The sequence below is a fragment of the Crassostrea angulata genome, chromosome 5, assembly GCF_025612915.1.
Source record: "Crassostrea angulata isolate pt1a10 chromosome 5, ASM2561291v2, whole genome shotgun sequence".
Taxonomy (NCBI): domain Eukaryota; kingdom Metazoa; phylum Mollusca; class Bivalvia; order Ostreida; family Ostreidae; genus Magallana; species Magallana angulata.
The window spans coordinates 16,246,088-16,318,176 of NC_069115.1; the positions used below are offsets into that span (position 1 = coordinate 16,246,088).

At 32.6% G+C, this 72,089-nt stretch overlaps 2 protein-coding genes across 3 annotated transcripts; one reads left to right on the plus strand and one right to left on the minus strand.

Moving 5' to 3' along the window:
* Positions 1 to 10,683: 10,683 nt before the first annotated feature.
* On the minus strand, positions 10,684 to 21,150 carry LOC128185814 (uncharacterized). Its single transcript, XM_052855482.1, has 7 exons — positions 21,108 to 21,150; positions 20,922 to 21,026; positions 19,744 to 19,957; positions 19,354 to 19,473; positions 12,720 to 12,786; positions 11,712 to 11,809; positions 10,684 to 11,413 (listed from the first exon to the last, which is right to left on the minus strand). The coding sequence occupies exons 2-7, from the start codon at positions 20,967 to 20,969 to the stop codon at positions 11,226 to 11,228; spliced, it is 735 nt and encodes a 244-aa protein (XP_052711442.1). The 5' UTR covers positions 20,970 to 21,026; positions 21,108 to 21,150; the 3' UTR covers positions 10,684 to 11,225.
* Positions 21,151 to 50,863: 29,713 nt separating this feature from the next.
* On the plus strand, positions 50,864 to 57,218 carry LOC128184961 (patched domain-containing protein 3-like). Of its 2 annotated transcripts, XM_052854614.1 has the most exons (4): positions 50,913 to 50,966; positions 51,600 to 52,649; positions 54,991 to 55,197; positions 55,378 to 57,218. In XM_052854614.1, exons 2-4 carry the CDS (start codon positions 51,632 to 51,634, stop codon positions 56,964 to 56,966), a joined length of 2,814 nt encoding a protein of 937 aa, XP_052710574.1. In that variant the 5' UTR covers positions 50,913 to 50,966; positions 51,600 to 51,631; the 3' UTR covers positions 56,967 to 57,218. The 2 variants fall into 2 exon arrangements, with proteins under 2 accessions (XP_052710575.1, XP_052710574.1); XM_052854615.1 differs by lacking the exon at positions 51,600 to 52,649 and having other exon boundaries at positions 50,864 to 50,966.
* The last annotated feature ends 14,871 nt before the right edge of the window (positions 57,219 to 72,089 follow it).

Sequence of the window (72,089 nt, forward strand, 5' to 3'; positions counted from 1 at the left end):
GTGAATCTATTGAAGAAAACTCAATTCGTGTTATATGACCAAGGGAAAATCCGATTACACAAAATAGCATCCAATAGTATATATATCAACACACAGTTCCCACTGGAAGATCTCGATAAGAACCTGAATTCAATAAACATTGGGATGGATGAATTACCAATGTAGCAAAGCCTCGGTAAAGCCTGGGATTTGAACAGTAACTGTTTTACCTTTAGTTCAAGCTTTCAAGACAAAGCTTTCACAAAAACGAGGAGTTTTGTCTATTGTGAACAGTATATTTGATCCTTTGGGATTCATAGCGCCAATTGTTATCCATGGACGACTGATCATGCAAGATTTCTGCAAACTTACCAGTGATTGAGATCAACCGCTTCCGAGTGACAAAGAACCTCTATGGCTTCAGTGGAAGGAATCACTGAATTCACTTTGTGACATTTATATACCACGGATGTTAACAAATATTTCATAAAGTGAGGCTAAATCCTGTGAAGCGCATATATATTCTGACGCCTCTGAAAAAGCCATTTCAGCTGTCGCTTACCTCAACACAGTTAGCAAACAAGATGAGGTCGACGTTGGATTCGTTATGGGAACGTCCATAGTAGCACCATTTTTCCAGATTTCCGATGGCACGGATATTATGATGAAAATTTTAAGCCATCATAAGGTCAAAACACCACGCTTCTTCCATTTTATCCGGAAACTTTTTTATTAACATCAAAGTGAAAACATGTCCGGTTAAACATTGAATATCCGGAAATCTGGCCTGATAGAAAGAGACTGTCGTACAGTACACCATCTTCAGGACATACTATTCCACGGCTGGAGCTGTGTGGTGCTGTGTTAGCCACAGAGTTGATCGAAAAGATAACAGTTAATTTGGACTTAACTTACGATTCTGTAAAATTCTTCACTGATTCCAAGGTTGTGTTGGGATATTTGAACAATCGCTCAAGACGTTTCTACAATTATGTCAGTAGGCGTGTGAACATTATCCATCAACATTCAAAGCCTCAACAGTGGAATTTTGTCTCGACTGAAAATAATCCAGCAGAAATTGGAACCAGATCTGTAAATCTGAAGCTGATGTGTTGGAAAAGTGGGTTTCTCGGCCAAGTCAACCACAATTTAGTGCAGAAAGAGAAAATTCTGACTTCTCATTGATTGACTCTGATAGCGACAAAGAAATAAAACCTATGGCTAAGAAAACTTCTGTAGAACGATTTATCGCCAACTGATTTGTAGAGTTCTCGACATGGAACAAACTAATGGGTGCGTTCAGACTCCTGAGAAGAGTATGCTTCCAGATTAAAGACAAAAATGTGACTTTTCTTCTAGAAAGTGTTGAAGAGACTTGTGAAACTGAATTGTTTGTTCTACGGAGTTCTCAGAGACTTTCATTCAAAGAAGAAATAGAATGTTTACATGATTGTAAATCTCTACCTCGCAGAAGTGCATTATTACAAATCAACCCTTTCCTAGACAGGGATGGAATTCTTCGAGTCGGTGGACGTCTCAGCCAATCTCCTTTATCTGCAGACCAAAGACACTCCATCATCATTGACATAAAATAACATATTGCTGTCTTACTTGTGAGAATATTTCATGAGAACGTGCAACACCAAGGACGAGTATTTACAGTAGGTGCCATACGATCGCATGGTTTCTGGATTATAGGAGACAAAAGGATAATTAACTCTGTGATTCACAAATGTTCGATTTGCAGGAAACTCCGTAAACCCTCCGCCCAACAAATCATGGCCGACCTACCTGCAGACAGAGTTGTTCCATCAACCCCGTTTACAGTTGTAGGAGTAGATGTCTTTGGCCTTTGGAATGTAATGGTGCGCAGAACAAGGTGAGGATTAGCACAAGAGATGGGCCGTAATATTGAGCTGTCTTACATCAAGGGCAGTTCAAATCGAAGTCATCGAGGATATGAGTAGTTCATCATTTACCAGTGCTCTTTCAAGATTTGTATCTATTCGAGGACATGTGAGGGAATTTCGATCTGACCGTGGGACAAACTTTATAGGTACATTAGACAGCATTAACATTGATGCTGTTTTTGTTGATTCTGGACCTGTCAAGAAATTTCTCTCCGCTAATAAAGCCAAATGGACCTTCAATCCACCTCATGCATTCCACTTGGCCGGATCATGGGAGAGAATGATTGGAATTGCTAGAAAAAACCTTAATGTTATTCTACTCAACACCAAAATTAAGGAACCTGCTCATGAAGTGTTGTGTACGTTTATGTGTGAAATAACTGCTATCATGAATTCAAGACTCATATGCCCTATTTCTACAGATCCAGAGGATCCAGTGATTATCCATCAATGTTGTTGACACAGAAGGACTTCAAAGAAGATATAGTGTGTGTTGACTCTAGTGACATTATAGGAAACATGTACAATTTATCTCGCTAACCTATTTTGGAAACGATGGAGAGATGAATACTTAAAGATTTTGCAGATTCGACGAAAGTGGCAGTATAATCAACCCGATTTTAAAGTTAGTGATGTTGTCCTCATGCGCGACCTGACAGTTAATCGCGCCCAGTGGCCTCTTGGTCTAATTACCAGAGTTTATCCAAATGAAAGTGACGCAAAGTAAGGACTGTAGAGATTTGTGTTGCCAAAGATGGAAAACGTGCGACATTTGTAAGACCAATAAAAAAACTTGTGCTATTAGTAGATTAGTTTATGCACTGTATTTACTAGTGAACTGATATATGTTATTCTTACACTTATAGTATTTGTGAAGTTAGTGTAATGTTCTGGATGAACTTGGTGTGTAATCTATATTTATATGATTTGGTAAACATATTTCAGTAATGTTTATTTTTTAGTCCCCTACCGGTTTCACCGGAGGGGACTATAGCTTTCCTCTGCGTCCGTCAGTCTGTCTGTCTGTCAGTCCGTCTGTCTGTCCCACTTCAGTTTTCCACACTTTTTTTCTTTATGCATTTGAGGAATAATATGAAACTTGCTGAACAGCTTCAAAATGTCAAACTACAGATCCAGTTTACACTTTTGTAGCGTCTGATTGACATATTTTCGAGAAAATTAATTTTTTATATTCCAATTTTTTAATGTTCGGGTTCGTTATCGGGTTCGGTGTGTAACTGAATAAACGAGGTCAGTTAGAGTCAGTAATAATATCGTGCGTTTATCATTTCTAACAAACAAATAAATTCTATAAAATAGTGTCAAGCATTGTGTTGTAAATCTATTCGGCAGGTTTTTTTTTTGTATTATTATTACAATCGGGTTCGTTGTCGGGTTGGGCTTTTAACTGTTTGGTTTGATTCGGGGTACAGAAGACGGTAAGAAATGATATTGTGCATAACAGTGCATTATTTTCACAAATTTTTACCAGCGAAAACAGAATAGACTTGACGAAATTACAAGAGATGAAATAAAGAGTATTATTTTACCTATTTCCTATTTTTCTATATCAACTATATAGTTTTAATTTCCTCTGTTCTTTTATCTCTGATTAAAGCATGACATCTCGTTAACAATAGCTCTGAAATAGTTGTGTGCTTGGTAGCTTTCATAGAATAATACAAACCGGTAGGGGACGTGTATTGCTTATGCAATACTCTCAAAATGCTTGTTCATATAAGTAATATCTTGTTGATATTAGGTGGGGATTGTTGTGTTACACGAATATTGTTGGCACGACCTACTTTTTATATCAAGAGTTATTCCCCTTTTTGTATACTTCAATGTATTCCTGAGTTGTGCACAGAGACATGCACACATGCCGCAGACGGTTTAGGCTATATTTGTACAAGCGTACCAATGGAGCTGATGATCAATGTAGCCCCACAGTGTAAGTAGTTGTGTGTTTATTATTATATAAATTTAAAATGTTCAGTTTAGGATGTTTATGAAATTGAAAAAATGTATGACAGAACTCAGCCATGTTGGCGCAAAAATCGCTCGGGCATGACTTTATATGCAAACACTAGGTAAACTATATGATAGATTTATTAAAATACAATATGTTTAATGCATATTAATAACAAAGATATATGACGAAACCTTTTTTTTTATAGAAATTAAGTTAATTTAAGTGTCATTGTGTTTTTGTATGGAAAAGTCAATACGCGGGGGTGTTAAGGAAGCATATGGAATCTGAGTTACATGTAATTCCGTGAAATCACAAATCTTAATTATTATGTACATATTCAAATATCTAAGCAACTAAACGTAGATCAAAAACAAATAAAAAATACTGAAGACAATTTTTTTCCAGAAATTAGTTTGTATTACGTAGATTAACACATTGTTGACGTCATGACTAAAAGTTGAATGTCGTGTGAATTTGATCGGAAAGCATTGTAAACATATTCAAAATATAACTAATCTAAGAACTCTAATAAAGTATTGTGGTGTGATTTATTGAGAATTGAACATAAGAATACAGGGGGAGATGTTAGGTTTATCAATCATCCGCTAAAAGGTATGTGAATTTGCTTTTATTTCTCGGCCAGGCTTTCCTCTGTCGTTGTTTACAATATAAAAATCCGACTAGAACAACACTACCCCGTATATATTGAACTTGAAATTTTATACGTATCGTTAGTTTGATCAATGCTTAAATTGAAAAGTGCTGCTAGAATCCCGTGTTGTGTGTTGTTTTGATGCAATTTGCCGTTTTCCGTGCAAACTTTATAAAAGTTGGGAAGGTTTTACGAGAACCGGATAAATAACTTTTTAATAAGGAAAAACATAGGATTCTAGCAGCGGTTTTGATTAAACTGAGATGTTTTGCTTTCACTTGGTATGTTTATCTTATTTTTGATACCGCGGGGTAGTGTTGTTCTATCTCATTTTATGTTAAGGAATATACGTAAGCTATTTATAGTTGTCACGTGATAATGCACCAATGTGGCAGTTATGTACAACCCGATTTTATTGCACTGACATCTATTTTAAAGGATAATACTAAGTTTTTGATCTTATTCAAAATAATTATTTAATTTCACGATTTTGAATATAACAGTCAAAATAAGACGCTAAATTGCCCATATGCTTCCTTAACACCCCCGCGTATATATTTTTTACAGTCATTTGTCATGTATTGATTTAAACTATGTTAGACATTTTTAGAGTTATAACTCTGTTATTTGTTTATTACAGCTTTTTACTGCAAGCATACTGGTGTACAAGTGTACAATAAATAAATTGAACGAAACCTTGGCGTGGTTATCAGTATAGTCCTGTTTTATCAACTTGTTTGTCAGTAGCTTGCCTTAGAAACTGTCCATACGAAGAACATGCCCTTGTGTATCGAATTAACTGAGACACAAAAACACCATGTTCAGGTGATGAAGGTATATTGTGTAGCGCCGCACCGAGCGGTCGTACAACATCTTTCATGATTTTAGTTTCCATGATCTTTGTAATCACGCTATGAAAATAATGCTGAATTTCTAGTCTACCGTTTATTTACACATCACAGATATAAACATTCCGAACAAAAATTCCACAATATAACAGCCAAATAAACACTATCACATATACACGTAAATCCAAAACAACAGAGACGAAATTAATAATTCAAGCGGCGAGTCTGGGTGTACATGTCAATCTTTATCTACGTAAGTCACTACTAAAAAAATTTGATCGCTATATATAACAAAGATCCGTTCATGGCGATCAGGAGCATATTATAGGACCCTGACTATCAGGAGTCAGTACACTGTATAGTTATATAATTAATGGTCAGTGTGGAGTCAGCAGGGGGTGAGATTAGATTTAGAGACTAAGTGTAGATAATGTAAAAACAAATAATTAATGAAGAATGATATTAATAAAGATAAGATATTAAACCGTTACAACTGCTACATAAGTAAGGAAAGTTGATCATAGAAAAATAAAAGTCATCGCGTTTATTTTTAATTGGCTGAAGGGTGAGCGTGTACATTTAGTCAGACATGCAACTTACAGACTTCAAGACAAATGGAATCATCCAGCAGATTGAGAAAACATGGTTTCTGAAACAAAACTCCTTGACATTTTAGTTCTTCCTGTTGATTTTCCAGAATGTTTGTCACTCTTAACTTATGATTTTGTTTATTAATAATAATTCAACACCAATTATTATTTAACAATGTACATTTTATCATGGTATAGGCTCCAGAGCAGTTGTATTTTTTATATAAATCATCATGAAACAAACTCTTATTTATATTGAAAGCAACGTTTGTCTCTTGTCTAAACATCTAACATTGTACTATTCTCTGTTGAAAAGTGGACAGGAATAGTCTACATCCACTTCTCTTCGCAAGCCCTCATATTTTGATTCTGGAAAACGTGTAAATGTCGGGACCAAATACGGTCTACGCTTCGACCAATGTTTCCACCCCAGTTTCCCTGAATTTTCGTAACAGACCTACTATTTTTACATATTTAACATTAACCCCTTCATATATCACCAAAAAATCAACACTTACCCGCTGTCTAATCATTTTCGCAACTTCTCGGCTTTAACTTTTGTGTATCACATTGTTTATCTAGGTCAGCGCAGATTAATTGTTTGTGTTTCGGATAAAATTGGAAACCTACTTAAGAAAATAATGTCGAAAATGTTACTGAATCAACTAATCTTACAACGTACAAACAAATACTTAGTCACAAAATTACAAAGTGGTATTTCTTCCCTTTTTAATCATCTCTTATGGTGACAAATTTTCCATTACACCTGTTCTTAAAAATTAATTAATATACATGTAGCATACAAGCCAGATTAAAATAAAAGGGTTGTATTGTTTTATGTGACACAATTATTTACTTATTTAACCTACGTATTTTGTTAATTTGTCTTTTATTGTAAAGCCATTCTTGATACCTCTTTGAATTATAAGAACAATACCTTAAATCTAAAGTCTACAATCAGAACAATATTTTCTGGTGGGGGGGGGGGGGGGGTTTCGACTCTAAATTTTCTACTTTTTAAACCACCTATAGCGAGCGACCTCATAATTTTAACCTGGGATGTAGGAGTTGAGAAAAAATGATTTGACAGCGGGTTAGTGTTGATTTTTTGTAATATATGGATGCATTAATGATTAAAATGTAGAAATAATATGTCTGTTACTAAAATTCAGGGAAACTGGAGTCGAAGCGTAGACCGTATTTGGGTTCCGACATTTACACGTTTTCCAGAATCAAAATATGAGAGCTTTCGAAGAGAAATGGATGTAGGCTGTGCCTGTCCACTTCTCTAAAGAGAATAACATTGTACATGTATCAAGGCCAGGTAATCAATTTTGTATTACGTCACAAGTATGACGCTGCTGCAATGAAAGACCAATTTATTGCTTTGCAACGAGCTAGTTTCTAGTTAGAAATGCATTACGAAAGTATTGTAAACAATACAGACGGAAAAACATTTTTTTCCCAAAAGCGTGACCATGCTTCCGTTTAAAGGTATACATGTAATGGTATCTTTGTAAAGGTTAATTTAAAAAAAAATATTTTAAGAACTCAATTAAGGCATAATCAGACTATTTTGAAATTTCAAGATTTGGTTAATAGTTGATGAGCGATGTCATTTTTAAAGGCTCCTCTTAAATAACTATAATTGGTCCTTGCCTCCAATCAAGAGCTTGGAATTGACAAACTTAATCATAAAAAAGAAATAAAAACTAACTAAAGTCGAAATCAAATCTTTCATGCATCTACTTAAATAAAAACAGTCAGCAAGACTTGGATCTTCATTTCATTTGCTATATTATTATTGCATTAAATCAAAGAGTGCTAGTTGTATCACAAGTACTCATGTTGAGAAAAGAGACAGCAGCAATTATCACATAATTATGACACACCTTGTATCATAATGAAAAAAGAATAATCTTAGCACAAAAAATAAAATGTAAAATGCACTTATTTTTTGTAAAACAATCTTTTGTACATTCATTTGCCACAATTAAGGCAGTATAATTACAAATGGTTATTAACACTGTGCCGGATAATTATGCCAGTGCCAAGGTAGCATTTTTCCACCCGCTTAAGATGCAGTTTCAGAAAACTCCATGTATACCAAATAATAAACCAGTGTTTAGAGAGTATATAAATACTTTTGTTTTAAGTGTGTTTCACCTGACCGGTGAGATATTAACCTTTAAAAATTAATATCCCATCGGAAAATGATAATTCCCATAGGAGATTTCATTCTCCTACAGTAAATATTGACAATCCTATAGGATTTTTTAAATGTCCTATAGAAAATATATTTCCTATAAGAGGATGGTATTTCCTATAAGAATTTGATTCAGACATGTAGTTTTCCTATAGGATATTAAGTTTTCCTATCGCATTATATCAAATCCTATCGGAATTGAAATTTCTATAGGAATTCTTGTATTCCGGTAGGAAATTTCAAATTACTTATAGGAAATTTTTTTTTCCTATGGTAAAAATTATTTTCCTATATGAATATATTTTGGAAAGGTAAATATATCACCTGAAAGGTGAGATACAATGATCGCTAGGTGGTTGTTAACTCTTTAAGCAATTATCCGGCACATTGTTTATTGCTTATGAGACATATTAGATAATGTTTATGGGATGACAACGCACATGTAACAAACTGATTGATTGCGATAAAACAGATATTGGGCATCTTCAAACCCATAAAGAAAGTTTTATTGCACCTACTTTATATATTATACAAAGTGAAGTACAAAAGTCACACCGCACACTCTTTGATTGTTTGCTAAAATCGATCATACTGTACTTTTAAAAAAATCACAAAACTAATAAATTAAGGATACTGCATGCGCATCGTAAACATTCTTCACGGATACATAAAAGCTATTATTCCCAATAATGCAGTTCAATGACCCTCTTTGATTTTCATTTCCATGATAATGAAATAAAAATCCTTTTAATTTCCATCTAGTTTTGGCTGAAGAAAATTCTTAAAACTTTGTTTCATATTTATATTTATATTGACATTGCAGGCTTGTAGCAGCAGATTCAAAAAATTGAACGTAATTCGCCCCCACCTTTTTGGGACCATGTAAAAAAATGAATTGAAAATAAGGAAATAAACAGTGAAATTGAAGTTAAAGGTATACATGTAATTTGTGGATGAGTCTGCACCTCCTCCCCTCCCCCACACACTTTCAAAAACGATGCTACGTGCCTGCATTGCATATGCTATCGGACATCTACGAAATAGATACATCGACACACCGTATTGTTGACATTTACATAACCAAGCTTAAAGCCTACAATTCACTACACTCTGCTTAGTAAGAATAATACAACTGTCTCGGGACAGGTCTTCACCACAGTAAAATTGCCTTCCAATAACCCGTAGTGTAGCAAAAAAATGTTGAGTCGCTTCGAAATGATTTTGGAGAAAGTTAATGAAGCTGCATTAAAAATAACAGTCATTCATAACAAACAATTTCGAGGCTGTAATATAATACCTTTCATCTTAAAATTGAATTCATATAAATAAAAATTTCCACATTTTTTCACCAACTTTTTTTACTCACCTCGAATTTACATTTCGAGCTATTAGTAGAATATAAATTATTATTATCGTGAATGTTTCAGAATAACCTCCTCTGTTTTGATATGATGTTTAGACATATAAAAGTCAAGGCGAAGCGAATCACTGCACATTCTGTGACCATAGAGACTCTGTGAGTAAAGTTTGCGCCAGATTTGACCAAGGGGAGAGAAGATATGCTCCAGAAAAGGATTTTTCACATATTTCTGCAATGACCTTCAGCTTCGACTTAGAAACAAAATTTAAGGTCACTGCACACCCTTTACCCAATGGAGCGGGGCCCTTACTATCTTTTGAAATACATATCTTATGTATAGTTTCCAGAACAATCATAATGTGAGGGTGTGTAATTAGTTTTCACACTTATTTTTATAACTGTATGCAAAGATACAACCATGAATCGGTATATATCCTTCATAAAGTGATATACAGCAGTTGTGCATGCTTTATTATTAAATTGTAACTTTGCAAAGATTGCGCTTTGAAATAAAGGTCCCTAGTCGCAAACCAATGTCATTATATATCTGTCCTAAAAACATGTAAGCAGACCCATAACCATTGCTGCAGACGATACCTGTGGAAAGTCTTCCATTACGGAAACGTGACTGGTGAAACGCAGTTTGACCTAGAGACTGAAGAGTTTTATACCCCAACTTATTCTAATTTTTCATAAACGGACTGTCATATTCCTTTCTAGAATTCCAATTTATCAAACGCATTTGCAGTTTCATTCTAACTTAATTAGTCAGCCCGCGGGCTGACTAATAACAGTTTTAGGACAATATAACTATTTCCTGTGAAATATGTTTCAGGAAGGGCAATATAACTGTTTTATCGTGTGATTATGCAGTTATCGGGGAATAGTAATAAAATTCTTTCATTTGTGACCTGACCAGAAAACGTATTCAAAAATGTTATATTATACATATTTTACATGGCATAGAGGGCGACACACCGGAATATTTGCCCCGGAGTGTCATGACAGCTCTGGAGTGTTATATCGCCCGATGTCAAGCGATATAACACTTCAGGATTTTCCTTTCACCGAGGGACAAATATTCAGGAATTGTCGCCTGCGAAAACAAGAAATAACAAACCAAAACGGTTTACGAACGAATTCATTTTATTTACAAATGCCTTTTTTTAAATGTTCACTTTTTACAAATCAATGAAAAATGTATTATAAAGAGTCGATTGATGCTTGTTAATTTTGATCAATTAAATAATGATGTGCTTTTACGTTGCTGTATTGGGCTGACTTGGATTTCAAAAGGCTGTTTTATTTTTCCCGGTAAAGACCAAGTTGACGTTTGTTGTTTTCAGCACGCTCATGCTAGAGTTTATTTCTTTCATTGTAATTATATATTTTTTTAATCAATTAAACAATTAAAGTATATTTATTTCCTAATTTAAAACGAATCACAGACGTTGTTCCAACATTTTATTTGTTGGATAGCTGTTTAGTATACGCTTGATTAGGAACTGGCTCTTCAAATCCGATGTAATGAATAAGTAGAATAATTGCACACGAGGATGAAAAAACAGTTTTAAGGAGGGCGATATAACTATTTCCTATGAAATATAAATTCTTCCGTGAGGGCATTATAACTGTTTTTGGTGTGATTGGTGGTTTCCTTGGCAGAGTGTATTATATATTTATACATACCAGAGATTGATATTTTGAATTAAAGGTGATTTGATACAAGACTGCTATTTGAATTTGATATATAATTATTTTCACTTAATGACCTGCTTGGCATTGTATTAATTTGGCTGCCAATCGATACATCACTGTTTTGTCTGGATGACGTGGTTGATTTTGTGTTTTGTTGACTCCTCAAATCTCCCATTGCAATGCAATCTTTAGGTATACCTAAACAAGATAATGTTTGAAACGAATATATAGTAAACATAAATGTGCTGTCTTTAAAAAAGTGGATGGTATACGTTTGCAGCTAACATACATGTAGCTTTTTATTTTAATTCTAGTTGAAAAATTGCGTTGCAATATGTTTGAAACAAACCGCTCAAAATTTAACGACCAATTTGTTTATGCATTGTTTGCAGTGCTTTAATTTGTTTTTACGGACGACTTTATAAATTTCATAAATGCGTATATTATGATACATGTTAGTCTTCATACATTCAATACATTTTTTCAAAGAACTTACGTTTATGCTTCTTTATGAAGTACACAAATGCAATTAACATTGATAATTGAATTATGGTTATCAGGATGTGGAATGCAAAAGTTGACACTGAAACCATTCTGCAAGGCACAAATGCGCATGTATTAAAATTAGTGTTAAGGATACAAAGGCAATATGTTCTAATACTTTTAGATGGGCGTATATGCGTTCAAAATATTTTAAAATATTTGTTACGATGATAATGGTAATTGCAACACAAGCTCTGATGTAGACATTGGTTATAAACTTTAAATATTGCTTAATATGTTATCTTGTTTGTACTGGCAATCGCTTAAAAATGTTATTTTATAAAACATCTTTTTTATTCAGTAGTTAGGTAGGTGTATAAAATTGCTACGCATTTACATGCAAGAGCGTTTATCATAGATTTTAAGGTAAGATCTTACAAATTACAAATAAAACGAATTTACATGTAAGGCACTAGGGATTTTCGATTGATGCATTTAACAACACGGATATATCTGACTGCATTGAAAGATTTTTCATAACGACTCATCTCTCTGCCTGTCTCATAGTGAAGTGGACATGACATCAGACTACCGAACTGCAAATTCAAATACAGCAGGGTCTTTCTTTACTTAAATTATTTTTTTTTAAAATAATGTTCTCTTTTTTTCTTCAAAATTCCTGCTTTCTCAATTATATTATTCGAAATCGTTAGATTATGACCACCCCCTTTCCCATTCAAAAAGAAGTCCAGTAAGTCCAGAGAAACTTTTCCTTAGGGTATGGATGATCCTAATATGGTAACGTTTACAATTTGAACATTTTTTTCAAATGACATGACATGGCTTGTTAGTTCTGATTATGATAAAATATATACTTTCGATTGTTTTTGTTACATCTTATGTGTTTTTCAATATATGTTGCATGTTTTATTCAGCGATCCAAATATAAACACAAACACTGCACGATCTTCTAAATATCGCGACATCAAATTGTGATCAGAGGTAAAACAAAAATACTTGCTTTGAAAGAGTACTTTCATTGTTATCGTCCTTGGTGCTTTTTAGTGCGTCTGTGTAACATTCTTGATCTACATAATACAATAAAAACATGGTAACGTTGTAGATATCATGCACAGTGATGTGCCACAATGGATGCAACTTTTATCTGAACTTTTTTTTTTACTCATTTGTACATGTAGTTTCTTTGATCTCCCATTTTTTTTTACAACAATGATGCTTGGAACAAATTATATATTTGGTATGATCTCCCCTTCACACCTAATTAGGGTCTTCCATTTCCAACGGAAGACCCTATTGTTTTTGTTATGTTTCTTTTTCTCTAATTTTCACTATTATTATTCTTTTTTTTCTTAAAATTTTTCCTAAAACTCTAATATCTCAAATATGATACAATGGATTTTTATGAAAATTTCACGAATAATACAAAATATCAAGGTCTTTAATCATGTACATTTTTATTGATGACGTCACTTCCGGTCGGCCGTTATATTCGTTTTTCTTTTTGTAAAAAGTGATCTTGTCCTCCCTTTTTCGCAAAAACGATTAAAGATAGAAAATTAAAAGTTTCAGGAATGATAGATTTTTGAATGTTTAGGGCCGATCAGGTAAAACTTCGATCGTCCGTCACTTCCGGTCCGCTCAAACAGCATTTTTGGAAAATTGTGTTTTAAAATTTTTTTAAATCAAATAATCTACAATTTTTTTTCCATCAGAATATGTTTTAAACTTATCAAATTTTAATATGAGCAGGTAGTCCGTCACTTCTGGTCGTCACCGGAAGTGATTTTGAAGTGAAGTGATACTGAATACAAAACTAAAAACCGTTTCAAAATCGGACAGCGCATTGCGGAGATACTGACGTTTAAAAATGACGTTTTCCGGAAATCTGCATTTCGCAGTGAAGGTTGAAAAATTAGTTTAAAATGAAGTTAATATGATAGTAAATCGCACCAAATGTAAACAGTTTAATTGAACCCTATCAATTCAAAATCAAACGAAAGACCCACTTATTGCTCGCAACAAGGTGCTTTCAGGTAATTCAGGCATTCTCGAGAAATTAAGCGTCAAAATTCTGAAGCGAGAGTCTGAGTAGCTCAGTCGATAGAGTCGTGGACATGGCCCAGGTGACCCGGGTTCAAGTCCCGATTGCCGCAATTTTTTTTTTTTACTATTTTTCGCTTAGATCTACGATTTTATCTTTGAAGTGATAAGTTTAATCTTATCTATTCAAAAATCGAACGGAAGACCCATTCGTTGCTCGCAACGAGATCGTGTCTAGTTTTAGTTGTCTTCCTTGTTTAAAATTTCTAGGGATGTCATTATAAACAATGGAGGTCATACGACAAGAAATATCAGCGGAACAAAGAAAACTGGCTATAGATTTGTATTTTCGAAATGAAAAATTATGTTAATCGGCAGAAATATTCTTTGTGGATTATTCTACAGTTTCTATGCTTGTAATAAAAAAATATAATGATGGGGGAGGTATGGAAAAGAGCTCCAACCGTTAAAGAAAAGGTTTGATTGCTGAGAGGGGCAAACAATTTTGATTCGGACACTGAGGAAGAATAAATGATAAACTCTGAGTGAAATTGTGATTTATTTTAATCAACTCCCCCACCAAAGAAATTATATATCAGAACAATTTAAAGGAGACTCCATTCTTATCGAATCAACAGAAATAAAGTAAGGATGACCCTCACTATGTCAGAAGTCAATAGAAAACGCTGTATTCAGTGGCGTTACAATATGAAAAATCATGCAGCTGACAGATATTAGAGAAAAGTTTTTTTTTCTAATGAAACGTAGATAGTTATATCAAATGAAAACCGATTTTGTGTATTCAAAACTCAGGATTAAGCATAGCGACGAGAGTGTATTGGTCAATATGGCCACAACGTGAGGGTAAGTGCCATGTTTTGGGGATGTATGACATACTCAGGAGTGGGGACATTAGTATCTGAACTTTGAGAAGTATATTTAAACTTGATCAAAGTTTATGGCCAGACATTGCAAAACATTTTGGAAATTCTCCATTTATATTCCAAAATGAAAATCCCTCTTGTCATGTTTCACAACAATTAACAACTCCCTGGAAAAATGAAAATGATTTAGATTGTTTTGACTGGCCATCACAGTCACCAGACATTAATGTTATTGAAAAAAAATATGGTTAATATCAAAAATCCGTCTAGGAAAATCACTGACAGCGATTAAATCAAGAAATGGTTTGGTTACTAAAGTTTTGCAAACCCGGTCCTCTCAAACTATTCCTAATGTCAGAAACTTATACAACACAATTTCAAGAAGATTAAAGCTGTAAATGTCACATCACTGAATACTGAACTTTGAAGTGAAAGTTTGCTGAGTGGTAATGATGGTAGGGAAAAGTTGCATCTATTTCGGCACGTCACTTTAATAACAAAAGCATGCATCTAAAAGAAGCATTGTAGTAACGTATAATAATCAAGTATTCACTAATAATATAAAGTTGTATTAGTGGTCAGAACCCATTAATGAAATAAAAAAAATATGACTTGACCAATACCTGTTTTTAATTATACTATTATTTCATAATAATTTTATCATTAATGGTTGAAGTCTACTCTCAAAAGCAATATAAATTATATATAATTAATGGTCACTTATGTACCTAACTTGCGTTTTTCTCTTTTATTACTAGTGTATATGAATTTTTACTCTCAATAGTAAAATGTTGAAATTGTATCAATAATGACGGCTCAGTAATTCGTAAATGATACAATACAGGAGCTGTAAATTATGTCATAATGTTAATTGTTAAACTATGTAAGCTTATGAGAAAACGATTTTAATTCATAAACTCCACATCAGATTAAGTAAGAATTCCTTTGGGTCTATTTTTTATATATTCTTTTGGGCTAAACACGATTAAAGCAATTGAATATTGTGTGTATTAGGATCAAGTATTTTGAACAAACCTAACTGAAATAAGGTGGGTTTTCAATTTCTGATGTGCTGCACTTACCCAAGCGAATGCACGTACCGAACAACAAATCGTTCTCTAATGACTGTTCAGATGGAATAAGAGATAAAAATATATAAAGATAGAGATACTTTTTTTTAAATCATTTTCCTAAAGGTCATGTCGATGTAATCTAATTGTGATCTAAAAGTAAAAATAGTTATAAAGTCTTATCATAAATAGGCACCTTAAGTATTCTCATAGGCATTATTTATCGTGGATAAAACGATTTTTTTCCCATTTTATAACAGCTTAAGTTAACGTCAATTAAATGGTTACCACCTGCCATTGTTGTAAGACTGCCATAAACTGGCATCGATTGAAGAGGGCTCAGTGGCCGTGGCCATTTTTGGACTCCACTATTCTCATTTTTAAAAAACTTAAGAGCTTCATTTAAAACTAATGGGTATTGGTTTTTTTTACAAAAAAAACCACATGTCTCCCCTTCTCCCCAAGGATTTTAATAGGGGGCAAATTTAACAATTGAAAAAAATGATGTCAGCTATATGTTACCCAGACCTAGAAAATCTTATTATCTTTTTCTTAATTTGACCTTGAGTAAAACATGGTCAAGGTCATATATAAATCAATAGTACACCTTAGTGTATTATTATTGTTCTTTGTTTGAAGTTTGAAGTCCTACTGTCAAAGTATGTTCAGGAGTTGAACAATGAAGTTTTTTCTAATTTGACCTTGAACTAAAAATTCTAGGTCAAGGTAAAAAATGTTGGTAAGGTTCAACTAGGTTATATACCATCTATCCATGATACAAGTTAAAAGTCTGTATGTTAAAGGAGTCTTGTGTTATGGTCCGGACAATATTTTTTATGAAAAGCTTGACCTTGGAGAACAAAATAGGTCAAAGTCAAAACTTTTGGTGGCGTGCACTCCTTCTCAATACCATCTACCTATGTTCCAAGTTTGAAGTCTAAATGTCAAAGGCTATTTAAGTTATGACCCAAACAAAATTTTGTTATTTTTTTCTTAATTTGACCTTGAGTAAAACATGGTCAAGGTCAAATATTATTCAATAGTACATCTTAGTGTATTATTATTGTTCTTTGTTTAAAGTTTGAAGTCCTTCTGTCAAAGTATACTCAGGAGTTGAACAATGAAGTTTTTTCTAATATGACCTTGAAATAAAAACAATTTGTCAAGGTCAAAAATTTTGGTAAGGTTCAACTAGGTTATATTCCATCTATCCATGATACAAGTTAAAAGTCTGTATGTTAAAGGAGTCTTGTGTTATGGTCCGGACAATTTTTAATGAAAAGCTTGACCTTGAAGAACAAAATAGGTCAAGGTCAAAACTTTTGGTGGCGTGCACTCCTCCTCAATACCATTTACCTATGTTCCAAGTTTGAAGTCTTAATGTCAAAGGGTATTATTAAAGTTATGACCCAGACAAAATTTTATTATTTTTTTCTAAATTTGACCTTGAGTAAAACAAGGTCAAGGTCAAATATTATTCATAGTACATCTAAGTGTATTATTATTGTTCGTCGTTTAAAGTTTGAAGTCCTTCTGTCAAAGTATATTCAGAAGTTGAACAATGAAGTTTTTTCTAATATGACCTTGAACTAAAAATTCTAGGTCAAGGTCAAAATTTTTGGTAAAGTTCAACTAGGTTATATACTATCTATCTATGATACAAGTTAAAAGTCTGTATGTTAAAGGAGTCTTGTGTTATGGTCCGGACAATATTTTTTATAAAAAGCTTGACCTTGAAGAATAAAATAGGTCAAGGTCAAAATTTTTGGTGGCGTGCACTCTTTCTCAATACCATCTACCAATGTTCCAAGTTTGAAGTCTTAATGTCAAAGGGTATTTAAGTTACGGCCTGGACAAATTTGGATGAAGAAGAATAAGAAGAATACTAGACACGATCTCGTTGCGAGCAACGAATGGGTCTTCCGTCCGATTTTTTAATAGATTAGATCAAACTTATTAATTCAAAGATAAAATCGTTGACCTAAGCGAAAAATAGTAAAATAAAAATTGCGGCACTCGGGGCTTGAACCCGGGTCGCCTGGGCCATGTCCACGACTCTATCGACTGAGCTACTCAGACTCTCGCTTCAGAACTTTGACGCTTAGTTTCTCGAGAATGCCTTGATCGATTTTAACGAGGCCGGGTCTAATTAGTTGTGCCCTAGATTTTTTAATGAATTTTTTTACCTGAATTTCTACTGATATAATTATTATTTTAAGATTAAAAAATAAGACATTTACCACACCGTTTGTTTAGGGGGTCATCTCAAAGTTTGTTAATCTTTAACATAGGACCCTATGGGATTTTGCTTGAAATGTATCAATTTTGCACATTTTTTTAAACTTCTGCCCTAGGGATTTCTTTTTCTGTTCTACATATTAAAGTTATTGCTAAAAGGCATCAAATGGTCAAATAAAAAAAAAACCTTTTACCTCCTGGTTTGTTCCAGGGGTCTTATCAAAGTTGATTTTTGTATGCCCAATTTCCCAGATTTGTCAGATAATGGCTATTTTTTATTTGACAAAGGCGGAAAAGGTGATCTTTATAGTATTATTAAAGCCTTCAGACATATTAAAGTAATAAAAAAATATATAAAATCACATATTAAGGGTCATTTATATAAAATACATGGTTACTGTGTTGAAATATATGAATTAAGCTATATATTTAGGCGGGTTAAGAAAACGTGACAGAGGGTTTGGCCTGCTGAACCCTCTTCACTTTTTCGACCCGAGCCCAAATATTGCTTATACTTCGAGACAGTTATTTTTATTCCACAATATAACATTAATTTTACGCATGAAACGAGCAATTTTCAACAAATTTCGCTGAATATCTGCAGATAAAACTATCTCGCCATGGCGTCAAACAAGCAAAAAGATGACGTCACAATACAAATGAAACGCTGCGCGAAAGCGTGCGTACTCGTTCTGTACTCGGCCTCTTTAAAACAAATTACATATTCTGAATCAGTGAAAGGGTCACTATCAACCCTACAGAAAAACATCAAAAAAGGAAAAAGTTGAAAAAATCGATTTTTTGTCTTTCCTTCCGGTGACGACCGGAATTGACGGACGTTAACCATTTAACCTAAGGGCATGTTTCCAAAGATAGATCTATCATCGCTGAAAATTTCAAGTTTCTATCTTCAACCATTAATTAAATATTCGCTGGACAAAATGAATTTTTAAAAAAAGTAAACTTAACGACGTTGACGAACGGAAGTGACGTCATATTCGAAAAGATACGTATGCATAGCTATAGTTACTGTCTTCTATCTGTGAAATTTTCGAGAAAATCCGTCGAATCGTTTTTGAAATATTCGGTTTTTAAAAATTTGGTGCAGGAAAGAAAACAAGAAAATAACGAAAACAATAAGGTCTTCCGTTGGAAACGGAAGACCTTAATGAAGAATAAGAAAAAGAAAGTCGACAAAAACAATATGTCTCCCCTTTGAAAGGGGAGACATAAATATAGGATAATACTTAAATTTTAAAGATGAAATATATGGATCTCTCTATGTAACATTATAGTTTATAGCTTAACAATTCATATTTTAAAATTTTGAGAAGAGCTGGTGGTTAATTTGTTGATCATACAGTCTCATTTCATTAAAACAACGGTTAGATATCGTGCTTACATCTATATGCTACGTTTGAATTGTACAAATCTGGGCAAGGCGTCGTATGTCCTTTGCACGACTGGTAGAGATTCATGGCCACGCTGTTTTCCTCTTCATCATAGAATGGACAGTGTCCACCTGATGATGAAACAAACAATGTTATGTTTCAATATATCAAATGCATACTTACTCTGAAATATTTTACTTTCTACGTTCTCTTATAAGTTGGAATTACAATTTTGTGCGGGATACGATATTAACTGTTCATTCATCATCAGGTAATCGGTGCACCATAGCTATAGTGTGATCATTGCTAAATATCATTTGATCATTTCCCTCTAAAATGAATGATAATAATACTTCAAAGTTTTTTTAGCATATTCACTAATCATAAGCATGTCGACTCACCAACTATATTTTTTCTTGGAGCACATACTTCCATAAAACTTTCATGGTATTTGTCCGGTAGACAATGGTATTCAAATCTTTCTAGAGTTGTGCAATTCTGGTTAACCAAGTGGCACTGTTTTCTCCTCTTACTTTTGATCCACTCGGTAGTGTTTTTTGGACATCTGTTTACGACTGTTATGGTTGGAATTGATTCAAGACAACCTTCACATGACTGAATAGTAAATGCAATAAATTTATTTGATTGTTTTTGTATGTGTTTCTTTCTGGTTTTTTAATTTGTTTCTTTTATTCATCATTTGAAACCTTCTTCACAAAATGTTTTTAATAACCTTCAAACCTTCTGGATATAAGTATATGCATCCATAAGTCCATATGACCGTTTCCGTGCATAACATTAGGGGGATCCTTGTCCAAACTGTTATTTTTTTAATTAATGATTTTTTTTATTTAAAAATTATTGTTTGACAATTTTTAGCAAACATATGTGACTTTCTCCACTAAGTGCTTTATCCTTAACAATTCAAATATTCGGTAACGTTTTCTTACGAGAAACGTTTATTAGCTAGAAAAAACTCTAAAGATATATACAGATTAATCTTATGATGTATTTTAAAAAGATAAGAAAAAATCAATTCGGCGTAGGGAAAGAGACTTCTAGGTGCTAGTTGATTGAATTATGGCCACATTCATCGATTTTATGTCCCTTTAAAACAGTCATTGTCTACTCGTAAAAAACTGACTTTATACGACGAGAATCTTTGATACCGAAAGGTAATATGTAGAGAATACAGTTTGAGAACAAACTTGTATTTGGTAATTTACTCTTTCTTAGCTCTGTTACTTCTTGTTGAATCAAATGTATTGTATCGTAACTGTTCAAACATACATATGTACCGTAACAAAGCGTTACAGGGGCCACATAGCACAACCTTACATGCCATATAATATAAAATTATTTGAACTGAATTAAAATTAAAAAAAATTTAAAGTAAAATTGGTAACTAATTACAGCAGCCACTGATATGATTGAAAGATATGTATTATAATTAAAATATGTTTAAGTAAAATAAAAAAAATGTTTTTTCTTTGATTTGCTCATAAAGATATTGTAAGATAGTGAACAATTTATCTGTCAAAGAAATCTCAAATTACCTCAAATTATTGATAGAACTTACCACTTTAGGAACGAAATAGATCCATAAAAAGACGAATGCAGTCTGCATTTTTTCTACTTGACGTGGTTATTCTTTGTATACTTTTTTTTCGATGACAATTCCAGACTGAAAGATTAATGAAAAAATATTTATATTTTTTTTTTTTACAAAGTTCCTATCAAATCTCTGACTACCAAATAGACATACCTTTTGGAGTTTTAATGCAACTTTGAACATATCTATATAATGTTGTCGTTTATAAGAAAGAATATCGATTTACTGCTATCGTGGATCAAAGGATTACTTTCTTTAAACATTACAACGAACCTTACGGCGCCACGAAATGGTTATTGCATAATAAAGATACGAACGCATTCCATATATATCTGTTACACTGATAATCAAAGTACTGACAGAACCGAAGCACATGTGCTCGAAATATGCATATGGTACTGTGTAGTTTATGCACAATATCAGAAAATATTTCACAACGTAATAACATATTGGACAATAAAGTCTCACTTATCAAATACAATTAGGACTTTTTATCACTATAATAATCAAATCGTAATAAAATGTCATCTTAATATAAACTACAAAAGTCTTCTGATGTGTTTATACATAAAACGATGTTTTTATTTAAAAAAGAGAACCAATTTTTTTTTTCTAGAACATTAGTCTTTTTTTCCATATTAAGGCTAGGTCAGTGTTGTCATCTGATATAATCGTCATAGTCAAAAGATTTATTAACTACAAAGTCACAAAAGTTACCTGTCTAAATGGAGTGTATTTTTGAGTAAACGTTTTATTTGCTTGTGAGTTGTTTATAAAATTGTAGCTAAAGTGCTTTTATAAATTTAAATCTTTTCTTGCTTGGCAATAATCAATTAAATACAGGATATTTTCATACAGATTAATGATGTGTCATTTACGCCTCTTTCTACACATCAGCTAACTATTTTTTTGGGATTGTTTTTGTTTATCTCCAATATTTAAAACAAACCAGTGATTTATTCTTTTTTTATGAAAATAAAACAATTATTCAAGCTCCCTGCCATAACCCTCGAAGAAGACAATTGCAGAATAAATGATCAATAAAAACAAATGATTGTATCTAATTTTATCATTTGATCATGCATATGAAACTCGTGTTCTTTTGTACTTGTGTGATTCTTTAAAAGACCTACGACAATATGAGTACCTTGCAATGTTATCCCTATTTTTTTTTATTATATTACATTATTTAAAAGCTATGCAATTGTTCTTGTTTTTTTTTTAACTTAAACAGCTATCATAATATTCCGGAAATTATTTTGCTTTTTCAATTACAATAAATTGAAACATTTTTCAACTTGTTAAAAAGTATAGCTATGATATTGTCATAAAGATAAATAAACAAGTTTATGTTTTGCATGATGGAGCAGTATGCTATTTGGAATTGTTTTCTCACGCTATAGAGGAATAATGCTCAGACACCTGCATGTAATATTACGTTGAATATGATAAAATATTGATTGTCATCATGATTGACCAAACATCCAAGCGTTTGTTTTCCTGTTGTCACCACAAAAATCATTTTAAAGGATACTCTTTATTAGCTTTATCAGTTGCTTTTCTGAATATGAATGAACACTGTCTTATTTACACTCATTTTTACATTAACCTACTAGATCTTGTGATAAACTATGGAATTATCATTTCAGCTGAAAGTAAGTGAACCTTAACGTTTATAATAAAATGTACAGTTTATTCAAGAGAGTTGATATCTTACATGTGATAAGTCACTTTACACATTGTAGATATCATTTTTGTTTAAATTGAAAACATAATTGTAACTATTGCATTATAACGTCTAAGCATTTAGCGTGTGCAACTTTTTTATACCCGCACTTTCTAAAGAAAGTTCGGGTATATTGTTGTTACCCTTTTCCGTCCGTTCGTCCGTCCGTCTGTCACCTTTTACTTTCTCAAACTGTTCTTACATCTTAAAAACCAGCAAACTGAACTTAAGGAGTTCGATTTGGAGTATCATGTTGTTTTGTAAAAAAGTTTAAAAAATTCTCTGTTACAGTCAGTTCAAGCATATCTTTTACAACATACACCATAGCAAAGCATAGCATTGAAATCTCATAGCATAGCATTGAAATCTCATAGCATAGCATTGGAATCTCAAACCATAGCATACAATCTCATAGAATCGCATTCGTCATATCATACCATAGCATAGCATACAACAGTATTTTAACTCGGTTTTAATTGTGTTTCTTTGAAAAAATAAATGTTTAATTGATAGATTTGTGGTAAACTTTGGCTTCTAATTATTTTACTTCGAAATTTGTGGATCTCTTCTGTGTATGGAGGCGTTTTTGTTTAAATTTGTTCAAAGACTATAGACGCAAAGAACACTCGGACCAATGACCAACATAAAGTTTGACAATAACTAAGTTCCGTGTGGTATTTGTTTTGGGAAAAATGTTATAACAGCCTTCAAAAGCCGTTACAAAAATGTTGGAGGCGATTCCTCCACACTTTTTTGCAACTCTTCTGCGTTATAAGGGTTGTATACTGTGCATTGGCTTTTCGTGCTTGAAGGGATAATGAAAAACTTTTAATCAATTTTAATTCATTAAATGTGTACTACTATATAACTACGAAAGTGTTTTAAGCCAGTCATTTTGCACCTTAAATTTTTTTGTTATCTTTTTTTGAAGAGCAGGTAAAAAAGTTTCAAAACATTATATTAAAGAGAACGTTTATGAATATAGGTATTCAGTACCGATCAGACCCAACCCAACAGAAAGTAAACCCAACTTTCTGGGTTTACTTCGGGTTTACTAGAGTGGACCCAGAGTAAACCCCTCAGTAAATCCAGAGTAGACACATGGGGGTAAACCCAGTCAGTATACCCCTGAAAGCAGACGCTAATTGTGGAATACACAAGGGGCAGAAATTACAGGCAGTATGGTGGTAAGATGGAATACCAGTCTGCTTCACACTTCAGTGCATACAGTTGACCTCAAAAGCAATTAAAAAAAACCCAAAGTAAACCCCGAGTGGACCAAATTTTTCAAAAAGTCAACCCAGAGTAAACCCCAAGTAAACCCAAGAAAGTCAACCCGGGGTTTAGTTGGGGTTTACTCTGGTGTTAGGTTGGGTCTGATCGGTACTGTATACACCAACATTGTTTTTTTTTACGATATATTTAAGAAAAGAAAATCAATCGACTCCCCAGCGTGTTAAGGCGATGTAACCAGTGAAGACGAATTCTTTACCGAGATTGTCATTTGTCATGCTCAAAATGCTTTAAATGTGTTCCTTTCTAAGACGTCGAGAATGTCATTTAAAGGTCTTAACGTTTATCTGACCCCGAACATGGTCAATGACAAAGTGTAATAAAAGAACAAAATAGGGGCCATTCTTTTCACAACGTAACAAAAATTAAAATACATTACACAAAGTTCCAAATATCAAGAAGTTTAGCCTTATCTCAGTCAATATTTGTAGACATGTCTTAATTTGATTTTTGTTTTAAATCAACTTTCTAATATTAGATGTCAACGCATGAAGAAAAAAAAATGCACGGACAAATACATTTTTATAAAAATATGTTTGACTTTTATATAGAGTGTAAAGTTGGCTTTTACGGACATCCGACTCGTTGTAAGAAATGTCCCCCTCCATCATACGGAGCAGGTTGTCAATCTACATGTAACTGTAGACATGACTTGTGTAACCATATAACAGGATGTTTTGTGACAGTATCTGAAAATGGTATATATCAATTTATTTAATTAATATTTAGGATATTCTTTAAAGATATTTTTTGCTAAAGAAAAAAACTAACTTTTATTACGAAACAGAAAATATCAAAGTACTTTATAATTTTACAGTTGGTCCAGCTTCAACACGTAAGGACTCAGAGGAACATATTTCGATGAGTAATATGATTTTAAAAAGCAGCAGCACAAGCCTTGTTGATCTTGTTGTTAACTCAAGTGTGCGCACCAATTCGAAGCAAACACCCTTGAATATGAAAGGCATGTCTATTATTACAATTGTGTCCATTGTCTTGGGGGGTATTGGTGCAGTTCTTCTTCTTGTACATTTGATTTTAACCATAAAACCCATTTGCAGCCAGAGTAAAACTATATGATAAAATGAGAGAGAGAGAGAGAGAGAGAGAGAGAGAGAGAGAGAGAGAGAGAGAGAGAGAGAGAGAGAGAGAGAGAGGCATGTACATGTAATACTTTTAGGGTACATGTATAAAGTTGATCACGAAACTGGCTGATTGGTAAATTCTATTTTCCATTTATAAAGTCCAATGTGCTTACTTGCATTTTTTAGTATTAAACCTGGCTGTGCATATATTTTGTCGAGATACAAGTATGATACAGGGACAAAGATTTTTTGGTTGGTAAATGTATCTTAAAACAAGAATAAAAACATTTTTATTGAGTACATACGAATTATATTGTTACTGTTTTATTACAATTGCTAACAACTTTTTTTATGAATTTAGTAGACCATCTGTTTATGCTTGTTGCTAATCATTTAGTTTAAGCAAATGCTGTTTTATTTCTTTACAAAATAGTAAGCGATTTTCTCACACAACGAACAGTTGGGGCCTCAAACATAAACTGTTTAGTTGTTTGTTTGTTTGTTTGTATCAAAGCTGTCATGAATTCATAAAAGCATTTGGTCGCCATATTAGTTTCGATCGCTCCTCTACTGCCACTGGGGTATATATACCGGTTGAGAAAGTTACGGTCGGTTGCTTTTCGATCGAGGCATTCACGTTGCACGGACTTCTAAATGCATGAACTACACATTGTACATGTAGTAAAATGTAATAATAAAGAAAACAACAATCAATGAAATACAAAGTATATTTATTCTTTGAAAGGATGTCCAAGGTATCTGTATTATTTTGCACAGACAGTGCTGCCATACTTCTCATGCAAATCGAACACGTGTGTCGTTCATACAGAGTGCATAACGTCTGCATCTTCTTGAAAACCCTGGCGACACTACATCCAAAACAGTAGCTAAATGATAGTAAATTCAAGAAAGTAACAACGTTTATATCTGTTCCTACAAAAACTCCCCGTTTATAAAAACCATGCGATAATTGACATTACTCGATCTACCACAGTGTGTGGTTGCGCATGTGCGATGTTATAACATACACAAGAAAACGGTCTACAACTATCGAGGAATTTCTGAAGTATCTGCGCCTGGATTTCAATCTGTCTTATTTCGTCGTTTATTGGATATATGTTGCCAGTGAAGTGGTTGTCATATTATTTTTGTTCAAAACGCGTTTTTACAAGTCTTTTCGTCCAAGGTAACGTGTTCGGGTGTATGAAATTCCTGAATGCGGTAAAGCATGACAAGAGCTCTCGGTCTTATATAGGGGGTGTGTAGCGATGAGCAGAACAATAGAAATGACAACTAATATGGCGGTAGTCGGAGATAAAAGGGAAGTAATGCGTATTTATGAAATCATGTCAGCTTTAAGAAAGGACAGCACCAGGTAAACAGGTAGACAATGCTGAATTTTATTCGATTATATTAATTTAATAATAAGTCCAGTTTTACAAAGGAATTTTTCTTACGTTCAGTTATCCAACAATTTATCAAGCATCATCAAGGGTTATGTGTTCAAAAAACTGTCCTGCAAATCTTATTGGTTCACTCTTTTATTGAGCAACACCAACATATCTTTTTTTCTTTTATTAAGCGAGCAATTTTATTACTACACGTCAAATATGTGTATGGAGTATTGTGTCTAATCTGCACCTAGCACCCCTAGAAGACTGTTATACTATGAGCACATATATTTATTCATTGGAAGAAACACATATCTTATAAAAAGGCGTTGGATTTAAAATATTGATAGTACTGTAGTAACTGGTTTTCATTAAGTAATGACAGTTTTTTTCACTTTTTTAAGTCAAGTGAAATATCTGTGATTATATATGTACTACTTAAAAAACAGTTTTTATTGTAGCATTGGTAACGAAAAAAAATTAGATGATGACCATCACAAAAGGCTCCGCTTAAATATTAAACATCTGGATGAATAAGATTTAAGATGATTTTGCTTTGACCTTTACCTTTGACTTACAAACTTTTAAATTTCACAAAGAACTTTGATTTAAGGTCTAGGTAACATTTGTACCTACAGACATTTGTTAGTCTGGCCACGATTGGGCCACTGAGGAGTATGGACGAACATTGCATTTAAAAGATATCTGTGCTGACCATGATCGCATTTAACATGAAAATGTAGTTTAACGTCACTGTGAACCCTTTTGCATGTATAAAAGATTAAAAAATTGTTAAAGGTCCTGCACAACCTTTATCTAACGACCCTCTCTGTGTACCGTAAAAGCCTGATTGAGTTAAGATGATGGAAAATCCTAGAACATATGCCTCTGACAAGTGTTGACTGAAGAACAGACAAAGCAGCATATGCGTCGGAACGGGGGGGGGGGGGGGGGGCACTTTTTTTGCAAAGTTGGATCTAACAATTCAGCCCCCCCCCCCACTTTTTTTTCGCAGGAAATATAATTGTTCATTAATGTACCTTTAAAAGATTGAGAAGTTGGAGTCATAGGCAAACTTACACCCCCCCCCCCTCCCCACCCCCACGGATCATGTTTTTCATGGTTTGGGGAATTTTTTTATGGTACGTAATATTTTGTTTTGGAAGTATAGGTTAGCGTAATATTTTGTTTTGGAAGTATAGGTTAACACCCCCCCCCCCCCCCCCCCCCCCCCACGGATTAGGATTTTCATGATTTAGGAATTAGGTTTTTTTCTCTCAATATTTCTGAGGATCAGTCTAGCCCCCCCCCCCCCCACCCCCACTTTTTAGCTCACCTGAGCTGAAAGCCCAAGTGAGCTATTCTGATCACATTTTGTCTGTCGTCCGTCTGTCTGTTCGTCCGTCCGTCTGTCCGTAAACTTTTCACATTTTCAACATCTTCTCAAGAACTACCAGGCCAATTTCAACCAAACTTGGCACAAATCATTCTTAGGCAAAGGGGATTCAAAGTTGTGAAAATTAAGGGTCACACCCGTTTTCAAGGGGAGATAATTAGAAATTAATGAAAAATTTCAAGAAATTTTCAAAAATCTTCTTCTCAAGAACCAGAAAGCCAGGAAAGCTAAAACTTGTGTGGAAGCATCCTCAGGTAGTGTAGATTCAAAGTTGTGAAATTCATGACCCCCAGGGGTAGGGTGGGGCCACAATGGGGGGTCGAAGTTTTACATAGGAAAATATAGAGTAAATCTATAAAAAGTTTCTTCTCAGAAACTAATCAGCCAGGAAAGCTGAAACTTGTGTGGAAGCATCCTCAGGTAGTGTATATTCAAAGTTGTGAAAATCATGATCCCTGGGGGTAGGGTGAGGCCACATTGGGGGGTCAAAGTTTTACATAGGAATATTTAGAGTAAATCTTTAAAAATCTTCTTCTCAGAAACTAATCAGCCAGGAAAGCTGAAACTTGTGTGGAAGCATCCTCAGGTAGTGTATATTCAAAGTTGTGAAAATCATGATCCCTGAGGGTAGTGTGGGGCCACATTGGGGGTCGAAGTTTTACATAGGAAAATGTAGAGTAAATCTATAAAAATCTTCTTCTCGGAAACTAATCAGCCAGGAAAGCTGAAACTTGTGTGGAAGCATCCTCAGGTAGTGTATATTCAAAGTTGTGAAAATCATGATCCCTGGGGGTAGGGTGAGGCCACATTGGGGGGGGGGTGTTAAAGTCTTACATAGGAATATATAGAGTAAATCTTTAAAAATCTTCTTCTCAGAAACTAATCAGCAAGGTGATTCTTTATAATTGTTAAGACTTTGGCTCCAGGACAATTCTTCGGCCTCACAAGAAGGTTCAGAGTTTGATGCAGCTAAATATCCCATATATAAACAATTGTAAAGGATCTTTTTGAGAACTGCAATACTCAACATGTGATATGACTATAAATTTGAACCAGGCAGCTATTTTTTCATTAGAATCTTTTTGTATTACTGTATTGAGTTATTGCCCTTGATTTATTGATTCTTGATTATTCTAATTAATGCATCCACTGTTAACCAATTATTGTGATGATTATTCTTATACAATAATAAATATTCAATGTATATAAGTTGTTAATAAGTTGTTCTGCATAAGTAGTTTTGGGTTAGGCCGGATTAGTTTGCTTATTTTTTATTTCCAATTTTTAGATACTATGAATTATTTTTGACCGGCACATATTATATAGGGACAGTGTTTATTGCATTACGACGAGCGACTGTTTGGGGTTAAACTTGAACAGGTACGGATAGATTGAGTGTTATCCCTGCTTGCGTTAACGTTGGTACCTGTTGAGTTGCGTAGGTGGGCGGTCATCCCTGCCTTCGTAACGTTGAGTCCTTATATATGTGCAGGAGCGGTGATTAAAGTCTGCTCTTGTAAATATTGGCAGCAATCAGGGCTATCCGAGTTCCAAGGGGGAAAATGGATTTTTATACAGGATCTACATGTATTATTGTACATTGTCCAGATTGTTTGTATTATGACCCCATTAAGCTGACTTTATCATACCTATTGTTCCTCAGGTGAGCGATGTGGCCCATGGGCCTCTTGTAATTTGCTTCCGACGCCAGTGAGCAGGGTCCTAATACATATTACTTTACGCAAATTACGGTAGAGAATCACAACTTTAGCGGAGATGTGATTGAACTTCAAGCAGAACTTGAAGTAGACTTGCCATCACTTATACATAAAACGACATTACACAGATTTTTTAATTGCTGCATTAAACATCCAACGTTGAAGGTAAAAAAAACAAATTTCCTTTAAACAATATATTTTTCAAGATTTAAGTGATTTATTATGTCGTTTATTTCAGTATTGTTTCAATTGCACTGAGTTTTTATACATTTTCCGTAAGTTAATTTTCCCAATGTAGACCAGTTGCTGTCGGAGTTTGTGAAAGTAGCAATGAAGAAAGGATTGGTGTAGTAATAAAAGTAATGTTTAGAGAGGTGAAATATAAATTATTGGATTTTTTTTTATCTTTATGAAATAAACACATGCAATTTTACAGAGTAATAAAAACTGAAGTATCTTAACGATGACTTATCAATAAAATATTTTTCAAGGTTTCTTTAGATAACAAATAACCTGAAAATAGGTGCAGAAAATTTAAGAAGGGATTTAAAAGTCATATATTACAGTTATCACTCAGCATGGTTAATTTATATAACTGTAACTGTAAGGCATGGTTTAGAATTTACCGGCATTAAGAACTGATATTTACATTAATTTTTATACTCAGCAAGGGTTATCATTCCTTAACTTATAATAAAAGATCCATGAAGTTATTTTAACTTTTGCGTATATTTATATTGATATCAAGAATCATTCTATTACGTCATGTTTATCTCAGCTTTAAATTAGTCAAGCATTGTACCTACTATATATGCCATCAACATTGTACGAAAATTATGGTTGAGAATCACAACTTTAGCGGAGATGTGATTGAACTTCAAGCAGAACTTGAAGTAGACTTGCCATCTACTTTATACATAAAACAACATCACACGGATTTATTTATTGCTGCATAAAACATCCAGCGTTAAAGGTAAAATAAACAAATAAATGTCAAAGAAAAAAATGGAGACATGGGACGAATTTGGTCCAAATTTATATTATGAAATTTAGGCAAAACATTTAGTCCGCAAAAATGATTACTTCTCATCGTTTACATTTGTTTAATATTTCCCTGCCCCATTTCACCGTAGGTTTTCGGCTTATCAAATAAACATCAATTTATTTTAAGGTTACCTGAGTCACCCATTAAAACAAAAATTACAGTTGTTCGCATTTTTAATTTTCATTTGAAGCATTACTAGGATAAGAGGAATTTAAATTGTTAATTTCCCTACCAGCCTCGTGGCCGAGGCCAAATATGCGAAAAAACCAAATTTTCAAGAAATCTTTTTCTCCGCTCTCAGACATGTGGAAAAAAAAAACTAAATGCATGGTTAAGATATTTATGAAACCATTAACTTTACATTTAGAAATCCAATGCTTCTGCTTCTATTTGAGATAAAGTCAAAGTTGTTGATATCGATGGTCTCCATCCCATATCAAATTCATACAAAATGCATCTGGTCAATTTTTTTTTACTGAATATCTACTTATATTTTTTTTGCTTTTTCACGACAAGAAAAACACTGAAATATGCCATCTTGATAGTCAAATAGAACACAAAAATATCTCGTTGATTTCAATACAATATTTACTGGTAAAATGCCGCTATTTTTATGTATTTGTTAATATTAATATATATTGTACTATGTCTTTTTCTTTGAAAATATGCTATGATTACATGTATATGATGATCTTATATGATCCTATGTAACAGCATTAAAACGTTTAAATCTATGTAAACATTTTAATGACTTCAAAGTGATTACCGTTTTCGTGTAGCATAAAAACACGATAAAGCTAATGATTCTAAATGACTTTCTTTTCTCGTGAGTAAATGCAAGTAAAAAAAATGCTACAAAGATCACAGGGATATATTTTGGTTGGCACCGTTAATGGTACGTGATCAAATACTATAAGTAGTCTTTTTGGTTTTACATGATTTTGATCACGTGACCAATCGAGTTCATACATGTCCAGATGAATTAAAATAAACAGCATGTTAAAATGTTAATTTGGTTGGTACATGATCATAGCTTCTAAAAAGTCATTAGGGCTTCACAAACCAACCAAGTTTGTATCCCAAAGAACTTTTTAACATGCTGATCTTTAAGCATTCCAGGAGACTGTCCAACTACTAATTATAAATATGTACATGTACCATAAAATTGTCAGTGCATGGAATTTTTAGCCATACAAATCGTTTTTTAACGCAAAATTCGATATAGTCTGTGTTGAAAATTTGAATTTTTCCCTAGATCTCGACAAAGGAGATTCAGGGATAGGGTAATCATAACAAGTAATCGTCATCATCTGTAATTGATTACAGGTTGCTGAGTAATCATGAGTAATCAGTAATCATTCATTTTTCTGATTTCAATTATTCGTAATTTAATCGATACGTTGAAAAAAGAACTGTAATCATGGTTAAATTTTTATTACTTGTATGATTACAATTATAGTAAAATAAAAATGCTTTGAATCATAGTTCATTAAAAATATAAGTTTAATAAGGTTCAATTAAGGTATAATTTCAGTAATGAAGGAGTGTAAGTATGTGTTTTGCAACTAAGTTAATACAGGTGTGTTTTAAGTCTGCTAAGATAGGCTTGTTCCCATTTCTAATTTAAACATTGTGAATAAAAACACACATGTGCAAGTAGCTTGTGCTTGGCGTATTTCAGTAGCTGAATATAACAATAAACCTGTATTATCAGTCTGTGAATGAATTGAAAAACGTTTAAAGAATTCAGATTATTTTAAAATCTTCAATCTAAACAAAGTGCACCACTAGAATACATGTACAGTATAATACACTAAACTCTTCTTCGAAATGCATTTGAAAATACAGGTAAATCTCAGGAAAGAAGACTATAATTGTTATCTAAACACAATTCACACCTGTTATTTTGTACCTAATTATCAAATGTATGCAAAACGAGAACACCCTAAGATAGTACAGTTATAACAACAATGATATACAACAGGGTTCCTAGTCAACCGTTGTGTTAATTGTAGTAAAAGCCTGTACAAGGTTGTAAACCAAGTTTAACATATACCAATACAGTCAATAATATGTAAATTGTTTTCTGTTTAATCAATATAATTAAAACTGTCTTATTTGATGATTGAAGTAAACATAGATATATTTACTTTACTTAAAAAGATGGCTAATGATGATAAGGTGTACTGAAAAAGCTTGCAAAAATTTATAACTTGATATCAGCATTAATACTCCCGTCAAAAATGCGTTTTTCTTTCAAAAACATTTAACTTATAGACTAAGATAAACAAAACAGAGACCCCTCTTCCCCCAAAACGTTGGTAATGTAATCAAAAGTAATCATAATTAATCATGATTACATGTACAAGAAGGAAATATAGGATTGCTCCTAAAATTGGATGTAATCAGCTTGTAATCGATTACTTTTAAACCCAAAGTAATTGTAGTTTAATCGATTACTTTTGAAAGTAATCGACCCTATCCCTGGTGAGATTATTACAGTCTAAAAATACCTACATGTACCACCATCAAGCCCTCTTAAATGTACAGCAACATGAGATAAAAAGAAGGTATTGTTACATGTAAGTACAAATTATTGTATATTCAAACGAAAGTATATTGTGACAATATTGTGACATAATTATGTTTGGCATTTGGCAATAAGTTCCGTTTTTCCGCTGCCATTCAATATTTCTTCAAAAGCAGATCAGTTTTCAAAAATGTATCAAAGCTAAATGATGTTGTTTCAGTTTTTTATGATTTGTTTAGTGTTCGCAATGAACGTTGGATATAGCAGAACTGAAGGTAAGTATGCCTTCCATGATGAATTTTACGTCTTCAGTATCTTTAATAAATAATTTTACAAATCGAATACATATTCAATGGCATAAGCATTGAAAGATATGACTGGTTCTTGCGAAAGGTTTACTGCAGATCTTAAACCCAAATATATCAATTCTAATTATCGTTTGCTTTAAAACATTTTGCTTAAAACTTTATTACAACATTGATCCATATTAAATAAAATGTTTAAAATCAGCATATTTTGTTTATTTTGTAATATTGTCTTAGGTTTGGCAACAATTGCTTTCAAATTTGTAAATTTGATGCTGATAAAAAAAAATAATGTGCAAATAATATAGTCATCAGAGGTTTAAAAAATGACTTAAAAATTATTAACCGACATGTTTCATTCTTTTCAAAAAAGGAGTTTAATCATTTTGAAAAATGACTTTTATTTCAGCTTTGGTAATCTTATGAAATGTTAATAATGCCTAGGATAATAGTACATTTATTTTCCGTTCCGTTTGCTTACGAATGTGATTCATGATTTTGATTGAAGCCAAAAAAAAGAGTTGTTCTTCCAATATTTGATTAAAAAATATTGAAAATGTAAATAAATAAACAGCCTGTTATTATTTTAAATCAGGATCAACGAATTTTGTCATGCTACATTAAAAAAAATCGGCACTTTTGAATAACATTTAATGACAAATATATTTTAAAATGTTATTTTTATTTTCAATTGCATGACTGTAAAAATATATCTAAAAAGGTTGTGAGTGCGTAAAATTGTTAACTTTTATGATATTGCACATTTATAATCTATGTTAATTTTATATAAAAAAAAAAGATAACAATATGAAAAAAAGAGCGGATAAACGTTATAATTTTACTCTGTCCCAAAATAAAATTTGATTTAAAAACGATATTATTATTTTTTTGTTATGTAGAGTGCAGTGTTGGCTTCTATGGACATCCGACTCGTTGTAAGAAATGTCCCCCTCCATCATATGGAGCTGGTTGTCAATCTACATGTAACTGTAGACATGACTTGTGTAACCATGTAACGGGATGTCCTGTAACAGTATCTGACAATGGTATAGAATATTTAGTTTGACTGAAAAGTAATACTAATATGGTACCTTTTTGTAAAAATGTAAAACATTTCAACTCCTCTCTCTCTCTCTCTCTCTCTCTCTCTCTCTCTCTCTCTCTCTCTCTCTCTCTCTCTCTCTCTATATATATATATATATATAATCATTGTTTAATTCCAGAGAAAATTCAAGGTAAAATGCAAACTATTTTACCAGAAGAACACAGTGCCTCATCGTCTAATATGACATTGAAGATATTGAATGAAGTCACACCTACAGGTAACTTGGCTCAATCGAGTGCACGCAGCATATTTGAACAAACAATGCTGATAGGTGAATTCATCTGTTTGTTAGCCTTAATCACACCTGTGTTAAGTAATTCTGAACACTGTATGGATAGAATACTTTTCTTTTGTATTTGGTTTATTTTTTTTCTTTATATATTGTACTATTGAACTTGTAAAATTTAACCATCGTATTTTTCTTCAATTTATTTCAAACTAGTCGTAAGATATATTCTTAATGTCAAGTGTCTATCGTATCCGAATATAATCATCTGATTTGATTAGAATTTGATTAGAATTTATAATACAATTACAATAACACAAATTACTCACATTGTGATTGAATTGATTCTTTATCGGAAGATTCTCTCCTCGGAAGTTTTAAAACGACAAAGAATTGTTTGTCTTCTATGAGAGTAATGTTTTACATGTATGATATTTAATCACTGATTATTGAAAAATATATAATTCATTTCCTGATCTTCATGAAGTATCCTATCTGCATTATAATATGAATAATTATATTTTTATGGTTTAATTGTTAGTGTTTACTTGTTAGTGTTCTTTTTAAAACTATTTTCTTTAGCCGCTTATTCGTTTTGCTTATTAGTCAGTTTCAAGCGAGCGTTTGCCAAATTCATTTTAGGTCTCAACTCGAAATGTTCTTATCAACATTCAAAATGTAAACAAAAACATGACCTGCTAGCTTATATCCTGACGACTGATATTCAAATTTGCAGTTGACAGTTAACATTAACGACAGAAAAATAAATGTTGACCAAAATAGTGACCATGCACTTTTAAGCACATATATAAATAAGGATAAGAAGACTTTTTCTAACACCGAAGGTATTTTGGTTTATTTATATTATTTTTAACCTAATCACAGAGATGTATTAAGATTAAATGCGTGTACTCTACTATTTATTTACAATCAAATATTCAGATAGTTTTCTACAATGTGGTAACTCAAGTTTCAGGTACGTGTAGAATTATAATCTAACATTCAAAATAATGTCATATATCTAAAGCAAGAAGATATTTTTAATTATGTCAATCTTTTTTCCTTTAATTATGAATGAAATCTTTGGGTGTATTTTATACAAGTTTTAAATTAAATTATCTATTATTTAAAGATTGAATTTCCAAAAGTTATGAATTTCAGTAGGCTCCTCTTCAGAACCCTTTATCTAATGTTTCTTTATTCTGAAGTTTTACAGCCATTGTAAATTATACGTTGAAAAAAGGATGCTGCTGCATTAGACCGTCCTATCCCACAAAAAAAAGGAAACACAGAAGAAAATACATCAATCGATCTCGATTCATGTTTTGAAGACACAATGCTTGTTTATGTAATTCTTATTATTAAAAACTGTGTGCAGAATTTCATATGCATTTTCATCAATTAAATTCTGAGGTTTCGTGTAGCTACATACATTATTATTAATATTAGAACTATTTGTAAACATTCTTAAGAAATCTTTGATTTATGAGGGTTAAAATATGTCATGAAATGTGACTTTGTCCAAGGTTTTTTTTTCAAGTTCTGCTCAATTATAAAACTTACCTCAATTTCCTCAAAGCTTACAAAATGTTACATTGTTTAACCTTTATTGAATTATGCTAAAACGTTGAATTTTACATGTATATGCAAATAAATATTTGTTGAAAATTGAACCAATTTATTTAACATACATTATTTGTCTGAGGAAAACATGTCATGCAAATAAAGAGATGCCTCCCTATATATTGTGCATAAACTATTTATGGGAAAGTTGTGTAGATGAAAAATCCCACGGGCACGCTATATTACTTCCTGTTTCTAAACACCGTGTTGAATTAATGAAATCGCGATCAGCACAATAGATAAAAAAGTTTCCACGGACAGAGTTTAAAAGTTTTCTATTATAACACTTATCTTTACATAACGCATTTATATATATTAGATAACTAAGAATATTCTCACGGTATTTCGTTTTAGAACAGATGGACATGTACTTGACCTGTAAATGATGTTAAGCAATATCATTCATATCACAAGAGGAAACAAGTTATGAAAGAAATCTTTAAGCATAAAATAACTTCGAATTTTATTTTAGGAAATGCAATGAATGGCATTCATGTTGAGTTATTAAGATTGTACTAATAATTTTATAACGTATTCTGCAACTAGAATATAATTAAATGAAGGTAATTATTTATACAGCCGGACTCGTATATCAGTAAACGCTAAAATAAATATACGGATATTATTTCTCAGGCTGATATTTGTTTGTTCGGGTATTCATAAAATACTTATATTATAATTACTGTAAGATCACAATTTCTTTTTTATCGCAAATCAATTCACAGGTAGTGTTAGGTAGTTGTACGTGTTAGGTGAATTGTCTTGCAAAACTACGGTAATTATTTCAATTAATCATATTATCAGTATCTTTCCAAGACAATATTGTATCCGTTATCAATACCAAATACCCCTTTTTTATATTATCATATTTATTTGTCTGCTCATTGGAAATTAAAATCAAGAACTTTGAAATAATAATACAATACTTCTCAAAAAGATAATGCGTGTATGAACGAACAATTAGCATAAAGTATTTTGAGTATGGCTTGATTAAAACTTTATCAAGCAAATAACTTGATATCAAATTTTCATTTTTGTAACACCCAAACAAATTACTTATTAAAAAAAATCCATCAAAAACAAAGGTTATATTTTTATCTGTTAAAAACAAATCTACTTTTCCAAATCAATAGGCTAGAACGTGTAGCAGTCTATCATCATTTGTGTGTTTTGTTATCACAAAACCTCGATCGGCTTAAATATGTTGATAATATTGTAAGCAGTGCGTGTAAAAAAAAACTAGGTCTGAAAAAGCTTAAATTTACGATTGGGAGGACAAAGCTTTCAAAACCGTACAACTTTCATGCATGTAAGACCTGACTTTGAATATTCTTCAGTTGTTTGGGATTACTGCAAGTTATAATAAGAAAATAAAAAAATGAAATAGTTCAATTACTCACAGCAAAGATTGGAACTGATCTCACGATTCTTAGCCCGTAGTGAATGACTTTATCTAGAAACAGGCTGGAAACCTTTTTAAAGCGATGCTACGAAGCAAAACTAATATGGCTACTTTGTTTAAAATTGACACAGGTTTCATGCTGAGAAAATGCCCCTAGTAGATAAGAAAGCATTTCAAAATACAATACCCGTAACAAATGTTAATATGATTTTCCTATATGCCAATTGGAAGTACTCAATAGGTAATTTAGACTAGATGCTAATGCCGTAAATGATATTTGTAAAATATGAAAAAGACATTTCAAGAAATATATTTCGTAAAATGTTTTTAAAAAAAGATGTTTCAAAACAACCCCCATATTTTGCATGTGGTAAACGTTATACTAATATTATGTACGCAAAGTAAAGACACAACTGCTTACTTAGTTTTGATTTATTCAAACGCAACATTATATGTAGCCATGTCTGTTCTTGTGGAAAAGAAAAGGATGCATATCATTTTTTGTAGAAAATATTCTAATGCTAGAAATAATCTTTTCATTTGCCTGTTTTGACTTGATCAAAACACAATGCCCACTTTATACTTTGAAGTTAAACACTCGTCTTTGAAACTTAACTGTAAAGTGTTTGCTATTGTTCACAAATTCATAGGTGAAACCTTCAGGTTCAAATAATACACAAATTGCCTGTAATTTTATAAAACGTATAAAATACCGGTTATTTATACAACCGCCTCGCACGTAGCACTGTATGTATTAGCTTCATTTACCTATATCATTGTATGCATTTTGTAAAACTTTTTGATAAAAAAATCAGTCAAACAAAAATTGTTGGACACTAAATGCAGTATGTACGAAATTCAACGGGATCATAGATTATACTTACTTCAAATACTAAGTGTAAGGAACGCAAAACGCTTAGAAAAGCTTTTTTCGTGTGTTGATAGTATGTAATGGGGAATAACTCGCACATACTTCGTACAGTTTACTTATCTAAATTAAAATATACTGCAAACACATTCCTATCAAAAAAATCAATATGCATCATGATATATCATATAGGTAATTTTTGAAGTGACATTGGGATATTTTCAATGCGCTAGTGCTAAGAAGAAAGAAAAACTCCCGGTCAGCAAACCTACATTTTGAAATACGTAGCTTTATTATGTGTAGCTAAAATCAAAATAAAACAAATGTAAGTTTTTTTTTTCTTTTGACCCAAAGTTTTAGGTATTATGTACATGCATCACAAGAGTCAAATGAACTTTACACAGTGCGAATTGGGATCTTCATGTCAATAGAAACTCTAACATGAACAGGGAGAGAACTCCTTAAGTTGACCTGAAGTTTTTAGCACCTGCAAGCATTAGAGGTAAAAATTTCGATGATGCATTTGTTGTTTTAAACAAATAACTGTTTGATACGTTGTTTGTCTAGATATCTTATGAAGAATATTATATGACATAAATTTAATATTTTGGTTACAAGTATATCTCCTCTAAAATGCATGAAGAAGGGTTTCAAATTAATGATAACAAATATATTACATAAAAACATAAATGAAAGTGAAATATCAAATGCAATAGACAATCGATTTCTACATTTTCCTGCCATACAGTGTTTAATAAAAATACTATATTAGATCCAAATATCTGCTAAAAAAACCTACGTTATTGTAAACGAAAGCTGAAAAGCCCATTGAATTTCATAACCAGATGTCTATATGAGTCTTTCATTTCACGCCTGGTTACATCCGAGATATTCGATATTTAAAGAAAATTATAAGCAAGGGAATTTAACATCCGCGTTGTTGTAATCTAGTATCTACGAGAGCCGAGAAGGATCATTCGAGATTCGAGATTCAAAATACGAGATTCGACATACGAGATTCAAGATTCGAAATTTGAGATTCAATATCTAAATTAACCAATCAAATCATGGATCTGAAACATGTATCCTAGCAACATCAAACTGTTCTAAATTAAGATCATTCGTACATGCTCTTACCTACAAATAAATGTCTTAATAGCTCTTATATAGTGGCTATAAAATGGTTAAATTAACATTGATAAATTAACCCCACACAGTATAAACAATCAAATTAATGATAACACTGTGGACTTTGCGAATCTATGTAACTTTGTTTGTCCTGTATGTATTTTCCCCCCGAACCATTTTAAACCGTTGTGTATTCGCCCCAACTGTGTAAAAGTCAGCCCGTGAAGAAAGATCTGTTTAATCTAATTCTAAATAATTAAAACTGAGCGTGGTTTTAGCTATGAAACGAAATTCAGTGTTCAATGAAATAATCGACATGTCAAAATTTAGGTTATGATAAAGTTTTAAACCATAGAGGATATAATGATTTACAACCACAACGACAACAATCCAGATAGGAATAGTGTATTGTAGGGTATCAATGCCATTGCCCATATGAGAGAAAGAGAGAGAGAGAGAGAGAGAGAGAGAGAGAGAGAGAGAGAGAGAGAGAGAGAGAGAGAGAGAGAGAGAGAGAGAGTTTTGTAGTGTCAAATACAATTTTGATTTAGAATTTGAAATTGATTTAATTCGATACAAACATATATAGACAATAATTAAGCCTCTTAAAGGAGAAAAGGAAAAGAGAGGAGGTAGCTAGGATAGGGCCGACACCAACTAGCAAGCTTTAATTTAAACGGTGTTAGCGCACCTTTACATTGTACATCGACTCTCTCTCTCTCTCTCTCTCTCTCTCTCTCTCTCTCTCTCTCTCATCACCTAGCATTTCCGTTTCCGTGAGGGGATTTGGGATATTTGTGATGTCTTACATTAGCTAGCAAAAATGACGTTTTCCAGGCCTTTTTTTAATTTGGCACGGCAAATTAATATCAAACTTTCTGTGTAGCTCCATAACGATGCACTATAGATAAATTATGAGTATTTTTACTTTTGATAAACAGGTATATATCCGTACTTGATTTTAAATTTGACTCTTATAATCGGTTTTAATGTTCCAATAAATATAAGGAAAGAGTAGACGGGACTTTTTTTTGCGCATATCCTACTGTACCATTCATTCAACACAGGTATTAGCACTCATCGAGTTCGACTTGCTTTCCTTTTTTTATCCACTGGTTTTATAGCTATTAATTTTTGAAAATATTTCGAATTTATGGCCTGATTATATATAAATTAGAGCTTCGCTGGAGCATCTATTTACCCAAATGGACCAAAATATAACCAAATGAATCTAGAAATATTGACAAAATTAGTTTTAAACGACTCATTTTTCAATTCTAATCGGATATGTCCTTTAGAAAAATCTAGACCACACACGTTTAGCAAATAAAACGACAGTTGTTTCTTTTTTTTATGGGGGGGGGGGGGTGGTGCCGGTAAAGGACATGTATTGCTTGTGGCAGTTGGGTTATACTCTCATTTGTTATAATAGGTAATACTATATATTGATATAAAATGAAAGTTTCCAATTACACTGTACATAGCTTCTATCATGCATTTTGACCCGTGCAATTGTTTAAACAATTTTCAAAGCATTTAATGTAATTCAACCGATCATTTTTGGAATTTATTTTCTGGATCCCCGCCTGATACGTCCGCCTCATTGTATATTAGAATTACATGTACGTTGACCATATGTACACATTACCTTAATCGGCTTTGTTATGTGACGATAACATTTGTTATCAATGTATTTGCAGGATAGGTAACAAATAACAGCCTATTTGTGGGTTTTTGCACTGATTATTTGAGATAATTTGTCGCCATGCTCTATGCATTCCCCACACCACTCACAGTTTCTTTATTTTGGTGTTCTGTGTGAATGGCGACAAAGTGGTAAAGCACCACTCGCCCCTTGTAGCTTCACCTTGATTACATTTTATCTGGCTAAGTGTAATTTAGTAGTATATTAAGAACACACATTTTTGCAGTGCTTATTTACATCTTTAGAGAGTTATTTACATACAAAGTAAACATTTGTATGATTTATATGTAAGTATTGTCAATTTTGGTGCGGGGGGGGGGGGGGGTGTAGGAAACCACAGTAAAACTTAACTTGGCTGTGATACATATATATATATATATATATATATATATATATATATATATATATATATATATATATATATATATATATATATATATACCAATTTATAAAATTTTATTTTATTTACTCAATTTATAAAAAATAAAATATTTATTCAATTTATAAAATTTTATTTTAAGTATCCAATTTATAAATATTAAACCTTTAAATAATTGATAGAACTTAAATCTAAATTTTTATAACACTGAAATCCATATTTTCAAGAATATATGACTATATATTACAGGTGATTTTTATACAGGCAGTTCACATCTAAAACAAACTATACCCAATGCTCATTCAGGTGTAAAAATCATAATTTTTGCCAGGTGGGAATAAGAATTTCAGAATTTTAGCTACAGGGGAATAAACCTTTTTTACCGGGTGGTAAAGTTCGGGTAAGGGCGGGGCTTAATTTCTAGAGGTGTAAAAGCCTCCGGGGCTGGAGGTCTACCTGCATGCGTTTTGAACGCTGCTAATCACATATAAACAGGAAGCAAATCTTACAAAAGATATCAATAATTAGTCAGAATCGGTCTTTGTTTGAATATCTTATTGTTCTAATGACAATACGAACTGATTTTATACGGAAATGTTACGTAATTTTCTCGAAGAGCACGTGTGTAAAGAACAATTTAAAAAAAATGCAGTAAATTAATTTTGCTTTAAAAATCTAACTCAGGACATTGTGTTAAGCACTTGACATTGATTAAGACGTTAATATTTTAACAAATATAATTGTGTAAGAAAACCATACTATCAGTTAAAGTGTTCAATGTAAAGGCAGCCATTATACGATGACAACTAATGGAGTTCGTTCTCCTTGGAGTGACGTTTTACCGGTAATGCAACAAGTTCCAATTGACTTTTTACAAAAAAAATATACTTTAATAGCTCATATATTTTGTTTTAAAAAAGAAAAGTTTATAATTATGCATGTTTTTGGCTGCATGCTCATTCATCTTCGTGGAATTTATTAGGTCATAAACATTCAACATCATTAAAATATAAATTGCTTATTTTCAATTACTGAATAATAAAACTATTTTTTTTCTCATTTATCCGACTCGTACCCAATTAACATTTTACGGAAAGAGAAAATGAACATATTTGCCTATTAATTGAGGTGTCGTTTATCAATGAAAAGATGCTAAAATTAGATTGTGATGCAGCAAAAATACTGGTGGTGTTTATGTCTTCCTGACTTTGGTCCATAAACATTTAGGAGAATAGTTACAACATAAGAGAGAGAGAGAGAGAGAGAGAGAGAGAGAGAGAGAGAGAGAGAGAGAGGGAGGATATGTTTTTTCTTATTAAAACTATGTAACTGTATCATGGCAACATTCTTAGCTGTGCAAGAGAAGATGCATGTAGATGTATGACATGTTGTGATAACAAACAGTGTTTCAAAACAAATTCAAATTTAAAGTTTATAATTAAAAGTACCGTAACAGAGCATAATATTATTTGAACAATGTTCGTTATCACCACATTTCATTTTTGATTTAACACCATACTTAATTTAATATCAGTGTCTGGTGGGGGAGGGGGTGTGGATAATTAAATACATGTATTTAACATGTTTAATATTCGACTTCATTTAAATAATTAAAAAAAAAAACGCATCTAAAATGATGACTATAAAGATTATTTCGTTTATTCATACATGTTATTTTTTTTTTAAATATATATTTATTTCAACTGGATTTATTGCTCTAAAGACAACAAATAACTCCAAAAGGGAATTACATAATATCTTGAACAAGGTGTCAGACTGACAATTTACAAGGTTGAATATTGCGACATTCACATCTTTTGATCGACTGAAAGTATGTATACTATACACAGATATTGCCGCGCTGATCTTCCTGTGAGGTAAAACTTCAAAGACATTTTAAAGGCCATACCAGTTATCTTCCTTCTTTTGAAAAAAAGAAACCAATCTGAATGTTGACCAATACGGTGGGGTTTTTTTTCACTGTAGAAAAACTGTCCCTTCTCCTCATATATGTTACATTAAAGTTTTAAAAATCAGAGAATTTAAAACTATCTTTAAATTCTAATACATGTACATAGTTTTAAATTCTCTGAATTTTAAAACTTTAGTAACAAGGTAACCTATTTTTTTTTAAGCCTCAATTAGCAAAAATTATAGTCTCGTGAAAGAAAACATGTATATAGTGAATTCGCAATAGATATTACAATATCGAAGTCGTTATACGGATATAACGAATTACGGATTTAACGAAGCTATTCCATTGGTCCCTATAATTTCGCTATAACCGAGTTGTATTGTCCAAAACTTTGTACTTATCCTCAGTCTTTTTGATGCAAGGAGGCAGTGCAGTTGATAAGAAAACCGATGCCTGAAATGATGAATTTTTATCAATTTCAAATTTAATTTTAAGAGATATCAATAAAAAAATATTGATAAGCTAAATAATAGTTATTTGATTTTTTTAAAAACCAGACCAAATATACATTAAGTTAGTGAGTAAAAGAAATATTTATAGAGTACCTACTTTTTTATCAACATTCCAAAAAGTGTCTCCAGTGGACCATTTATTTCTTTAATAACCCTGAAAATGAATAATGTGTTATAATTATTGAACTATTGTGCTGAAAATAAAATGAAAATGGAAAATTACTTCATAATTGTGTATACTAATGGCAGTTATAATTTTTATTAATGTTACAAAAGGCATAATCAAATATTTATTCTCAAGATGTGCGGAAATTCAGTTCAACACTTTATTTTGTCTATTCATACATATAATATTCCTAAAAGAAGGCTAAATGAAATAACACATTTCGTTTAACTTAAACAATAACTACAATTTTGTCTGATGTATATTCAATCCAGATCCTCTTAGTAATGTGTGTAGTGCTACATGTAGCAGAGTGTTTGGGATTTCCATTGTTTACATTTTCTTTGAACACGGAGGAACAGTGAGCTAATTTTGCGATATAAGAGACCAGTAAAAAGCTACAATATGCCTCAATATTCTTTAAAATCAAATTAACGAATCGCAGAACATTTTCTTTGCCTGATCGAGTCGCCAAATTAATGTTTAAACACAATATTACATGAAAAACAAATGTAAACAAGTAAACAAAATCGAAGCCAAGGAATTTAATTTCCCTTCGTTTCTGTTTCATCCTACAGTATTAGATAATATAATACAATATGTAGGGGAAGTACATATAAATCCTACCTTGTTTAATGAATCCACTACCGATGTCCGTCCACGCTGGTCGTTAATGAGTTAAATTCCCGGATATATTACTAATTACTTAATTACTTAAGTCCACATGTTTATTCTGATCACATCTGCAAGTGCCGATGTTACGTAGTCAACATCGACACGTAATCAGACGCCTAAGATATTTCATAATTTCGCGAGATATAAAGGATAATTGAAGTTTTTATTTCAGCACATCTTTAATTTTTTAATACAATCAAACCCAAAATAGTAATGATATTCATTTTGGTAGATGTTTGTTAATTCTCGAATTACAATATCTCATAAAATCTCATAAATAAGGGGCGGGGCATATGCAAATTTTCCTAAAGGCCCTGTCACACCAAGTTGCGTCCCCACGGCGTGTTCACGGCATTGTAAAATTCGTGGAATCGCCGAAGGATTGCAAGGACAATTTAGAAAAAGTATACAGTTTTATTTGAATTTTTTTAAAGTGGAGTCGTCACGGCGACCGAGGCGTTCTTTCGGAGCTCCCACGGCGTTTAACTGCATTTCCACGGAGTTCTACTTGGCGATTAACTGCGCTCTCGCTAAGTTCGCCGCGCGCTCAAGGCGTGCTAGGAGATTTTACCGCGCGTCCACGGCGTGCTCTGCGCGCAGACTGCGTGCACAAAACGTTCTTTTTTTCTTGGTAGGTTAATATTAATTTGAACAATTGTATGGGAAACAAACAAGAATTTACAACTAGTAAACACATGATTAAAAATTGTTTTTGAGTTTATGAAAAGGTACATTGTAATTGAAACATAGTTACTTCTAAACAATTTGTGAAGGAAAAGGATTGAACTCTTAGTAGTCAGGTCTACAAAAAAAAATCGTTATTAGTTGTTAGAAAACAGAGAGAAGATTTGAAAACATCAGAACCAAATGGCATGAATTCCATCTACGTCCATTGATAGGTCTTGTAATATTAGCAAATGCTACCTTTTACATAGTCATATAAACGCAGAAGAAATGTCACGAGAGCGCGATGAACGCTGCAACAACTCTTTGGGGTCGCTGTGTGAACGCAAATGGAAAACAACTTGTTCAAACGCTGTGGATGCGCAGTGAGAGCGCGATAGAGACGCAGTGAGATCCCATAGGACTCCGTGAGGTCTCCGTGCAAGCAAGCGCAATTGACTTATCACTGCGTCTACACTGCGATTAGCTGCTTTCCTTTAGCCCGCCGACGGAACTCTCGTGGCGCTGTTGGAGAGCTGTCACGGCGATCTCACTACGCTTCTACGGCGTGTTTATCAGAACGCCGAGCCACGGCGCGTACTTTGTGCATGTTGAAAGTGCGCGCCGTCGCATGGCGTTCTTCAATGTTCAAGGCGATCCCACCGCGACGGACGATGATGCCGTTGCGTTCTTACAGCGCTGTAGGAGACTATACTGCGTTTACCTTGGCGTTTTACATTATTTAAGGACGCAGTGGGATCGCTGTTAGGACGCAGCTTCGGTGTGATAGGGGTATCGTACTAGGATTTCGCTCACACGTGCTAGAATTCTGATACTTTCCTCAACATAGCTGAGTGGTTTTTGCTGTCAAACTGTTCAACAATTAAAGAAAATGCTCTAGCAATTGTCCTGAAATCAGAAATCGTTTGTTTGTCTGTGAATGAACCTTTCACTGGATTTGGATTACTGCCTTCTTCAATGATCGACTGAAACATGCAGTATGCTTAATAATTTAATATCACTAAATTGAATTAAACATATTTTATTGATTAAATCAAATGGATTAGACACATATTCTAAATAACTTAGATAGTCTTTTTTATAAATATTGCCAGTAATAACGTTAGATATGAATACACATAAATATAATTACATGAATAAACAATCTACTACGTATATAATATCACCGTATAAATTCAGACATTTTTTGAAAAGCGACCACATTAACTCAAAAACATGTGTACCGTCTTGAAAATCCCCCATAACAGTAAATGTGCATCTATAATGAGTACATAACGTAATGTCAATAGCTTATTCATTAGCGAATTCCGAGCTCTTGTATACTTTTTACAGACAAAGAACAAATGATATGCATCTTCTAATAAGCCACATGAACAGTTTGGACTGGCTATTAAGTTACGGCGGAATAGGTCAGAATTTAAAATACAGTTGTGTCTTAAACGTGTATGAGTTATGTTTAAAAATCATTTTACCAAATGAAAGATGTTTCTGAGGCTCTATCGTATCATTGTATAAACATCTTTTAAATATTTTAATAGAGGTTGCCTCCCTTGTATTAAGAAATAGGGCATTCCACCTTCTGGCAGTATCAGGAATAAATGATTTATTAAATAGTTATATTCTAAATTTTGGAACAGAATAATCAAGAGAGTTTCTAGTTGTGTAACTTGAAACACTGTCTATTGTATATGGTACAGTGTTTTGCATGTATATTGTGCATTGTGTACATAGTTATTAATTTAGATCTATTTCTTCTGTGTTCCAAAGGTTCCCAACCTGTTTCAAAATAAAATGAGTTTCTTGAAGCAAAACTTGTGAGCCCAGTTACTATTCTTGCGGCATTTAATTGAACCTTTTTCAATTTTTCTATGTCCATCTGTGTGCAACCAGCCCATACTTTGGCAGCATATTCCAATTGTGGTCTAATAAGATACATACATTTGTGATAGAATATCCCTTGAAACAGAAAACTTTAGCTTTTTAAGTAACCCCAGTTTTTTGAAAACTTTTTAAACAATGTTATCAACCAACCAAAGTTTGAAGATAACTGTATACCAAGATGTTTGTGTTCAGTAACATATTCCAATTGACAATTTTCAAAAAATGAATTAGGAAAATGAGGTACATTTTTCAAATGAAAAAATACAGCTTTGGTTTTCTGTGGATTGAATTTCAACAACCATTTTTTTTTTACCAATCATCTAATACTTTGAGGTCATGATTAATATTTTGTTTAATAAGATTAATATTATCTGAACATTGTTGTAAAGAGTTGTCATCAGCATATAATCGATCTACATACAGATATTATATTTTCAGCCACATCATTTACATACCAAAAAAGTTAATAATGGCCCAAGTACTGAGCCCTGAGGAACACCTTCTTTAACAGGTCGGGTACACTACCTTGTATGGATAGCATTATTTAACACGTGACAGTATTTTCGTCAAACAGATTCTCCAATCCAGTGAATGAGTTGCAATGCATGACGGTCTACAACGTGTTTACGATTCAACAGACGCACGTGGTTTTTGTCTGTTTTATTCACAATGATTAATTGCTTGCCGGAATGTTTGTACATTTTGATTTTTTACTTTAAAAAGTAAAAAAGGAAAGATTACGTATCAATAACTTTGTTCCATGCTCACATTGAAAAATACTTTTGTTTTAGTTAATCAACTGTTGCTTGAAAAATTATCAGTATCAAACGACTGACAAACATACGCATAGAAGTACAAACAGGTTTTGATAAGAAAAAACTGCACAGTTGTGTACTGGTGACTTTATCATTGTGCACTAGAAATGAATACAGGTAACTGTACATTTTTAATATACGTGAATAGCCTCGGTAGTAGAAATGCACAAATATACAAACGCAGAAGCGCAAGCTGTGCAGCTTATAGTATTTTGTCCGTGAAGCATTCTGATGAATGTCCCTGAAGAAAATATCAACGCGCATTCTAATAATGTTGCCGTAAATATGGGATATCACGTGAAAAAACGGTACTCGCTGCTTCTTATTCTATAGGACGTACCTCTCTTATAAACAGTGACAATGGGGTATTTAAATAGGTTGATATAAGTCCTCATATGCAATATTTTTTTTTAAATGTGAGCATAGAAATTGAAGTTCAGACACAACTGTCCATATTAATTTCGAAAATTCTGAAAAATCATTCAAAATGAGTTTCCAAAGGACAATTCAAAATGGTATATATTTTCAATACGCTTTGTAAACACTGAAACTTTTAGTAGCCCACAATGCCTTGCAACTCATTCACCTGATTGGTTTTTCGATGAAAGTAAACAGATGGCTAATTTAGTATGCACATTTATGCCGACGTCACAAAATATAGTGGTCTCGACCTGTTTAACATGGCCAACGGAAGAAAAAAATATTTCTATACATAACCTTTTGTGTTTTGTCAATCTGTCAAATCAATCCATCATCTTTCCACTAATTCCATACATATTTGATTTGTAAATTAGACCTTTGTGCCACACTCGATCAAACGCTTTTGAAAGATCGCAAATCACCATACAACAAAATTTGCCTTTATCAATACTGGTATATTTTTTAATAATTGATACATTGTAGAATGACCTGGTAAAAACAACCTGCCTGATGGTATATGGTATATATTTTCAATACGCCTTGTATACACTGAAACTTGTAGTAGCCCACAATGCCTTGCAACTCATTCACCTGATTGGTTTTTCGATGAAAGTAAACAGATGGCTAATTTAGTATGCACATTTATGCCGACGTCACAAAATATAGTGGTCTCGACCTGTTTAACATGGCCCACGGAAGAAAAAATATTTCTATACATAACCTTTTGTGTTCTGTCAAATCAATCCATCATGTTTCCACCTAATTCCATACATATTTGATTTGTAAATTAGACCTTTGTGCCACACTCGATCAAACGCTTTTGAAAGATCGCAAATCACCATACAACAAATTTTGCCTTTATCAATACTGGTATATTTCTAATAATTGATACATTGTAGAATGACCTGGTAAAAAAACCGGCTTGATATTTGTAAAAGAGATTCTGCGAATGTAAATGATTGTATACATGTTTGAAAATAATTCTTTCAAAAATGTTGCTTATACAAGACAAAAGAGAAACTGGCCTATAGTTTGAAGTGATAGAAGGGTCATCCTTCTTAAATAATGGAAGAACATGTGCTAATTTCCAACATTCTGGAAAGATTTTGAGTGATAATGATTTGTTAAATAATATGCATAGTGGTTTTGAGATGGTATCTTTACATTATTTTAACATGTTGTGACTGATGCAGTCAGGACGAACTGCCTTATTAACTGGAATGATAGATATGATATCTATAAGCTCATGCTCTTGTATTTTTATTTCTGAAAAAGAGTTTTTATATCTACATCCCCCTATATGTATAGTTAAAGGTCATGGTTGCTGTCATCTAAGAAAGTAATAGATGTAAAGTAATTGTTAAGTAATTCAATCTTATCAGTGTCTGAAAATGCATAACCCTCCTTACCATTGTCCATGGTATACCTTATAGGTGGGATGTCGTGTGTTAGTTTAGTGTGGAAACAATCTTACAATAATTTCCAGTATAATTATTTTTTATTGTTTAAGCTAGCATCCTTAAGATGAGAATCTATATTGTCATAGTAGTTTGCAATTGCATGTTTTTTCATGTTATCAACCTTGTTCCGTATTCTCTGAAAAATAACCCAATCAGATTCTCTTCTTGTTTTTTTGTGCCTTTTTTCTTAATTTATTACGAACTCTAGTCTACAACATCTTGTCTCATATCATGATCACAGTCCTATTTCGAAATGAAGCTGCAACGAAGACTTCTTTGTTGTTTTGGAACGAGCTTTGCTGTAGTTTATTTTTGTTTTGTAAAGACGCATAATTCAAAGCAATCCGATTGGCTTTCAATGATTATTCCTTACTCCGCCTCCAATTCCTGAAATGAATATTTCTTTATTCATGTTTTATAACTGGCTGAGGTTAAAAAACAGAACAGTACAATAGAAACGTTTTTGATGATCTGTGAGCTTTAACAAATAGAAGTTTGTTGTCGGAAAAAAAAGAGATTACGTTTACACCTTACATAATCAGTTGTTAAAAATGATTAAAAGGTAAGTTTTATTTCTTTGTAATACATAAGAGAAAAAGATAGTCAAGCCTTCTGTTTTTTTTAAATATTAATTATCATTAATTAAACGTTTATAATCATTATAGATGTGCTTCAAATGGTGCTGACGAAGAGTAAATTTTACTTTAATACATCCTTATTTTATGAATTTAATACACAAAAGTTGAAAGGCACATGGTCACGATCTTATGTGGTTATTTTTTCGAATCATATTTCACTTTTGATGTTAAAAATGCTTTGCTAAGGTAGGCACTATTTCTAAGAATTAACCAAGATGATTTTGACGTTACATTATGGGCAAGATAGAGGATACAATGTTTGAAACAATTTCTTACAAATTCTAAAGGATGTTTGTTATGTTTATTAACAACTAGCACTATCAAAGAAGGGAAATCAATGAACAACATGACTTTGACCAGTAAATTTCTAAATAGTTAACATAAAACTGCGTGAATCTTCTTTACGTAAATAAGAATAATGAGCTGCATCCTCTAACTAACTTTACAACAGACATTCAGATTTTGGCCGACCTTTAAAGATGCAACATTGGCCCTTTCTGTGATTATGTAATTCAATGGTAGTCGATAGAAAAATATATTAAATTTTATTTTTCTAGCTTCAGGTAAACTTCAATAATAAAACGACAAGATGGAATTGAATGAACATGAACACGAGAGGAAAAACAAATTTAGAAATTGTGTTGAAAAATATGAAATATTTTTTGAAAACTGTTTTGAACGATTAGGAATTGCCATTAGTAGCTATCCTATCCTAATAATGAGTTTATGTATTGTAATCAACGGAGCGCTGATGTCGGGCTTTATTCTTATAAAAAGCGAAAACGATGTTGAAGTTCTGTACACCCCTCAAAATAGCCAATCATTTGAAGACCGTTCGTTTCTAAGACACAACTACCCGGACCCAACTATTAAAGATTTTCTCCCCTATCAACTTTCGGATTTCGGTAAGTATGCTGAAGTCATCATTTTATCAAAAAACAGAACAAACATCAAGTCCAAGGAGTATTTTGAAGAGTTTAGAGAAATAGCCAGGTTCATCAAGGAAGCAGTAATCATTTCCGAAAACGGAACTCTAAAAAACTTTAAAGATTTGTGCGCAGTTCAACTTGGAAAGTGCAGTGTCTTCGGCGATGTGGTCCTTTCATTACAATTTGAGCATGACTTTCTTTTAGACAAAATCACTTATCCAAATTACAATCAGTCGCTTCTCTCGTCGATACTAGCTAACTCAAAATCAAAGAATGGGATTCTGGTATCAACAACAGGAGTTAAACTTCGTTTCTATCTACAAAATAAGTCTTCGTCGGTGAAATGGGAATTAGATTTTCTCACACAAATTGAAACATTAAAGACCAATTATACAGAAATTTCATATTCAACTTCAGACTCTCTAGGCAAAGAACTTGAAAATAATACAAATGGAGACATTCAGTTTTTTTCCCTGACATTTACTTTAATGCTGACTTACGCTTCGTTTGCTTGTGCATCATCGTTTATAAAATGCAACAACATTGGAAATAGACTTATGCTTGGATTCGCTGGAATACTTGCACCTGTTCTTGCTATTGGATCAGCCATTGGATTTGTTAGTATAATCGGGGTGGAATTTACAAGCATTGTTGGTGTAATGCCATTCCTGGTCGTCGGTAATTATACTACTATGCTTATTTTATTTTACGTGAAAATCGAAAAAAAAATAATTTCCCGTTTTATAATTATATAAGGACTTAATATTCAATTTATAACTTTTCTGTACTTTGCTTCTTGAAATAGGAATGAAGCGCTTTATAGCCAGGACAGCGCCTTATACGTAAACGTAAACTATGCGTAGTTGATTAAATTAAATACTCGCGTAACATACTTGTTTTGGCCTGATTATTATATATTTAGCTTAGTAAGTTATGTGTCGGAGATCATAAGAATGGATAAAGGTCATTATTTTATTATAGCACTAGTTAAATTATACAACAAATCAATATTTGAAAAAATGTCACACAAAATTTAGTTTGTTATTTTTATTTATAATACCTTTGCAAGGTTCTGCTTGCTTGCTAACAACTATGGAATTTAGTGTCTTGTGTATTGAAACATACTTAAAATCTTAATTAATCAATGAATATTCATCTTGAGAAATGTTTTCATCATCGGATTTTTATTCATTGAAATATTGATTGTATGATTTTGTGTACTTGTTCCTATACACAGATCACACCTATATGTAACCCGTCATCGCTTCTCTTACCTGACATAACATTGCGTGTATACTCAAAATATGTCTTTAAGTTTTTGTTATTCCGTTAAACTATACATGTACATGTAACACATTTCTTACGATATTAACAAAACTGCATACCGTCAATATGTCAATAGTTTTTAATGGCGATATTTATCATGTTGTTGGAAAAGTGTCAGCTCTTCACTGTATTCATGCGGTTTAGCTGACGTTTTACAAATGCTGGGTAACCAGTTTATAATTCACTTACTTTTTTTACTCACATACTTTTTGTAAACAAGACACGGAAAAATACCCGGTATTCAACAAATGAATCTTAAAAGTGATAAATATATTATGAATTTATCTAGAAACAAAAAGCAAAACAAAATAAAACGAACAAAAAAACAACAACAACAACACACGGCAGCAAGGGAAAGAGACTGATCGCAAGCATTAAAGCATTTCTTAAAATAATCAAATATTATTACCACGATTTATGTGACCATTTAAAGGGTACTAGCAGTGCCGTTCAGTTTTTGATATAGTGAAGATCTATGTGTTAAAACATCATCCTGAACATTTTACAGCGATTGCATAAATAGTTTTCGAGATATTTGGGGAAAACCCGATTTCACACATGAACGAGTTTTGAATCAAGCCGATTTGGCGCGAGATGAAATGTTACGTCACGGCGTCAACGCTGCTATATGAGAAACAGTAATATCGTATGAAAACTGTTTGTTTTCTTGCATTGTTTTTTTCGATATCTGAAATTTTTTCTGTTGTTTTATTTCCTTATCAACCCTGGATAACTAAATATACTGTTGGTTGAGTTTAAACCCGTATTTTATAGACCAAAAATGTCGGAAAATTGTTTGCTACATGAATTTAGTCAAATGTGTAACACAATTGGCATATAAATGCACAGCATATGTTGCAAAATGACAAAGCAGTATTGTTATAAGAACTATATTTTGTTAATATTGTCATTCTTTCGATTGACTTTTCCGTGACATTATCAACTGATTAATAATATTGATAATATTTCTCAAAAGGTAACGGGGGACTATTCCTCGTATATGCCATAAAATTACTAATGATGTCGCCTGATTATTCATTAATATTAATCAACCAATAAAAACTAAAATAGTATGCATTCTTTGAAAAAACAAACATAGGATTGTAATTAAACGGGTCAAGGCGAAAGTCCAAGATGGCTGCATGATTAACTGATTAAGTCTGTCTCGTAATCTTATAAAAATACGATAAAGGAGTTTCATTTTACATTTATTCACATCCTTTGTCAAAATGTTCAAGTTTATTCAGATTTCATAATGATTCGTTGTCAGTATAACAATTTTAAGCTGTATGAAGTTTAGGGTCAAGATCTAGTAAATGAAAGGTGCCTACAGGTTTATGAAATTCAGGATATAAATTCTTGTAATGATGCTTAATAACAATAATAATAATAATAGATTTTTCGTACACGCAATGAAAAATCATGTTTTAAACAACCATTTTCAATGAAATATGAAGGATAAAAGTAACAAATATCGAAGCTTGTTCATTTTTGACTAATGAAATAGATCTAGAATGCCCACAGTCTCTTCAAGAACGGCTTTACATAAGCTCTTGAGCTACTCTTTAAAATGATGTCAAATTGAATATAGGTACCGGGATTACTTTTCCCCGGATTAAATATAGAATGTCAAAATATTGGGTTTGTTTAAGACAATATTTAAGTGAAATGAATATTTATTTGTATTCGACAGGTATTGGTATCGACGACATGTTTATACTCATGTCTGGAATTGCGGAGGCCCCATCTTTAACGACCGCTTCAATAGAAGACAGGATCAAATTTATGATGAAAAAAAGCGGAGTGGCCATAACAATTACATCAGTAACTGACTTGCTTGCATTCACTGTAGGAGCTACGTCTGTCTTTGTCAGCATTAGACTATTTTGCATATATACAGGTATACAGTGCTTAATGGAGAAATTCGACTATGATTTTAGAAATGTCTTACATATATCTTACCTGTCAATAAAAAAGGGAAACAATGCGTATTTATAAATTTAAGTCAGCTTTTATTTTCAGTTCATTTCAACAAGGATTGTTTCATTATTTTGTAAAACTTTTGTATTTTTATTAATAGGTGTTGCAGTTTTCTTTTGTTATCTAAACCAGTTGTTCTTTTTCTGCCCTGCAATATGTTTGAATGAGAAGAGGACTGAACAGAAAAGACATTTTCTATGCTGCGTAAAAGTTAAAGATGATAAATACAATTCGAGAATACACCAGTGTCTTTTCTCTGGTTTTATTCCAAACAAAAGAGATGATGTTGAAAGTGATCTGGAGAAATATCCTAAATGGTTTATCATCTACGGCTTCCTGCAACCTTTTTTAGGAAAAGTGTTTATTTTATTAATGTCGATGGCTTATACAGGTTTTTCCATTTTTGGTGCAATTCATCAAGAACAAGGCCTTTTGTTATACAACTTGGTGTCTGAGGAATCGTATTTCCACAAACACAGTCACTGGGATGAACATTTTTTCAAATCAGAGCCAATCATTGCATTATGTATTAAAGGAGATCTTAATTACTCGTCTCTAGTCACGCAAAATATCATAACGTCTGTTTTGGAAAAGGCTAAACAAAACCAGTATATTGACCCAACATTCGAAATAAATTGGCTGGAATCATACAAAAATACAACAAATTACAACTCAAGTTCCGAAGAAAAATTTGTAAAAGGTTTAAATCTCCTTTTTAAAAAATGGCCTATGTTTTCAAACGATATAATTTTTAATAAGGATTTTTCTCGCATTGTGTCAGCAAAATTTTATTTAAAAACCGAAAATATCAAGTCGACTAATGCACAAGGATCACTAATGTTGCATTTACGCTCATTAAGCAGCAATGCGGGTATTTCTTGTTTTTTTTATGCACCAGCTTTCATATTTTATGAGCAGTACGTTCAAATATGGCCAAGTACACTTCAGACTGTTGGAGTTGCACTAGGAGTGATGGTTGTTGTGACAATAGTATTCATGCCGTATCCACTCATGGTATTTGTTGTAACTATGACACTGGTTAGCATCCTTTTAGGCATATTCGGGTTTATGTACTACTGGGGTCTGACTTTAAGTTCGATCACTATGATTCACTTAGTTATGTCTATTGGGTTTTCTGTTGATTTCAGTGTCCACATTTGTCACGCTTTTCTAGCAGTCAAAACGGAAAAACGTGACGATGCTCTCAAAAAAGCATTCGATTTGGCCGGGGGTCCAATTCTAAACGCTGCAATTTCCTCTCTGTTGGGCATATCAATGCTTGGGTTTTCAAAGAGTTATATTTTCCAGTCTTTTGGGAAGGTGATGTTTTTGGTAATTGTGTTTGGGTTATTCCATGCGGCATTCGTTTTGCCTTTAATACTCTGGGCACTTTTCCCTTGCTATTCAACAGAACAATCAAAACCTGAACACAATTCAGTTTCATCTCAACAGTATTTGCAACCTGATCGAACATTAGAACATTACAAATCGATTGAAAGCATCAGCAGCAGATTAGGTTTACGCCATGTTTCATGTTACCCCAATGAAAAATTATCATCTGAAAAAAATGTCAATGTGCCTATCACGTATACAGTAGGAGATCTTGAAGTATACTGCTACAAAAAATGTCGTGTTTTCTATGCCCAGAACAACAGAGCTTGCAGTTGGGACTTTTGTGATTGTGCTTAGATATTTGAAATTGCAATTGTATTTTATTTCATTTCAACATGGGGTTTTAAATATTCTAAACATGATTATTGTCGTCTCAAACCTTATGAAGCATACTGATTTTATTCACTATCCATATTGCGGTTGTATAAAAAAATTGTGTATTGTATCCATGTAAATATAATTTAAGCGAACGATTATTTTTTAATACGAATTTACCTTTCAATGCTTATATTCAAGTGGTCATTTAAGAAATAAAAATTAAACAATTTAGTTATGAGTTTTTAAGCTCGGTGAATTTGCTTTCATTCAAAGAAAATTACACGATTTAAAGCTGATAAAATTCAAAAGCTCTTTTAGCTTTTCTTATCATAATCACGATGAAAAAAAACAAAACACAAAGTCTATAATGAGCAGTCCTTTTGTAAAATGCAGCCCAGAATGTTAAAAGATTTGCTTCCTATTAGTTTTGAATTAGTTTAGTTCCTTTTAGTTTTGAATATGATTCTTCTCGATAAACAGATTAAAAGATGGCATTTCAGTACGTTTTCGACAAGTGAAAAAAAGAGGTCCCACTTTATGACCGCCATTGGTCAAAATCTGTTTTAAATTATATATTGTTTAGAAAATATTAGAAAATAAATGTCAATAAGTAATATATATATATATATATATATATATATATATATATATATATATATATATATATATATATATATATAGAAAGAGAGAGAAAAGAGAGAGAGAGAGTGAGAGGGGCGACACTTTTTATATCGCATCCTTTATTAGTCCGAGGTCGCTGTATATTAGCCCGAGAGCTTGACAACTCCCCGGGCTCATATAAGCGACCAAGGGTTAACAAAGGATATATAGAAAGTGTCAGGTAATGGTTTTTAACAAATTACTTCGTGTCCATATATTTTGTGTCTAATAAACTTCCCTAAATTTTTTTGCGCCAGCTGTTTGTATACCACGTTGACCTTGGCGTAACTATTTGATGTCATACTCGGAGATTGTGGTTGAACGACGCACAGCGATCTCTATGTCATATTAACCGATGCGCTTTGATGTAAAAAGAATGCGTTGGTTGTGCTTCTATTAATAAAAATTCTCGTTGTTTTACATGTAAGTAATATGTAACGAACGATTATTTTCTAATACGAATTTACCTTTCAATGCTTATATTCAAAGGACAATGGAATAAGCACGTTAAAATCCCCTTACAGCATCACAACCGCCAGTTCCAGCATAGATTTTATTATGAACTTTTCTACGACTACATATGATACCAATGCAATACAGTCAGAAAGTGATATACATGTACGGGTAATCTCTCTCTCTCTCTCTCAATTCTCTCTCTCTCTCTCTCTCTCTCTCTCTCTCTCTCTCTCTCTCTCTCTCTCTCTCTCTCTCTCTCTCTCTGTTTAAAATGTAAAATGCATTCTGCAGTATATGTTATTTTGTAAAATTAAAACCCAACATTTGCAATGTATTTTTGAATATTTTAATCAAAAGAAATCAACATATGAGCGAGAAAAACTCGCACGCCTTCTTCAAAATGTACCGGAGTAGTCAAGCGCGCAGTCATGATTCATGGACATGTGTACACGAACAAGCATAACTATATTTTGTGGATTCAGTGTTTAATTGACTGTTTTTCAGTAGGTTAAAGACAATTCACGAGACACAGAGAGTTACCAGCCCGATCATTTAAACGAGGGCTTGTCGTATATCATCAATAAGGAATGATAATGCTGGTTGGGGAGTGGGGTTATTTTCCAATGACTGGCGGAATAAACATATTGACATGCACTTTTTTGATATTCAGATTCAACATGTAAAATTCAGAACTTTCACCTGATAGCTAGGGACATTATCATACTATTGTGATCGTAACATTTAATAACAATAGACGTTGATAAATAAAACATACTAATTATAAAGTTAACGACCTGTGGCATACTTCTGTCAAGTTGTATCTATGCATAATGTTAAATAAATGCTATATACAGCATAATTAAAATAAATATTGAAGAAAAAAAAAATACTGAAGATTTAAAAATCTGATTTTTTTCTTCAAATTAATAGTACAGCGGAGTACAGTGCTGGTCAGTGCCCTGTACAGTGGCGTACAGTTGAGTATATTCGAAGTCAGTAGGACTGTACAGTGGTGTACAGTGGGATACAGTGTTGTTCAGTAGAACTGTACAGTGGGGTACAGAGGGGTACAGTGGAAGTCAGTGAAATGTACAGTGAGGTACAGTCAATGTACAGTGGATGTCAGACAATGTCAGTCAATTTTTGAGAATATCAGTGGATTTTGAATTCAGTAGTGTCACTGTTCGATAGAGACGCATTAATGACTTCAGAATATACAATTTGTTTTAAAATCGATTCACGCATTCTCGAGATTCTCGGATTTTTTTTAGAAGTCCTGAAGCGATAGTCCGCGTAGCTCAGTGATGTTAGAGTGGTGGACATGTGCCCAGGCGACCTGGGTTCAGTCCCTAAGTGCCGAATGTTTTTTCTTTCTAAAGTGTGTTTTGAATCACGATTTTATCTTTAAAATGATAAATTTTTATATTTCATTTTTGAACTTTATCAGAAATTTTAATAATAGCGCTTTCGTCCAGCACAAAAAGAGCTCGTTTCAAAATACCTTTGATTTTTTCAAATAAAAAAAAATCTAATTTTTCCCCAACTTTTTCTGTTTTTATTTATTTTTGGGTGTTCTTTAAGGTGATGAATGCATTTTTGAAATGTATTCAGATAATCAAATGGATGACCCTTTGTTGCTCTCAACAAGTTTAAAGTTATTATTTTCTGTCCCTTTTTCTTAAAAACGATTCAGTCGATTTTATTGAAATTTTCAGATCTTATTTACGACAACATTGGTAAAAAAAAAATGAAACGAGATTTTTATGGTCATTATTTCCGGTCCCGAGATATCGAAGATTTTATGTTTATTCTTGTTCACAATTTTTCTTCAAAAGTTTTAAAGATAGAACTTTCAAATTTTTAGAGATGGTAGAGAGTGACCTTTGCATATCCGAACGTCCGCCGTCACTTCCGGTCGTCACCGGAAGGAAATCTTAATTTTTCATTTGTTTATACTTGAATTTTTTATTCAATAGAGACAGATTAATAACTTAAGAATATGAAATTTGGTTTAAAATCGATCAACTCTTTCTCGAAATATTGGGCTCCAAAGTCCTGAAGCGACAGTCCGCGGAGCTCAGTCGTTAGAGTGTTGGTTTAGTCCCCGAATGCCAAATATGTTTTCTTTCTTAATTGTGTTTATATTTAGGATTTTATATTTGAAATGATAGATTTTTCTTATTTTCAATTTTATATTATAGCAACTTTTTAAAGTATAGTTTAAGTATAATTATATGTCTATTGAAATTGTAACAGAGGTTTAAATGGAATTTGATGACGTGTTTATAAATGCTTGAAAAAAAAAACAGCTTTCTCTGTTGTTTCCTTAATGGTGCACTTTAACGAAAGACCTTTCGTTGATCGCATCTAGCATCTAGTTATTATTTTTTTCCCACAAATTTTGTGCACGCGATTTCTCATTAGCTATCCAACCGATCTCAACTATTTTATTTTGTTTTTAATATTTTTGCTGTCAACACCTCCTGTATCGATGTAATGCTAATTTTGTAAACTTTACGACCCATTTATTGCAAACTTGATCTAAAAAAAACTATCAGAGATACAAATATGAAATCAAGTTTTGTTTATTGTTTCTGTTTAACACTAGTGCAACCATTCTTCAGAGCTCGCTATGACTCGAAAATTGGGTACACATTTTTGAATCCCCCCTTTTTTGTGCACACGATTTCTCAGAAATGGCACATTAGATTTTCTTAAAATTTGCCGGTATGATAAAAAATGATATTTTGAGGGGTTTTTTTCATTTTATTCAAAATTCATTCCTCATCGCCAGTTTCCTGTCCCGCGACAAAAAGCTTGTGGCATCGAGATCTCAAAAACGATTAGGACTTGAGCTTTCAGACTTTGCAGGATTATAGACCAATAGTTGCAGATATCTTTAAGCTATTTTGTTTTGTTCGTCATAGCTTTCGGTCGTCACCGGAAGCACTTCAACACTTTTTGGGGGCATTTAATTTATTTCATATAGAATAAAAGTATAAGTTATAATCCTTACATATAGCATCTATCCGATGTTAAATAAACAAAACAATTCGACTTCCGGTGAGATATGTCAAATCTCTAAGATAGCCTTTGTAAATAAATGTTTTACCCACCTGATCTCAGAAAGTGCAAGAGATCAATACTACCATAGATGATAGACATTTGATAGAAAATGCGTTTAACTGCTTTCATTTTGTCAACCATCACTTCCGGTCCTCAACGGAAGGGTTTAAACAAATCAAGTTGGTTGAATGTTTAACTGTTTTTCTTTGACAGTTTTGGTAAAATTGATAAACAATAAAGTACAGTTGTCTAATGTTCAAGAAATACTTACTTTCATTTTCACAGAGCATTTCCGTTTGTCCGTTTTCTGTCCAGAGACAAGAAACATTGACTTCACGAGATCTCAAAAATGGTGACGACTTGAACAACCAAACTTTGTGAGATGTTTGTATCTGTGTTAATATTATTTTGATTCGTCGTCGCTTCCGGTCGTCAAAGGAAGCACTTAAAAATCATAATTTACCTTATGTTATGTATTTTACATGGAATGAATATATCAGTATAAAATCTTTTATATGTTAACTGCAATGTACAATTGATATATAAGCAAACATATTCTACTTCCGGTAAGATATATAAAATATCTTGGGTTAGTTTCTTTTTAACAAAATTGATACCAGCGAGATTTTAGTCACTTTAAGTGATTGAGACACGATGTTTTTATGAATGATAAACAATTGATTGTTTTATTTTGTCAACCGTCACTCCTGGTACTCACCGGCAGAGCTCAAACAATTCTTTTTTTTTCCCGTTTAATTGACTTCCTTGGGTGTTTCATCTCGACTGGTAAACAGTTATGTACATGTACACTAGGCAAATGTACAAGAATTACCATCTTTTATTTTCATTAATCACTTCTGTTCTTCTCTTTACGGTTCTGAGACAAAGAAACCTAGTTTCAACAAAATATCAGATTTGGCAGAGAGTATCGTTATTTCATCGAATCAAGTCGGACTTAAGACCTAGTTGTTACTTGTAACGAGATCTAGTTATTAACAAATAATTGTTCAGTTAACAGTTATATTAAAACGTATTTAGAGCCCCTTTGGTCCCTAATTTGAGGGGATAGTCCCTTTTTCATAATATCAAATAAAAAAGTCTTAATTGTACAAGGATTTTGTTCAACACAGGTTAAGGAATTGTTGAACGATTTATAGATATCTGAACATCAGTATATTTAGGGGCCGACTCTTTAATTTCCTACCGGGGCCATAAACTCAAAAGTTTTAAGGTAGCATATTGTTAAGAACATCACTTTTAGCAACTTTCGTTCAACATTGCTTTAAAAAAAAATCTGCTTTTCTAGATAGTAATGGTTAATGTTTTGGACTTTTTACCCATTGGAACCCATATTTACGTACCATGTGATTAAAGTAGGGTAATTTAAAGATAAACAGCTGTACAATAAATGTGTGTTTGATATAAAATGAAAGCTCGTGTAATTCTTACCAACTCTCGCATTACATGTTGAACAAATTATTAACAGGTTAACAGATATTTTTTACAAAACGTGTTAAAAATTGTGCCAACAATTTAGGTGCTAATTTTCAACTTTTAGCGACCTTCAGCGCATTGCACATTTTCCACAATGCCAGTACGGAGGATCATCCTTGAAAGTTACATGTTTCTATTACGATTAATTTTGGAGAAAATGGCCTTTAAAGGCTCACAAAGTCTTCAAAATCTCAAACTGGAAGTGACATCATCAGCTCAAAATTTGATAATCACAAGAACATTTATTCAGATTCTGGCATTGTATAACTCCACTGATCATTAAAAACAAGCAGTGGAAGAAAACAAGAAAACAAAATTAAGAACATTAAATTAATTCAATAGAAGTTTTAGGTTTTAACCTTCTTGCTTTTTATTCTGTACAACCATCTCTTTTCTGCTAATGAATAGCAGAACGTATTTAAAGCATGCGTTTATGTTGTATACCTTTAAATGCTAAAAAAAAGTCTTACTTAATAGAATTTAATTTCTATGTCCATATTGTAATCTTTTTTGTAAAATACACAGTTGCTTTTTAAAGTATTTGAATGATTTAAAACAAAGTGACTAATGTGCATTATTTTGCAATTGGTTTTGTATATTTGCAATAGTATATTTTTTTTCATTTATACATGTATACTACACAGTCCTATAAAATTAGCAAAATTTAAAGCTTTTAAAATGATTTCAAACAGCATTGATCATTTAAATTGGAAAGAAAACCCATTATTATTTATTATTCGTATTTCAGTGTGCAATGATGAATGTTTGAAGGATTATCTTTAATTAGGACAGCAAATATTCCACTTGAAGCAACGAACCACTCCATTATCGATAATGGAGTGGTATGTTGCTTCAAGCGAAATTTTTGCTGTCCTAATTAAAGATAATCCTTCAAACATCCATCATTGCACACTGAAATGCGAATAATGAATAATATTACATTCCTGTTAAATAGAGGAGAACAAACATTTATTGTACAGCTGTTTATCTTTAAATTACCCTACTTTAATCACATGATACGTAAATATGGGTTCCAAGGGGTAAAAAGTCCAAAACATTGACCATTACTATCTAGAAAAGCAGAATTTTTTTTTAAAAGCAATGTTGAACGAAAGTTGCTAAAAGTGATGTTCTTAACAATATGCTACTTTAAAATTTTTGAGTTTATGGCCCCGGTAGGAAATTAAAGAGTCGGCCCCTAAAAATACTGATGTTCAGATATATATAAATCAGTCAACAATTCCTTAACCTTAGTGGAACAGAATCCTTGTTCAATTAAGACTTTTTATTTGATATTATGAAAAAGGGACTAGCCCCTCAAATTAGGAACCAAAGGGGCTCTAAATACTTTTTAATATAACTTTTAACTGAACAATTATTTGTTAATAACTAGATCTCGTCACAAGTAACAACTAGGTCTTTCGTCCGATTTGATTCGATGAAATAAAGATACTCTCTGCCAAATCTGATATTTTGTTGAAACTAGATTTTTTGTCTCCGGACCGTAAAAAGACGAACAGAAGTGATTAATGAAAATAAAAGATGGTATTTCTTGTTCATTTGCCTAGTGTACATAACTGTTTACCAGTCGAGATGAAACACCCGAGAAAGTCAGTTAAACGTGTTAAAAACATGAATTGTTTGAACTCTTCCGGTGAGTACCAGGAGTGACGATTGACAAAATAAAACCTGTTCAACACATCTCCAATCAATTGTTTATCATTCATAAAAACTTCGTGTCTCAATCACTTACAGTGACTAAAATGTCGCTGGTATCAATTTTGTTAAAAGGAAACCAACCTAAGGTATTTTATAATTCTTACCGGAAGTAGAATATGTTTGCTTATATATCAATTGTACAGGTACAGTTAACATATATACGATTTTATACTGATATATTCATTCCATGTAAAATACATTAAAAAAGGTAAATTATGATTTTTAAGTGTTTCCGTTGACGACCGGAAGTGACGACGAATCAAACTAATATTAAAAGAGATAAAAATTTATGGCTACATGTATCATCCCACAAAGTTTGGTTGTTCAAGTCGTTACTGTTTTTGAGATTTCGTTAAGTCAATGTTTTTTGTCTCTTGACAGAAAACGGACACACGGAAATGCTCAGTAAAAATAAAAGTAAGTATTTCTTGAACATTAGACAACTGTACTTTATTGCTTATTAATTTTACCAAAACTGTCAAAGAAAAACAGTTAAACATTCAACCAACTTGATTTGTTTAAACCCTTCCGTTGAGGACCGGAAGTGATGGTTGACAAAATGAAAGCTGTTAAACGCATTTTCTATCAAATGTCTATCATCTAATGTAGTATTGATCTCTTGCACTTTTTGAGATCAGGTGGGTAAAACATTTATTTACAAAGGCTATCTTAGAGATTTGACATATCTCACCGGAAGTCGAATTGTTTTGTTTATTTAACATCGGATAGATGATATATGTAAGGATTATAAATTATACTTTAATTCTATTTGAAATGTATTAAATGCCCCTAAAAAGTGTTGAAGTGCTTCCGGTGACGACCGAAAGCTATGACGAACTAAACAAAATAGCTTAAAGACATCTACAACTATTGGTCTATAATCCTGCAAAGTCGGAATGCTCAAGTCCTAATCGTTTTTGAGATCTCGATGCCACAAGCTTTTTGTCGCGGGACAGGAAACTGACGATGGGGAATGAATTTTGAATAAAATGAAAAAAAAATACTCAAAATATCATTTTTTATCATACCGGCAAATTTTAAGAAAATCTTATGTGCCATTTCTGAAAAAACGTGTGTACAAAAAAGGGGGATTCAAAAATGTGTACCCAATTTTCGAGTAATAGCGAGCTCTTAAGAATGGTTGCACTGGTGTTAAACAAAAACAATAAACAAAACTTGATTTCATATTTGTATCTCTGATAGTTTTCAAGATCAAGTGTGCACAAAATGGGTCGTAAAATCTACATAATTATCAATAAATAAATACAGGAGGTGACGACGGCAAAAATAATAAAAACAAAATAAAATAGTTGAAATCTGTTGGATAGTTTATGAGAAATCGCGTGCACAAAATTTGTGGGGAAAAAAATAATAACGACGCTAGATGCGAGCAACGAAAGGTCTTTCGTTAAAGTGCACCATAAAGTAGACAATAGAGAAAGCTGTTCTTTTCTAGCATTTATAAACACGTCATCAAATTCCATTTAAACCTCCGTTACAATTTCAATAGACATATAATTATACTTAAACCATACTTTAAAAAGTCGCTATTATTGAGATTTTTTATAAAATTAAATTGAAAATAAGAAAAATCTATCATTTCAAATATGAAATCCTAAATATTAACTCAATTAAAGAAAACATAGTTGGCATTCGGGGACTAAACCAACACTCTAACGACTGTCGCTTCAGAACTTTGGAGCATAAAATTTCGAGAATGAGTTGATCGATTTTAAACCAAATTTCATATTCTGAAGTTATTAATGTGTCTCTATTGAATAAAAAATTCAAGTATAAATAAATGAAAAATTAAGATTTCCTTCCGGTGACGACCGGAAGTGACGGCGGACGTTCGGATATGCAAAGGTCACTCTCTACCATCTCTAAAAATTTGAAAGTCCTATCTTTAAGACTTTTGAAGTAAAATAGTGAACAAGCATAAACATAAAATCTTCGATATCTCAGTACCGGAAATGATGATCACAAAAATCTCGTGTCATTTATTTTACAAATTTTGTCGTTATTAGGATCTAAAAATTTCAATAAAATCGACTGAATCGTTTTTGAGAAAAAGGGACAGAAAATAATAAATTTAAACTTGTTGAGAGCAGCAAAGGGTCATCCGTTTGATTATCTGAATACATTTCAAAACTGCATTCATCACTTAAAAGATTAAAAACAGAAAAAGTTGGAAAAAAATTTTGTTTTTTAATTTGGAAAAATCAAAGGTATTTTGAAATGAGCTCTTTTTGTGCTGGACAAAAAGCGTTATTATTAAAATTTCTGATAAAGTTCAAAAATGAAATATAAAAATTTAACATTTTAAAGATGAAATCGTGATTCAAAACACACTTTAGAAAGAAAAAAAATATTCGGCACTTAGGGACTGAACCAAGGTCGCCTGGGCACATGTCCACCACTCTAACATCACTGAGATACGCGGACTCTCGCTTCAGGACTTCTAAAAAAATTCAGAAAATCTCGAGAATGCGTGGATCGATTTAAAAACAAATTTTATATTCTGAAGTCATTAATACGTCTCTATCGAACAGTGACACTACTGAATTCAAAATCCACTTATATTCCCAAAAATTGACTGACATTGTCTGACATCCTCTGTATATTGACTGTACCTCACTGTACATTTCACTGACTTCCTCCGTACCCCTCTGTACCCCACTGTACAGTTCTACTGAACAACACTGTATCCCACTGTACACCACTGTACAGTCCTACTGACTTCCAATGTACCCACTGTACGCCACTGACCAGCACTGTACCCCACTGTACTATTAATTTGAGAAACAAAATCAGATATTTAAATCTTCAGTATATTTTTTTTCTTCAATATTTCTTTTAATTATCCTGTATATAGCATTTATTTAACATTATGCATAGATACAACTTGACAAAAGAATGCAACAGGTCGTTAAATTTATAATTAGTATGTTTTATTTATTAACGTCTATTGTTATTAAATGTTACGATCACAACATTAAGATAATGTCCCTAGCTATCAGGTGAAAGTTCTGAATTTTACATGTTGAATCTTATTATCAAAAAAGTGCAAGTCAATATGTTTATTCTACCAGTCATTGGAAAATACCCACCCCCCGAAACCAGCAAGGTACATTATCATTCCTTATTGATGATATACGACAAGCCCTCGTTTAAATGATCGGGCTGTTAATTTTCTGTGTCTCATGAGCTGTCTTTAACCTACTAAAAAACAGTCAATCAAACACTGAATCCACAAAATATATTCATGCTTGTTCGTGTACACAAGTCCATGAATTATGACTGCGCGCTTGACTACTCCAGTACATTTTGAAGAAAGCGTGCGAGTTTCTAGCTCTTATGTTGATTTCTTTTGATTAAAATATTTAAAAATACATTGCAAATGTTGGGTTTTAATTTTACAAAATAACATATACTGCAGAATGCATTTTACATTTTAAACAGAGAGAGAGAGAGAGAGAGAGAGAGAGAGAGAGAGAGAGAGAGAGAGAGAGATATTACACGTACATGTATATCACTTTCTGACTGTATTGTATTGGTATCATATGTAGTCGTAGAAAAGTTCATAATACAATATATGCTGGAACTGGCGGTTGTGATGCCGTAAGGGGATTTTAACGTGCTTATTCCATGTCCTTTGAATATAAGCATTGAAAGGTAAATTCGTATTAGAAAATAATCGTTTGATACAAATTACTTACATGTAAAACAACGAGAATTTTTTTAATAGAAGCGCAACCAAAGCATTCTTTTTACATCAAAGCGCATCGGTTAATATGACATAGAGATCGCTGTGCGTCGTTCAACCACAATCTCCGAGTATGACATCAAATAGTTACGCCAAGGTCAACGTGGTATACAAACAGCTGGCGCAAAAAATTTAGGGAAGTTTATTAGACACAAAATATATGGACACGAAGTGATTTGTTAAAAATCATTACCTGACACTTTTTATATATCATTTGTTAACCCTCGGTCGCTTATATGAGCCCGGGGAGCTGTCAAGCTTACGGGCTAATATACAGCGACCTCGGACTAATAAAGGATGCGATATAAAAATTGTCGCCCCCCCCTCTCTCTCTCTCTCTCTCTCTCTCTCTCTCTCTCTCTCTCTCTCTCTCTCTCTCTCTCTCTCTCTCTTACTTATTGACATTTATTTTCTAATATTTTCTAAAAAACAATATATAATTTAAAACAGATTTTGACCAATGGCGGTCATAAAGTGGGGCCTCCTTTTCACTTTCTGACTGTATTGTTTTGGTATCATATGTAGTCGTAGAAAAGTTCATAATAAAATATATGCTGTAACTGGCGGCTGTGATGCCGTAAGGGGATTTTAACGTGCTTATTCCTTTCTGACTCCGGGCCTCAATTTTTAGCACTAGAAAATTCATAAGAGAGAGAGAGAGAGAGAGGGGGGGATCTATTTTTTTCCTATTAAAGCTATGAAACTATATCATCTATATCATGGCAGCATTCTTAGCTGTGCAAGAGAAGATGCATGTAGATGTATGACATGTGGTGATAACGAACAGTGTTAGAATTCAAAAGTATATAATTTACAATGTAAAGTATCGTAACAGAGTGAAATATTATTTGAACACTGTTTGTTCTCTCCACATTTCATTTTTAATTTAACACTATACTTATTTGATATTAGCGACTGCTGGGGGAGGGGGAGAGATTTATAAATATTTAACATGTTTAATATCCGACTTGATTTAAATAATAGAAAAACGCATCTAAAATGATGAATATAAAGATAATTCAGTTCATTCATACATGTTATATTTTTAAAAATATATATTTCAACTGGATTTAATACTCTAAAGACCACAAATACCCCTATAAGGGAATTACATAATATCTTGAACAAGGTGTCAGACTGACAATTTACAAGGTTGAATATTGCGACATTCAGACATTTTGATCTACTGAAAGTATGTATACTATACACAGACACTGACTCACTGATCTTCCTGTGAAGTAAAACTTCAGACATTTTAAAGTATATACTAAATATTTAGTTACTAGAAAATTGATATTGAAATATATATAAATAATTTCCCCTTTAAATTGGATAAGTTGATTTATTTTGTATGATTTCTACGCTCTATATATGTTGTCTTTGGAAACAAATATCGTTTCGCACTAAAATTTTCAGATCTAAATAAATATATGTAAATATAATACAGTTCGAGATTTTGTCATTACAGCGAGTTTTTTATGATTTTATTGCAACTGTGACACTACTTTTGGAGCAACTCTCGTATCAATCCTACAGTGTTGTGTATTTGGTGATCTGGAAAGTGTAAATGTCTCCGAATGCTATTCATGTGAAGGTCTCATTTAACGTCAATTTCGAATGATGTAAAGATTATTTGATTGATATTTTTTTTTTCATTTATCACTAGCTCCGATTAAAGAATGGCATAATTTTTCTCCACTTTTTCCTTTGAACTAAATAATTCTTTAATTTTTTTGATGTAAAGAAATGCATCTAATTTTGTGAGGTTCTGAAATGTGAAGTAGTAAAACAAATTGAAATGATGCCTTAAAGGCGCCTAGACAGCAATCTGAAGATAATTGCAAGGCAGTGTACGAATATATTTCGCTTGGTATCATAGCAATTTTATCACAAATTATATACCTTCTATTTTTTTTTGAAACCTTAAAGAGAGAGAGAGAGAGAGAGAGAGAGAGAGAGAGAGAGATATAAAGAGAGAGAGAGCATATCATTGGTTGTGCAGAACACTACAGTGGAGCCTTTTCTCTCTCTCAGATTAGGATGTATTCTGATTAGGTAACTTAAAGGTGTGAATGCCTGCAGGGCATCATTTACCCGTGTGTACATGTAGTGAAATCATCCGCTAATCCGTATACACCGAAAGAGGTTTAGAAACAAAGCGACTAAATAGGGTGTTCAAATTATTGTAAAAAACTCATGTTTTTATTTTATTTTTTTACTCAGATTGGTAAACAATTTGTCAAAATCTAATCCGCAATCAATATTTGACATTCCACAAAATAATTTAGTGATACGGCTATACTGTGATGTACCATACATTAATGGCCGACTGGTTTATTTAAACAAAGACATATTTTAGATACATGTACATGTAAATATGCTCATGAGCAAAAGAATAATAACTCTGAGATAAATTGCAATAAATGACTATTGGTACATGTAGGACCTTTTCTTATAGAGGAAAGCCAGACCTTAAATGTTAACATTAAAGGTTCGGCCGGACCATTTCACGGACAGGACCTTAAATTATACGACACCGGACATTTGGGAGGATAGTTACAACATTAGAGAGAGAGAGAGAAAGAGAGAGAGAGGGGGGGTCTATTTTTGTCTTATTAAAACTATGAAACTATATCATCTATATCATGGCAACATTCTTAGCTGTGCAAGAGAAGATACATGTAGATGTATGACATGTGGAGATAACGAACAGTGTTAGAATTCAAAAGTATATAATTTACAATGTAAGTATCGTAACAGAGTGCAATATTATTTGAACACTGTTTGTTATTACCACATTTCATTTTTAATTTAACACTATACTTATTTGATATTAGCGACTGCTGGGGGAGGGGGAGAGATTTATAAATATTTAACATGTTTAATATCCGACTTGATTTAAATAATTGAAAAACGCATCTATAATGATGAATATAAAGATAATTCCGTTTATTCATACATGTTATATTTTTAAAAATATATATTTCAACTGGATTTAATACTCTAAAGACCACAAATACCCCTATAAGGAAATTACATAATATCTTGAACAAGGTGTCAGACTGACAATTTACAAGGTTGAATATTGCGACCTTCAGACATTTTGATCTACTGAAAGTATGTATACTATACACAGACACTGACTCACGGATCTTCCTGTGAAGTAAAACTTCAGACATTTTAAAGTATATACTAAATATTTAGTTAATATCTAGATAATTGATATTGAAACATATATAAATAATTTCCCCTTTAAATTGGATAAGTTGCTTTTTTGTATGATAATTGGATTCTGAGTTTTGAATACATGCACGGATCGGAGGATAGGGGAGGGGGGGGGGGGCAGAGGATAATTCAATTTTTTAAAACTTACATTGTACAACTATCCAAAATATGTCCAAGCTCCCCCGAAAATCGATGATATTCCTTCCCTTTCCCTGAAAAAAATCCTGACCTAGCATGTAATTATATATGAACTTAAAGAAATAGAAGCCCATTTTTTTTTCTTGTAAGCAATACGCGGGGGTGTTAAGGAAGCATATGGACAATTAACACAATTTAGCGTCTTATTTTAACTGGTATATTCAAAATCGTGAAATTAAATAATGATTTTGAATAAGATCAAAAACTTAGTATTATCCTTTAAAATAGATGTCAGTGTAAAAAAATCGGGTAGTACATAATTGCCACGTTGGTGCATTATCACGTGACAACTATAAATAGCTTACGTGTATTCCTTAACATAAAATGAGATAGAACAACACTACCCCGCGGTTTCAAAAATAAAATAAACATACCAAGTGAAAGCAAAACATCTCAGTTTAATCAAAACCGCTGCTAGAATCCTATGTTTTTCCTTATTAAAAAGTTATTTATCCGGTTCTCGTAAAACCTTCCCAACTTTTATATAGTTTGCACGGAAAACGCCAAATTGCATCAAA

Coding starts and splice junctions, on each gene's coding strand:
- LOC128184961 (XM_052854614.1), top strand. CDS start 51,632: ATGGAATTGAATGAACATGAACACGAGAGGAAAAACAAATTTAGAAAT. Junction 52,650..54,990: donor AATGCCATTCCTGGTCGTCG/GTAATTATACTA, acceptor TGTATTCGACAG/GTATTGGTATCGACGACATG. Junction 55,198..55,377: donor ACTATTTTGCATATATACAG/GTATACAGTGCT, acceptor TTTTATTAATAG/GTGTTGCAGTTTTCTTTTGT.
- LOC128185814 (XM_052855482.1), bottom strand. CDS start 20,969: ATGCAGACTGCATTCGTCTTTTTATGGATCTATTTCGTTCCTAAAGTG. Junction 12,787..19,353: donor TTCAAACGTAGCATATAGAT/GTAAGCACGATA, acceptor TGTATTATGTAG/ATCAAGAATGTTACACAGAC. Junction 11,414..11,711: donor CTTCATAAAGAAGCATAAAC/GTAAGTTCTTTG, acceptor TATCTTGTTTAG/GTATACCTAAAGATTGCATT.